Below are 52,420 nucleotides of genomic sequence, written 5' to 3'. Positions count from 1 at the left end.
AGGGAGGTTGCCACTCAAGTCCAAGGGGAAGTGCTCTGCGCATGACCTGGCTTCCTGTTTCCTCATCAAGCCTGGGAAACAGCAGGGTTCCCCATTGCAGCCCAGGGAAGGGAGTTCTTCCTGCCCAGCTGGTACGAGCACATCACCTGCGAGATGGTGCCAAGGAATCAGCCATGTGACTGGCTGCTCCTGGGCTGGGCAGGGAGCTGGCTGTGAACCCCAGAGCCAAGCCTCATGCTCACCCCTAGGACCTGCAACAAAGCTGTCACCATGACACCAGCTCCCACATACTTGTCTATCCCAGGGGGCTCTGTAGGGAGCAGGGCAAAAAGCTCTGGTTGTGTGTGGGGGACGTGTCGCAGCAGGGGACGCTGTAGGGAATGGGGCGGAAGAGGTGGCTTTGGGGGAGCTCACACCTATTCTAGTCCCAGCCTCAGGCTCCAACCAAAGCAGGAGGTTCCTAATGGGGGATGAAACGTTTTTTCCCGTGGGTCCCCCTGTGAAGTGGAGGTGGCTTCCTGCACGGTCTGCACCCCTTTGTAGAAAGACACGTCTCCCTACTGGCATCTCTCTCCTGGAGGCAGCTCTCGCCATCCGGCAGCTGTTGTCGAAAGAGTCTTGTGAGTGCGTGACTCATGCTTCGCTGACTTCGCCCCCACGACCCACCCCAGACCCGGCTGAGGGGGAAGATGCCGCGTGCAGGGCTGGGCTGGTCTCTCAGGCCCTCTGCCTGTCACTTCAACAGGAAGAGCTGAAGGAAGCTGCAGCCTCGAGCGCTCGCCTTTGCTGCGCTCTGAGAAATCCCCTCATTTACCAGCAGGCCTGGTGACTAATCCCCACCGCATGGCGCACAGGGTGGGCGGGCAGGCAGGTACCCAGCTGTGTAAGGACAGGGCCTGGGCCTTCCTAGAACTCACTCAAGGCGGCTTTGATTAACCCATCGTTCCCCAGTGACAGTACGAAGCGCTCAGGGTAGTGGCCATATTATGGGCCCGATCCTGCCCTTTTGAAACCAACAGGAGTTTTGCCGTGGACTTCGACAGGAGCAGGATCCAGGCCTGTGTCCTCTCTTGTGGCCCAGTCCTGTGGGGTGAAGAGCCTTTTCCGGAAGGTGCTGGCGTACCCTCAGATTTCCTTGGGAGCTGAGGTTGCTCAGCACCTTTCAGGATCAGGCCCAAAGGAAGGGTGGTCTTGTGGTTAAGCCAGAGGCCTCAGAGACAGGACATCTGGGTTTAGTTCCTGTGTCGCCTTGGGCAAGTCATGTCACTGCTCCATGCCTCAGTTTCCCCACCTCTAAAATGGGGATAGCGAGAGGTAGACAAGCCATTTATTTACCTTTGGTCTAGCCAGAAGCTGGTCTGGAGGGATTGGTCCAACTTCAGTGTCAGAGACCTGAGAGAGGTCACTACTGTCCTCTCAGGTTAAGAAGAGTGTGACTTCCCTACCTGATATATCCCTCCCTGTGTCACAGAGCTGGGGCTGGAAGTGGGGACTGCAGGCCAGGCTGGTGGGACTCCTTCCCTAGCTGAGTCACGGAGCTGGGCTCATGAGCCTCCTCCAAGCTGCCTGTTCAGTGGGGAAAGGCCCCTGATTCCCCCTCCTGCCCGGGGCGGGGGGGCGGGGACGACTTTCGGGTGCAGCGTGCTGAGAGATTTGCCTGCTCTGCCAGCTGCCCGCCAGCTGCTTATGTGAAAACTCTGCAGAGAGCTGAGCAGAGTCTTTCGAGGAACAAGCTTCCTCCTGAGATGAAGAAGAAACCAGCGAGGCTGGGAGAAGGGAAAGGCACCTGGCCAGGCTCCATGCATCCTCAGCTCAGCTTCAGCAGCAGCTGAGATGTGTCGGCCCAGGGTAGCTAGCATCTCAAACACGAGGGGGGTTTGCCTCCTAAAAACGGCTCTCAGGAAAGAGCACAAGGGATGGGGCTGAAATGGAAGCTGTACTTCAGTTTAACGCTTTACCTTTCAAAGGCTTGAACTGTTTTTTCCTCCTTTTCGGTATCTTTAATCAAAGGTTAGAAGGATTGTTCATGCTGTGGAGGAAAGAGCCTTCACTCTCAGGTTGGAAGCAACAAAATCAAAGACAGCTTTATTTGACAGGGTTCAGAGTAGCAGCCGTGTTAGTCTGTATCCGCACAAAGAAAAGGAGGACTTGTGGCACCTTAGAGACTAACCAATTTATTTGAGCATAAGCTTTCCTGAGCTACAGCCCACTTCATCGAGCGATTGCAAGGGAAGAATACAGCTGACAGAGAGCATCGCTGCCTCAGTTTCTCCGAAATACAAGCAATATCACACAAGCATTTACACTCTTTTGTGGCCTGCATTAATTGAAAACATCTACATTTTGTTTATATTATGTCCTGTCTAATCCAGCATTTTCTCACTTTCACTTCTTAAAACATCATTATCTCAAGGCTAGGTCACACTGACTGTGCGCTGCTGTTTTCCCACTCGCTTCTGACATGAGCCCTGCTTCTACAGGTCCCGCGATATTAGGCTAAGACGTGGCATAACCGTTGCTCTGTTTCTAACAAATTAAAAATGGCGGCACTTAAACCCTCTCTTTCTTTCCTGTTTCCACAATGCCGTGTCTGCCGGGGGGCTGAGCAGGCAAAGGGCTCTGTCTACCGAGCCCCGGACCTTGTTTAACGGGTAATGTTGGATGGTGACTGGGTTAGGTGGACAGCCTTAGCCCGTTTATTTCATCTAAATTAATACATCATCCTGCAACTCCCCTTCCTTCAGCCCGCAGCTGGAGTGCCCCCCTGGTGGGTGAACTTCAGACATGATCTGGTGGAGCAGAGTTCAGCTTTGAGTTCCCAGGCCCCCTGGATTAGTCAGGGGGGCAGCATGGGGATTGAAGTGGGGAGCCCACAGTCAGCACATAGCTCATTGCTTAGCATTTCACGACAAGACTGGGCTTGAAGGACATTCCCCTGGTGCCTCCTTGTGGTTCACGTGAGAACCGCTGGGTCCAGCCTTTGGGGTGTATCCGCAAGGCTTGGGACCTGGGGGCAGTGCGGTTCAGATTCAGAACCAGGGCTGGCATTAGGGGGTAGCAAGCTACATTGCTCAGGCTTCGGCTGCAGCCCTGGGGGTTTCAGTGGAGTTGCCAGGCGTCTGGTTTTTGACCGGAACGCCCGGTCGAAAAGGGACCCTGGTGGCTCTAGTCGGGTCAGTCTGGTCAGCAGTGGCCCAGGGCTAAGGCCCCAGAGCCAGCTCTGCAGCTCCCATTGGCTGGGAACCACGGCCAATGGGAGCAGCGGGAGTGGCACCTGCGGGTGCGAGGGCAGCGCATGGAGTCTCCCTGGCTGCCCATGCGCCTAGGGGCCACAGGGACCTGGCGACCACTTCCTGGGAGCCGTGGTAAGCACCGCCGGGATCCTGCATTCCCTCCCACACCCCAACCCTCTGCCCCAGCCCGCAGTCCCCTCCTGTACCCAAACTTCCTCCTGGAGCCCGCACTCTTCACCCCCTCCTGCACCCCAACCTCCTGTCCCAGCCCCGAGCCCCCTCCTGCACCCCAAACCCCTTATCCCCGGCCCCACCCCAGAGCCAGCACCCCCAGCTGGAGCCCCCACCCCTCCTGCACCCCAACCCCCAGTCCCCTCCTGCACCCCAAACCCCTTATCCCCGGCCCCACCCCAGAGCCAGCACCCCCAGCTGGAGCCCCCACCCCTCCTGCACCCCAACCCCCAGTCCCCTCCTGCACCCCAAACCCCTTATCCCCGGCCCCACCCCAGAGCCAGCACCCCCAGCTGGAGCCCCCACCCCTCCTGCACCCCAACCCCCAGTCCCCTCCTGCACCCCAAACCCCTTATCCCCGGCCCCACCCCAGAGCCAGCACCCCCAGCTGGAGCCCCCACCCCTCCTGCACCCCAACCCCCAGTCCCCTCCTGCACCCCAAACCCCTCATCCTTGGCCCCACCCCAGAGCCCACACCCCCAGCCAGAGCCCTCACTCCCCCTCCCTCACCCAACCCCCCCGTCCCAGCCCAGTGAAAGTGAGTGAGGGTGGGAGAGAGCAAATGACAGAGGGAGGGGAGATGGAGTGAGCGGGGGTGGGGCCTCAGAGAAGGGGCAGGGCAGGATGTTCAGTGTTGTGCCATTAGAAAGTTGGCAACCCTAGGTTTCAGCCCCATGAGGTGGGGCTTCAGCTTTCTGTCCTGAGCCCCAGCGAGTCTAACGCTTGCCCTGCTTGGCGGCCCCCTGAAACCTGCTTGCGGCCCCCCGGGGGAGCCCCGGACCTCTGGTTGAGAACCACTGGTCTGGAGAGAGAGGTTGCCAGCCTCCAGGTAGAGCCGCTGGAATAAAGTGAGACCACAGGACAAAGCTCACTTCGGAGCCAGCCAGCACTGGTGACGGCCCATGCCAATGTGCCTGAAGTCAAGTGCTCATCATGGGGTTAACTGGGTTAATCACAGTATTATGGGTTGGAGCCATGTCCGCCTCTCCCTTACTTCCCGTTTGGTTAGCAGGGTTTCCCACTCCCACGCTCTGTTGGGTTGGAGTCCAGAGCAGCGGCGAGTTCCCAGCCTGCAGTCCTGGGAGCGTCTCTGTCCCTTTAGAAAGCTGCTCGGTCTGGTGGGCGTCACATCTGCCCCCAGCACACACTGGCTCCCATTTTACAATCCCTGCACTGGCCCTGATTCACTTCCCATTATTTCACGTGGCTTTGGGTGCCCGCACCCTGCTGGCCTGCCCCATCCCCAGGGACTTCTCATGCCTGATTTCCCCAGGCTCGGGGGAAGGCGACCCCCCCCGCTGGTCCTTCACTTTTACCCTCGGCCCAGCTCTGAGAGCTTTGGGTTGGCACTGGCCACCCCATCTGTGTTGGCGTGGGGAAGGGTTTTCTAAAGCACCCTGGTCGCTCTCCATTGCAGAAGCTCCGGGGATTTTCAGCGCTTTAGAAAACGCTGCCCGTTGTGCTTGTCTCATGTGGCTCTAGTGACCCGACTGCAAACACTGCGATGCCCTTGTACTGCCCCCGGGTACAGCAGAGCCCCGGGGGGATCTGGCTCTGAGGGGCAGGAGGCAGCCTGGTTTTGAAAGTCCCAAGCAGTAGCGCTCCCAGCGCGTCCCTCAGGGGCCCGTCCCCAGCCTAATTCAGCCCCTGTTGAGTCCTGCCTTTGGGGTGTATCTCCCAGCCCCTGCCTGGCCTCCTGATGTTTCCTGGCTCCCTCCCGCTCTCCGCTGGACTCTCAGACCCCCTTTTCAGGCTGCTGGGACAGAATTCAGGGACCCCGAGAGGGACTCAGTGACAGACTGAGGCTGCGGCTCACAAGCCCCACCCCAGGACTTGCAGCAGGGATGAGTCCGGAGAGGTTAGCAAGGCTCTGGGTGGGTCAGCGGACCGGCACTGACCTACAGGGTCTTTCCCATCTGAAGGTTGCTGAAGGTGACTCGGGTCAATAGTGCCAGGCCAGCCTGGTGGCTGCGGTGACAGGCCAATGGCCTGTGTGAAATGTTTGGGGCGTCTCACACCAGGTGTCCACATCTCAAATCCCCACCCCCATTCTCAACTGGCACTGACTGGCCCCCTTGTGGGCAGACCCACTGAGTGGGTCTCGGAGACTGAGCTCCCCTCTAGGTCCTAGATGGGGTCCCTCTAATGCAGGGCTGAAGCACGCTGGCCAAGAGAGGAGGCAGTTTTTTGGTGCAGGGACCATGTGTCTCTTGGTTCTGTGTTTGTACAGCACCTATCCCAATGGAGTCCTGGGGCAGGAGCGGGGGCTCTTGGGCATGACTGCAGTACACATCAGACATCATAATATTAATACCCAGAGGATTCAGGTTTCCAGGACTCTCAGCCTGGTGCATTTGTTCCCTGGTGCTGCCTCTGCGAGGGGATGTTGGGATGCTTTGGCATGAAAGACATGACCAGCATTCAGGGCTGGATTAAGCCATGGGCCCCATAGGCCTCTGCCTGGGACTAAAGTCACTGCTGCTGCCCAAAGCTCAGCTTTCATTTGTAAAAGAATTACGTTTCCGGCCCTCGTGGGGGCCAAGAGAAACTTGAAGCTGCGCCATGAATACAACCAGTGCAGTGGCGGCTTCCTGAGTCTGCAGAGAGCCTGAACCAAGAGCTCTGAGAAGGCTGAGATGCACCAGTCATCTCAATGGGCTGTTTGCTACCAGACCCAATGCTCTGGGAGGGGGCCCTCACTGTTGTCACCCTGCAGGGGTGAAGATGGCAGGGCCCCGGTGTGCTATGCAGAGTCTTCAGCTCCGGTGGGTGGGAGCTTAAACCTCCACCTTTAGGGCAGACCCCAGCCTGCCGGAATGCAGGGAGCAAGAGGGCAGGGGTGGGAAAGCCCAGCCTACCCACAGTGGAGTGGTAATAAACTCCCCACCAGCTCGGCCAGTGGCCCTTGTGTGGGGTGTCCCTAGGGGGACCCATGTGATAGGGCTCAAGGTAACAGCCCTGGTAACTGGTCCCTCTGCTTGGGCTCCACTGACTTTCCAGGGCCTTGCTCCCACTCTCACTGGGGCAGAGCTATGGCAACGGGGTGGGGTCCACTAGAGGGGCCACCTGGGCCTGTTAGCTTTCATTTTCTGGGGCGCCCGTGCTGCCAGTCCCCCCCTGTTTTTGAGATCCAGTGGTTGGGACCCATGGGGTAAGTTCCACATAGTAGTGCCCTCCATACAACAGCACCACCTTGGGGTGCGACCTTCTCCGGTGCCATGTGCTAAGGAGGCCTGGGCTGGGTTTCAGCCCCTGGGTGGGAGACCCACCTGGCAGCAGACACTGAAGTTGTTGAGTCTGTTTCCAGTGAGTCAGTGCTGAGCCAGCACCCCGTCCTCCATGAGCGGGAGTGGTGCTGCTGGGGGAGCCATCTTTCAACTGAGAGCCCTGGCCTTGGGTTTGCATAGCTATGGTCATTAAAGATCCCAGGCACTTTTTGCCTGCGTGGAGATGTTAACCCCATTGTTGTGGCTAAATTCCAACTCAGGGAACTGCAATCTGCAGCCCGAAATCCCCCTAGGATTTGCAAAGGATACAGCATTCCTCCTCACTTCCTGTCCTAAACTGTTGTGCAGTGTTGCTGTATGTAGCAAAACAGCTGCTGTGCTCCACCCCAGAGGTGGCTGCATTACAACGTTGGATGAAGTGATCCGTATATAAAGTGCTTTAGGATCCTTTAGGTAAATATATCAATGTAAGTTATTAATTATTATTAACAATGCCCAAAAGACCCCTTCCCAGACTTTTATCTAGGGCACAACCTCCCCATGAGGGGGAATATGGAGAGACAGTGGACTGAAGATTTGTTATAAGGCTCTGCCACTTCATAACAGATAGGCTCTTTGGAGGATACGGCTAGTGGGGCTGGGAGCCAGGAGCGCCAGGGTTCCCTTGCCCCCACTCAGGTACTGCGTCTCAGACCAGACTTGGGAAGTCACCCCAAAATCTGGGAAATGGGGGTAATGATCAAATTTAGCCCCCTTCCCCTCCTGATAATGCAGGGGAAGGGGGCTCCTTAGAGGGGTCTCCTCTACCCAAGTGAGGGATGTAAAAGATCCATGAGAGCACCCACTCGATCTCCCCTGGCCTGCTTAGTAGAGATGGGCCTGATCCAGCCCCTCAGCCTTTGGAGAGGCCTGGATCGGCCTCCGAAAGGTGGAAGCCTGCCTCACTGTTTGTTGTTTTCTGAGTCAGTGCCTAGGTGAGACTTTCCCCTCGGACCCGGGCTGCTGAGATCTGCCTTGTTTGTTCTCTAAACAAACACACAGCAGGTAGGATCCTTTCCCGGAGCTACTGAGTCTCAAATCCCAGCCCCACACCTGCCACACACCGTCCGAGGCCTGGGCTGGGCGCTTTCCCACTTTCCCTGGGCGGTTACGCTGAACACCTGTCTCCAGGCTGCGGTCGCGCTCATGTGACCGGGCTCGAGTTCCCAATGCCAGGTAACAGCCCCGGTAACCAGGCCCTCCGCCTGGGCCCCACAGTCCTCCCGGGGCCGCTCTAGCCGTGCTCCCAGCTGGGCACGGCTGGATCTGTCAGCACTGCCGCAGCAGGTGTTACTGACCCGCTCCCTCCCCAGCACACACACCCGGATTCTCCCAGGTGGGTCGCACGCCGACGCCGGCTCCTGGCTAAGAAAAGGAGGGAGCAAGAGGAGGCTTGTCTGTCCCTGCCGGCTGGGTGCGTGGGGAGCGGTGCTCCCGGCTCCACCCTCCACTGGCCTCTAGCCCTCCGGTTGCTAATGTCTCTCAGGGCTGAGGACCAGGCGGGCTCCCCGCAGCGGGACCCCCCCAGAGCCAAGAAAGGGGGCATCAGGAGGCGGCTCGCCCAGCTCTTCTCCAGAAGTGAGATCAGCCTGACAGAGCTGCAGAGGAAGGAGGGCAGCTGGGATGGCCCCAGCGCCCCAGGAGCTGCCAGCCACCAGGATGGGAAAGGGAAGGGCAGGAGGAAAGAGAAGAGGAGCACGTTGCAGGGGTCCTTGCAGAGGTGAGCCCCCCGGAGGCGGGCAATGGGTGGTGGAGCTGCAGCTTCTGGCTGCGGGAGAAGGGGTGTGCTAGCTTGGGCCTGGGGACGACTGCACACGTGTGTGTGTGTATGGGGTGTTTGCCCCTCAGTGCGACGGGTGGGTTTGTGTGTGCACGTGAGTGACTGTGACAGGCATGTGTGTATAGGTGTGTTTTCACATGTGCCTGACAAGGCGCGTTGCATCTGGTGGGCACGTTTGTCCATGTGCATGTTGTGATTGTGACGGGCACAGGGCTAGGCGTGTGTGCGCACTAGGGGCATGTTCCGCGTTCAGCTGTGAACGTTTATCCCCCTCACACGCTCCCCACCCAGGGACGTGCTGAGCTGTGGCCGTACAGATTGGGCCTCCTTTGCTCTTGGGGTGTTTATAGGAGCCCTTTTGGGAAGCAGTCCCGCTGCTGAGTCAGCCTGGGGAGGTTTGATAGGAGACTAGGATCTGGGTCTGTCTTTCATTCCCAGCCCATAAGGAAGTGGGAGCAGCCCCTAGGCTGGCACGCTTGAGGAAGGGGGCTGAATTCTTGTCCGTGTCGCCTTTGTGTGAACAGGTCGCTATCTGGCCTGCTAGGCCCTTTCCTAATGGGTCCAAGCTTGTAGTCACCGTGTCCAGACCACATACAACCTGGTGGTTTCAGAATCTAATCAGTGCTTGGAGTAACGTAACCCATCCAGTCAATACACACCCTAGCAGTCAATACATCCTGTCCACATGCATCTCACAGTCAGGGTATCTGGTCCATACACAAGGGATAGTCCCGCTGCCTGGTCCATATACACCTTACATTCAGCATGATCTTTTTTGCAGTATCTGGTCTGTACATAGCTTGATTCCATGGTGCTCGGTGCATGTGAACCTCAAAGTCAAGGTGTCCAGCCTGTACCCCTCAGAATGGGCTGTAGATTCAGGAGGCCAACACCCAGGCCAAACAAGATGCATTCCTGTCCTTCCTGATGGGATGGGGAAGTGGGCAGCAAAGTCCCTCCAGATAGAGTCGAGGGAGCCTGTGCTCATAGACTGGAGGTTTCTGCCTTCTGAGAGAAACGTTGGTTCTTCTCATGATGGTCTGAGATCGTTGGGAGACAACTGAAAAGCCCAGGTACTCCCCTCTTTCCACCTGGAGCGGGGTCTGAGCCAGGTAGTTTTTGATTCAGCGCTTTCCCCGAGGTCAGGCAGATTGGGCTCTGGGCCCATCACTAGCACCACTGTCTCCCATGGACTTTGCGCTTCACTCTAGGATGGCCGAGGAGGACAAGATCTCCGCTGGGGGAAGACGCAGCGAGGAGCGCCCCCATCCCAGCGGGCCCCGGAAGTCATCCTCGAAGGTGAGGCCTCTCTGGCGTGAATGGCTGTGGAAAGGATAAGTGTCTGGCCTGGGGCGAGCGGGATGGCTCAGCTCCTGGGGCAGAAGGTGCTGTGGAGAGGCCTGTGAGCTTCCCCTGGGCAGAGCCAGCGGGTCACTCTCCTTCCTTTGGTAACGGATACCAAGAGGCCTGCCCGATTCTCCAACACGTGACCCCGGGGTCGCTCGGCCCTTTGTGCTGCTGGCAGCAGGGACCCTGGGCACTGGGCCGCTCAGAGCGCAAGGCCGTGGCCAGGCTGCTCCACTGCACATGCCTGAGGCTGGCCCGGCTGTTGAGGCTGGCCGCCCTGGCACATGTGAGGTTGAAGGAGACAGGTTCTCCAGCTGGGCTGGAGTGTGGTCTAGTGGTTGAAGAGGGGACCCAGGGACTTGGGTTCTCTTCCTGGCTCTGCCACTCACCTGCTCTGGGACTTTGGACAAGTTGCTGAATCATTGTGTGCCTCAGTTTCCCCACCTGTAAATGGGGATAATTGTACTTGAAATCCCCAGGAGGAGGGATCCTGCTTTCAGAACTGCAGCCTTCTGTGCCTCTCCCATCAGAGGCCTCCTCCATCCAGGGAGGGGAGTATCCCAGAGGCTTGTCTGGCTGCTTTCCGCGGGCAAGGGTCTATGCTGGTACAGTGAGGCTTGTGGGCGTGGGGCATCACTGATTAATGATATTTTGCACTTCAAGAGAGACAGATGCTCCAGGCTCGCAAAGCGCATCACAAACGTTAATGAGTGATGCCCCAGACCCGTCCCCATGGAGGTGGGGCAGTCTCATTTCCCCGGTGACAGATGGGGAAACTAAAGCACAGGGATGGGAAATTGCCAGGATCAGTGACCCTGGGGGCCAGATTCTCCCCAGCCTCGAGGTGTCAGTTACAACATTGTTATTGGGTAGTGTTTCACACTTGCTCTCCACAGGAGCAAATTGGTGACACAAGGCGCAAAGCAGGGGAGAATCAGGAACAGAACCCAGCAGTCCTGGCTCCCCAACCATCCCTTACTCTAGTTACCAGATCCCCTGGGGATTCACCGTAGCTTTGCTGTGGGTGCCTTTCTCCCTTCCTGCTGATCTCACTGACTTCTGCAGAAGCAGCAGGCTGAGGGCCATTTCCTGTGGGGCGAGGGTTCCCTCTCTTGGGAGCTCAGGAGTACTACAGGACAATCAGAGCAATGCCTTGGAATTTCCTGAGGGGCAGCCGTGTTAGTCTGTATCAGCAAAAAAAACCGAGGAGTCCTTGTGGCACCTTGGGGACTAACACATTTATTTGGGCATAAGCTTTCGTGGGCTAAATCCCACTTCATCGGATGCATGCAGTGGAAAATACAGGAGGAAGATATCTATATATATAGATATATAGATATATATATATATACAGACCTAAAAGTTACAATTCTTCAATAAAAAAACTTCAAAAACAGACTCCAACGAGAAACTGCAGAACTGGAATTAATTTGCAAACTGGACACCATTAAATTAGGCTTGAATAAAGACTGGAAGTGGATGGGTCATTACACAAAGTAAAAACTATTTTCCCCTGCTAATTTTCCCCCTACCGTTACTCACACCTTCTTGTCAACTGTTGGAAATGGGCCATCCTGGTTATCACAACAAAAGTTTTTTTTCTCCTGCTGATAATAGCCCACCTTAATTGATTAGTCTCATTAGAGTTGGTATGGCAACACCCATTTTTCATGTTCTCTGTGTATATATATCTTCCTACTGTATTTTCCATTGCATGCATCTGATGAAGTGGGTTTTAGCCCATGAAAGCTTATGCCCAAATAAATTTGTTAGTCTCCAAGGTGCCACAAGTACTCCTCGTTCTTTTTGGAATTTCCTGTTTCTCATGTAATTCTGTCCATGCTTTGACCCGGCTAGCATTTGAAAGCCATAAACAGGGAGGTCTGGGGGGAAACACATGGGCCCATCACTAAACCCCACTGAAAGCCGTTGGGCTGGGACAGCTTTGGGGAGGGACGAGCTCCCCTAACTGGGGAAAGCATATGCACATCTATATATTTTCTCCAGCTCTCTCTGTCTGTGTTTCCCTCTGTCTCTCACCTGTCTGTCCATCCATCATGGTAAATAATATCTGCAAGACACCTAGCCTGGCGCTGCGGCAGGAACTGAGCATGTGCGATCTAGGCTGTGCTTTGCAGGGACATGGCTGTAAGAGGATGGGATTTTTCCCATCATTTAATGGGACCCCAAATCCCCCACCATGATGTTCCTTCTGTGGGTGTTTGTGATGCTAGGGCAAGCAGATGAGCAGAAACCATCAGGGGAAGATTTGAATTGGAAGTAGTTTGGTAACTGAGGCTGGTTTGGAGTACAGTTAGAGAGTGGAGCCAGTACTGCTAATCACAAGTGGCCAAAAACCATAAGTCAGCCCCGCAGAATCATGAGATGGGCTTAAACTCTCATGAGATTTTTAAAAACCAATAAATGATGGGTTCTTTTTATGGGCCTTCTGTCTGTGCTTAAGGGCTTTTCTCAGCAATCATGAGGGCTAGGCACTTACTTTCGTTTTAATGGAAGTTGAGAGTCTCATGTGATCACCTGACTCCAGGAACTGGGGCTTTAAGAAAACCACGAAATGTCACAAGCTTCATGATAAAATTGTGAGAGTGGGCAACACTCTATGGCAGTCATTGATTGTATCTACAACCTGGTCTGTTCCCATGGCAAACATCCTGAGGCCTCCTCTAGAAACACACCCGCTCTGGGGTTCCTGCACGTTTCTCCTCCACTCCCTGCGTTCCGTCAGAGCAGGGATCTGTGACTCCAGAGAAGAATTTGCTCAGGGACGGTGCAGGGATCCCCAAACTTCAGCAGAGATGCTGCTACCCCAGCCCGTTCATCAGAGCTGAGGGGCGTTGGTGGGGAGCTTGCGCAGAGCCTGGCTCTAGAGCCCATCAGCCCAGTGAACGCCTAGGAACGTTACAGGACAGAAAACAACCCAGTGTCTATTAAAGGAGAGAAACCTGCCCCAATCCCGGTCCCTGCTCCGGGCTGCGCGAGTCACTCCTAGTGTTAGCACCATTCTCGTTGGAAGCTGTCCACGGGGTGGGTGAGGGAACGTGGGAAAGTGGGGGATCTAATCTCCCCAGGTGTCTGTGGAACATGTGTGCTCCACTGGCCTGTGTCTAATAGCTTCAGCTCCTTCCTGCTGCACCAGTGACTCCGGAGGGTGGAGCCCCTTTGGCTGTTTGCTCAGCGCCTTGCCCCAGGGGAAGGCTGGAGCTACGTCCTAGCCTGGCTCAGCTGGGGCAAGTGGAACCACTAGCTGCTTGGTACGGTGTAGGGGCCAATGGGGATTATGTAAGGCTGGCGCTCGCTCTGCTGCTACATGTCAGATCCCTTCTGCTGCCAGCCTGCACGTCCCCAGAGACAGGGACACAGGGGCTACCTCCTATCTGCTGGATCAGGAGCCCAGGCCTCCTGCATTAGCCCAGGGACTGGGATCTCCTCTAGTGAGCAGGATTTACTATAATCCAGCGACACAGAGACTTGGACCTGGTCCAGTGACACAGGGACCAGCGCCTTAGTTGCTGAGTCAGAGGTTAGGACTTTCCCCGTGAGTTGGGCTGGGATCTCGTTCAGTGACTAGGAGCTCCCATAGTCCAGGGACATGGAGTCCCTGACCTAACCCAGTGGGTCAGGGGACAGGCCTTGTTGAGTGACAGGAGCACCAAGATCTCCTAGAGCGTGGGGTCTACTCCACTCCCCCAGCAACTGGGAGAAGGGCTTTCTCTTAGGAACCCTCCCACCTCTTGTGCGGCACCGCTGATCTGCACGGGAGCTGCCGAAACTGACAGCCAGAGACAAAGTGAGGGGCACTGGCCAACCTCCTGGATCCCCTCCCCTGCCGGGCCTGAGTTCTCGTTCATTTCTTGGAGTTGCCTTGATGCCCTGAGAGCAAGGGAAGGACACTCTGATCCTGCCCCTGCTGGACCAGCTGTCTCCTGGGCTCACACTTTCCACTTCCCTCCTTTACCAGCTGGAGAATCTGGCTGAGATGCAGGTCTGCCCGCCTGCCCCTGTTAACAGAGATCCCCATGTGGGAGCCGTCTCTGCACAGGGATCACGATGCACTGTTGAAGAAGACCCACAGGCAGGAGCTGGCAAGCCCCAGGCACTGTGGAAATGCAGTTATCTGGGAGAAGGTGGCTCAGGAGATGGGTTCTGGGTTCTGGATCTTCTCTCACTTGCCAGTTCCAGGCCAGCCAGAAACCAGATCTCATCCCCATAGATGTGAAGCAAATGGGAAGGCAGCGGGAGTGTGAGTCCAGTGCTCTGTGACAAAGCTACATCACAACTAGCTCTTGTGTTGCTGACTCAGCAGAGGCTAAGGGTTGAACGAGCCGTGGAGACGGGGCAGGCCTGTCTGGGTCAGCGCTAAGTTGCCCAGGCAGGGCCGGGTGAGGGTGGCTTGCCCTGCCGATGCCCGTGCTGCCCCTGTCCGGCAGATAGGCGCCATGCAGGGCTGGGATGCCAGCACTAGGACGCTGGAGCGTATCTGGAGTTTCCCCCATTGCTCCGATCAAACCCAGCAGCGTGGACGTGAATCAGTTCTAGAACCAGGGGAGCTTGGGCGACACCAAGCATTTGCAAGGGGTGCGGGGACACACGCAGAATTCCAGCCTCCAGGCCAGTCATGTGCAGGATCCTGCCCTTGTGAGCCTTGGCGCAGGGCAGGGGCTCTTGCTGGTGCTCCTGCGAGCCAGCACCTCCTTGCTGCTGGGTGGGGATGGAGCGCTCTAGTGGCTGCTTACTGCCTCCTGCCTGTGCACCCACTCCTGATTCCCTCTCCTTCCCCCCACAGCTGCATGCTCTCAGCTACTCGGAGTCCGACCTCTGGAGGAACGGCCTCCTACGGACGTTTGGGACCCTGCCCTGGCGGAGGCGGCAAAGCAGCCATCTGGAGCTCTCAGGCACCGGCGCTGGTGGTACGGGACATCTGGGGAGCTCACTGGGCAAGCCCTGGCCTTTCGGGCGGCTACAGAGACCAGCGGTCAGCAGTGATTTGGATATGGCAGGCCGGCTTGACCTGTGCTCTGCTGGGAACCTGGCCAGAGAGCAAGAGACTGCAGAGCCATCTGCTTGGCCCAGGGACACAGGGAACTCGAAGCCAGCCATACCCAGCCAGGTGGAAATCTTCACATCCTTTGACTCTCTGCTGGGCAAAGAAGATGGGAGTTCCTGGAGAGGGTCTGTTTCCATCAGCAGCTCCTCCCTGGACTTCCCCACCAGCCCTGAGACGCAGGAGGAAGACTACAAGCTTCCAGCTGCCCAGGAGGAACCCAGCAGAGCCTCAGAGCCTCTGACAGAGTGGGCTGAAAGAGTTTTCCAAGAGTATTTAGACTCAGGGACCTTCCGCCCTAAGGTGGCGGGACAGCCAGACCATGTGAGCCATGGCCACAGAGAATCCATCTCTGAACCAGAGACTTGTCCATTCACCAGCCCTGCCTATAATCGGATCAGCAGGACAGAGGACCCTGCAATAGGCAGGGAGAGCCCGGAATGGCCTCTGGAGACTATCCGTGGGGTTGAACCCGCCCCTGCCAAGAGGCCTGCGAAGATCCGCTACGAGGTAATGATCACTCTGACCAAGGAGCAGGAAGAGGGTGCGAAGAGCGGAGCAGAGGATCAGCCTAGGGTCTGTGGGAATGGACCGGGTTCCCACGGAGCTGCGAAGTCACCTGGGGAGGCAGGAGTTTCTCAGGGGATTGCTGAGTTGCAGAAAATGGATGAGCAATGTCATGGGGAACCAGCCAGACCGGCTCTCCAGCTGGCAGCACACAAGGAATTCCAAACCTTCACGCGGCAAAGGGAGGGTACTGTTGGGGTGACCGGGCAGGTCCGCCCAGTCCCAGGGTGCCTGGTGACACCGCCGCAAGGATCAGAGCCCAGCCCCAGGCAGAGACGGGACGGGCAGGAACAGAGCCTGTGCCACGGCAGGGACCTCTCGGCAGCAGAGGGGAGAGCCGTCCGCGCGGCAGGAGCCCCGGCCAGCAGGTACGTGAGGAAACAGGTTTTGAAAGGAACCTGGGCCAGCCCAGGTCGGCAAGAACTGGGGAGGGAGGCATGTCTCCGCAGAATGGAGCCAGAGTGGCTCTGCGCCCCACACTGGGAGCTGTATCCATCCTTGGCACCTGAGCTCTCTCCACCTCTGCCTAACTCATTTTCCCTGAGCAGCTGGGAAGGGACCCGACAAGAGGAACCTCTGGCCGGGTTCGCAGAGGGCCGGTGTGCCCACTGACGTCATGGGGGGGATGGGGACTCAGCCCTGCTGAGAACCAAGCCACTCATTCATAAAAACAGTGAAAAGGGCTCCCCGAGTTCTGGGCCTGTATAAATCCTGGTGGGATGGGGGTCGGATCTGGGGGCCTCAGCTCTAAAAATGCAGGGCCAGATTCAGCTCCCAGTTCCATGGGTGTCAATGCAGAGTGAGCGCGAAGGCAGTGGAGTTACACTGGATTGACTCCTGGGGCTGGAGAGCAGAATTCAACCTGCCTGAGGCATCAAGAAACAACCTGGATTACAAATATATATATAGATATATATATGGCTACATTCCAACCCGGGGATCCAGCCCCCCGTTCAGCTGATGAACCCTCCTGTCCCAGTCATGCTCCTTTTGGGAGGGGGGCTTTCCCCAGGGGTTTGCAAGCCTGTTCACCCCAAATGCTTTTAACAGCCGGGAGTGTTGGCGTCCGGGATGAGTCTGGGTCACGCTGCCGGAGGGTTTCGGTCCGAGTCTGAGGCTATTTTAAATATTGTCGTGACTTTGTGGCTGAGATGGAATCAACCAGCCAGCACTTCTGCCAAGCAGGAGGGGGGAAAAAATCGGAGCCAGTTATTGAGATTAACCAGCCTTGCCCGAATTCTTAACGCAGTCTCTCTGGCAGCAAACCCTCTGGCCCAAGTCCTTTCAGGCATCATGGATCATGACCTTTTTTTTTGCATTAAAGACCACAGGGCGCAGGCTGCAGATTGGATTTCCATTAGGCTCCACTGGGCAGCCAGCCCATCATTGTGTGTCCAGATGTCTGGGGTTGTTACCTGAGCAGCTCAGTCTTTCTGCGTGCAGATGTGTATTTTGTAGGAACAAGGGAGTCACAGGAGTTTGCTGTTGTTGAAAACATGGCTCCATCAATGGACTATTGGGGTTCAGGCCAGGGGAAGCCCCCAAAGTTAGACAACAAAGTCATGAAATGTTAGCTGACCAGAAACAGGCAGAAGACAGCTGGGGCTCTTCCTCGAGGTCACCGGTTCAAAGCCAGCCCCAGTAAGTGGTGGCTGGAACTTGTTACCTCTGATGCCTGTCCAGTGGCCTGGGTGACATGAGTCTGCAGGTCCATTTCAACTGATGCTGATTGGCACAGCTGAAGTCGCGATTTATTGTTGTGTGTGTCCAGTGGCTTTGGAACAGTTTGTACAGTGGGGGGTGCTGAGAGCCACTGACCAAAACTGTAAACCCTGGATATGATGGAAACTACTTCAAGCCAGGGGGCACTGCTACACCCCAGCAGCCCTAGTTCTAGCACCCTTGGGTGCAGTTCTAGGGTGCATGGTATTTCGGGGCCCTTTACACAGTTTGGATTAGGAGCATTTAACTATCCACATTGGGAATCATAACGATAAGGCCAGAATTAAGGCCAGAACGGACCATCATGGTCATAGTCTGACTTCCTGGACATCACAGGACACAGACCCTCACCCACCCACTCCTGTAATAGACCCCTAACCTCTGACTGACTTACCAAAGTCCTCAAATCATGGTTTAAAGACTTCAATACCTAGCTCGTATGTAGCACTTTTCATCAGTGAACCTCAAAGCCCTTTATGAAGGAGGTCAGTAAATGCATCTCATGGTACTGCAGCTTTAAAGGGTAGACTCGGAGAAACTAAGTCAGTCGGTTAAATGCCAGGGCTCTCAGTCGGTTCAGTAAAAGCTACTACCTCACCCACCAGGGTTCTTCGTGATCACAGTCAGCAGGAGGGCTGGACACAAAGATGCACCTTGCAACCTCTTCTAAATGTCACCAGGTCCGGGATGAGCCATATTTCTGGCGGGAATGAATTCCGGAAGCCAGAGGCTGCTGCTGAGAATTCCCAACCTCTGACTCCTTCCTGGGACAGACAGCCCGAGTTTTCCGATGGTGGGGTGAGTCAGGGGGGAGAGTCAGTTTCTTAGGTAACCTGGGCTTGTGTCATTTTGGGCCCTGTAACCAGCACCTTCCCTTTCACCAGGAAGTGGAGCGCCGCTGTGATGCGCTCACGCCAGCTCGTTTTGCTCGGCAGGTGGCAAGACGTTTTCTGCAGTAGCCAAAGCTTCCAGGTGGCCTTTGAGGTAGAGCTGGTGGTCCGTTCTGAAGGGGACCATGATGAGGCCTGCATCCCGAAGGAAGCAATGTGCCAGCCCTTGACCAACTGTGGGGGAAAGAAAGTGTCTCTGGCCACTGAAGCAATCTGGGCATCTAGGGGCAGTGGCAGGCACCTGCCAAACCCCAGAGATTGGGAGCCACCTCAGCAATAGACAGGGAGATGCCTGCATCTGAGGGAGTGGCCACAGCCTTAACCAGCTGCTCAGTGCTTCCTTTGCAAGCCAGCATCAGCTCCATCTTATCTGTTTGATGCTTGCCTCCAGGGACCCATCTCGGCCAGACTCTGGGCGAGCAGACAGAGAGCTCCGTCGGGGGCCAGCTGGAGATCAGTGCGCCATCAGCACGGTGATGGCTCTGTAGCCCATCCTGCCTCACGATTGCCCCAAGCAGTTTTCTGTAATCACTAAACAAAGACTACAGGACTCCAGAGCTGGGAGTCCCTTTGAGATGGGACAATCTGGCAGTGCCACACTTTGGGTCCCTGTGGACAGGAGTGAATGGAACTGGTTTAAAGTGATACTGTCCAGACCTGCCAGGTCCCCTACTGGAGTTTTCAGAAGTGGAAGGCTAGTCTAGTGGTTAAGGCACTAGTGTAGGGCTCGGGAAACCAGTGTTCAGTTCTCTGCCACAGTCTTCCTGTGTGTGACCCTGGGCAAGTCACTTAGCCTATGTGTGCCTCAGTTCCCCATCTATACATTGGGGATAATAGCACTGCACTGCTTCACAGGGGTGAGTGAAGATAAATACATTAAAGATTGTGAGGTGCTCAGATACTAGAAGAATAGGGGCCTTAGGCAAAGTTAGCAGCACCTCATGGGTGACGTGGTCGAAGGTCACTGCTCTACTGGTATGAGCCAGGCCACATGGCTTCTGTCCATTGCTGTGAGGAGATTAACCCCATTCCCATGCCTTAGTCTGGGCTGGAGGCTGATTGCACAGGGTCCAAAGAATCTGATGATGCCAGCCTCAGCTGCGGGTTGTGGGTGGCAATCTGGCCCTGAGATCTTTTGGAAATCTGGCACAGGGAACTGAGATTTGTCTGTAGCTTTCTACTGAGGCAGCCCAGCAGACAAGGATTGTTCTGGGTTGAAAAGCCATCCAAATAGTTAAAGAGCTCAGGCAAAAACTGTGTTTGCTTAGAGCAGGGAAGGAACACCTTAAAGTCACCTGCCAACATGCAGGTGCTGCGTAGTTAGGGGGTCACCCAAACTGCATTTGGTCAGGTTACTGTAACTTCAGTATTCAGATGCTAATGGCCTGGGATCTCCTATGTGAATCGCGGAGCTTCATTAAGAATCTTTATTAAAAACCTAATTGCAGCAGCAAATTCAAGTGCTCCGGCTTCTCGGGACGTGACTCACGCCCACACTCCAGTACGTGTCTGTCTGAATGCTGGCCTTGCACCGATACAAATTACCCCCTCCTAAAGAGGAGGCCGGGGGAGGTGCTACATGTTAGTATGGCTTAGTGGACAGAGCATTGGAATGGCACTCTGCCACCCACTGACTTGGGTGACCTTGAGCAAGCCACTTTGCTGCCTTGTGCCTCAGTTTCCGCATCTGTAAAATGAGGATAGTGACACTGAGCTCCTTTGCCAAGTGCTTCGAAATCTACAGATGAAAAGTGCAAGATACAAGCTAGGTTTTATTATTAGTTCTTTTTACACACAACATTGAAACTCAGTCAGACTCCCATATCAATTTAGCTTCAATTGATTGCTTAGGCCTGATCTACAGACCGGTTTTGTACGGTTACGGGGGTGAATTTTTACTGATACACTGGTATAACTGGTTTCAGAGTAACAGCCGTGGTAGTCTGTATTCGCAAAAAGAAAAGGAGGACTTGTGGCACCTTAGAGACTAACCAATTTATTTGAGCATAAGCTTTCGTGAGCTACAGCTCACTTCATCGGATGCATACTGTGGAAAATACAGAAGATGTTCTTATACATACAAACCATGAAAAAATGGGTGTTTACCACTACAAAAGGTTTTCTCTCCCCCCACAAACCCACTCTCCTGTTAGTAATAGCTTATCTAACGTGATCACTCTCCTTACAATGTGTATGATAATCAAGGTGGGCCATTTTCAGCACAAATCCAGGGTTTAACAAGAACGTCTGAGGAAGGGGGGAGGGGGAGAAGGAAAAAACAAGGGGAAATAGGTTACCTTGCATAATGACTTAGCCACTCCCAGTCTCTATTCAAGCCTAAGTTAATTGTATCCAATTTGCAAATGAATTCCAATTCAACAGTTTTCTTGCTGGAGTCTGGTTTTGAAGTTTTTCTGTTGTAATATCGCAACTTTCATATCTTTAATTGTGTGACCAGAGAGACTGAAGAGTTCTCCGACTGGTTTATGAATGTTATCATTCTTGACATCTGATTTGTGTCCATTTATTCTTAAACCTGGTGGCTGAACTTTGTGACTTTGTCCTTACTCATAACTATTTTACATTTGGGGACAATGTATACCTTCAGATCAGTGGCACTGCTATGGGTACCCGCATGGCCCCACAGTATGCCAACATTTTTATGGCTGACTTAGAACAACGCTTCCTCAGCTCTCGTCCCCTAACGCCCCTACTCTACTTGCGCTATATTGATGACATCTTCATCATCTGGACCCATGGAAAAGAAGCCCTTGAGGAATTCCACCATGATTTCAACAATTTCCATCCCACCATCAACCTCAGCCTGGTCCAGTCCACACAAGAGATCCACTTCCTGGACACTACAGTGCTAATAAACAAAGGTCACATAAACACCACCCTATACCGGAAACCTACTAGCCGCTATTCCTACCTACATGCCTCCAGCTTTCACCCTGACCACGCCACACGATCCATTGTCTACAGCCAAGCTCTGCGATACAACCGCATTTGCTCCAACCCCTCAGACAGAGACAAACACCTACAAGATTTCTATCAAGCATTCTTACAACTACGATACCCACCTGCGGAAGGGAAGAAACAGATTGATAGAGCCAGAAGAGTTCCCAGAAGTCACCTACTACAGGACTACAACGCATTATTAAGGATCTACAACCTATCCTGAAGGATGACCCAACACTCTCACAAATCTTGGGAGACAGGCCAGTCCTTGCCTACAGACAGCCCCACAACCTGAAGCGAATACTCACCAGCAACCACACACCACACAACAGAACCACTAACCCAGGAACCTCTCCTTGCAACAAAGCCCGTTGCCAACTGTGCCCACATATCTATTCAGGGGACACCATCACAGGGCCTAATAACATCAGCCACACTATCAGAGGCTCGTTCACCTGCACATCTACCAATGTGATATATGCCATCATGTGCCAGCAATGCCCCTCTGCCATGAACATTGGTCAAACTGGACAGTCTCTACGTAAAAGAATAAATGGACACAAATCAGATGTCAAGAATTATAACATTCATAAACCAGTCGGAGAACTCTTCAGTCTCTCTGGTCACACAATTAAAGATATGAAAGTTGCGATATTACAACAGAAAAACTTCAAAACCAGACTCCAGCGAGAGACTGTTGAATTGGAATTCATTTGCAAACTGGATACAATTAACTTAGGCTTGAATAGAGACTGGGAGTGGCTAAGTCATTATGCAAGGTAACCTATTTCCCCTTGTTTTTTCCTACCCCCACCCCTTCCTCAGACGTTCTTGTTAAACCCTGGATTTGTGCTGGAAATGGCCCATCTTGATTATCATACACATTGTAAGGAGAGTGATCACTTTAGATCAGCTATTACCAGCAGGAGAATGGGGTGGGGGGAGAGAAAACCTTTTGTAGTGGTAAACACCCATTTTTTCATCGTTGTATGTATAAGAACATCTTCTATATTTTCCACAGTATGCATCCAATGAAGTGAGCTGTAGCTCACGAAAGCTCATGCTCAAATAAATTGGTTAGTCTCTAAGGTGCCACAAGTCCTCCTTGTGGTATAACTAGGACAATTATAAGCCCCTTTATATCTGTGTCCAGTCTAGGGGGCAGTTGTAGCTCTTTAACGATCCCAGTGTTGCTAAAGCAGTACAATTTGTATGTGTGGACAAGGCCGTACGGACTTATATTAACAGATATCAGGGCCTCTTCGACCGATTTGACAGCATCAGTTTCTAAGCGACTTAGGTAAATCAGCGCAAGTGCGGGGCGTAAACAAGGCCTTGGAGAAGGGTGAATATGAAAAGGAGACCTGCCTAGAAGGTTAAACCAAAGTGGTAGTAAGCCAGAGCTGATCAGAAAGAGCCACAGAGTCTGAGATCCTAATGAGGAGGGGCTGTCAGAAGGGGGGCGGGGACAGGCACATGCTGATTGTCAGACAGTAGGACTTTGCTGTGTGGGCCCTGTCCCGCGCTGCTTGCAATCGAGATTAATTATGATGAGCTGTGAGGCAGGTCAGGATGATGCGAGGCGAGGCAGGAGGAGGCAGGTTACACTAAAAAGGGCACCTGGTCTCTCCCAAGATGCTCACCACAACATTTCCCTTGTTATTAACATAGGGCGGGACCTGTGCTCTGAAAGCATTTAGGCAGCTCTGAAAATCCCACCCATCGCATGAAGGGAGTGGGACTTCTGGAGAGCGATCGGAATGAGGAAAGGGGTTGAGTAGCCTCCAGGGCTTCGGGGGTTCATCCTTGGCATGGAGGGGTGGGGTCAGCATGGCAGACTGCACCCTAGGTGGCTTATACCCTCTGCCGCTTTGATTCTTGCAGTGAGATCGAAGAATCCCTGGCTGCTGCTCTGTGGGTAGGGCTGAGAGCTGCTCTCGGAGCGGAGGAATGCACCGAGGGATGTAGGGACCAGTCTGGGTGCTCAGGCAAAGGCAGTATGGCATGGGAAGCCCACCCCAAGGAAGTGGCGCCAGGATGCTGGCTGTGATCAGGGGGAGCACAGGGGGACCAGTCGATACAGGGTGGACTCAAACACTCAGAACCAAACGCCTTCAAGCATGGGGGAGCCTGAATGTGGACCTTGTCTTATCCCGGGGAAAACTGCACCAGGGCAAATCGTGTCTGCACAACGGGTCTGCAGTGGCTGACATTCCTGTGTAGACAGGTCCTCAGCCCCGTAGCCCGTTGACTTCAGGGTAGTGCACTCCTCTTGTGGCAGGGGGTCTGAAGGGCCAGCCTCCTGCTGGCCTTCTTGGTTCAAAGATTTCCGTTGAGCAGCATCCCTTTCTCCTCGCTCTGCCCCCGGATCCACTGGCCCCATTGCTGTACAACCAAGGAAGTCACAGAATAGCTCCGACCCCCAGTCTGACCCAGTGACCTTGAACAAACTCATTATGGAGAGACACTATGAGAAGCCAAGGATGTTTAATGCTTCTAGCTGAGTCATGCAGGAGGTGCCTGATTGGGATGCCTTGTCAGCTGCTTATTTGTAAACTGAACCATGTAATACAACTATTCTGGGGGAGCTACGCTCCATAAGAACAGAGTCTCCCCAACAGATGACAGCGCTTAGCTAGGAGGACGTTGTCTTTGCAATGGGCAGGCGGGAGGAACGTCTAATCTTGTCGTTCACTCTTCCTGCACGTCCATAAAGTGCCATGGACTTAACGGGGCCGAGAGCTTAGCAAGATTCAATGTGGGATCGGCTATTTATGTGGCTAGCCGTGCAAATGACAGCAAATGTTTTGGAAGAGATGGGCATACACCAATCTCTGAGTATTAGAGAACGGGGTTAGACAGAATGTGTGTGTTACTGTGGGGTTCTTCTTACACCTTTCTCGGAAACATCTGGTGCCATCACTGTCAGAGACAGGACCATGGGCTAGCTAGACCTCGGGTCTGATCCAGTCTGGCGATCCCTATGTAAAGAGATCCCTCTGCTGCCAAGAAATACTAGCAAAGGGACTCACCCGTCGACTTCCTCAGGAGTTTGCCGTGAATAAATGCTGAGTTTGGCCCAATATTAATGAAAATGTTTCCCTTCCTCTTGAGGAATCTACAGCTGGAACTCCCAGGAAGCCAGTCCTTTCCCAGGGGAGATAAGAGAACAGAGGAAAGGCAGCTCCACTCCTGCTTCCTCAGGGGGAGGGGAGTATCCTGGCTGGTTGGTTTCTGGCTCCTTTGTTTGCAGAGTTGCTGGCTTGGCTTGGCCCAGACACCCAGGTGACTCATCCTGAAAACTACGGGCACCAGGTAGGGCAGGCCAGGCTGGCTCTGTTCCACCCTCCCTCAGGAAATGCTGGTTGAATGTTTTCCAGCTGGTTTTTACAGGTGTCACTCAGCACCTTGGTTCTGGAACAACATGACTGGTCTGATGTTGGCTGGCTCCTAGGGCGACTGCTCCTCCAGTGGGAGGCAGGGATGTCTGATGGACCCCACTTGATTTCCACTGGGGCCCAGCCTGATGTACAAACTCTCACTGCCATAACAGGCTATGACCCAGGCTCTGGGGTGCGATCCATCCCTCAGAGCCGGAGGGGTTGGTGGGGGGAAGCCGCGGTAGCCTCTTACTACAGGCTCATTGGGGGCGGGGGGGGGCTGGGCTGATCTGAGGTTAGTTAATTAAAGGGGGAGGAACTCGGTTCGGGTTGTGATTTCTACAAGATGGTAGCTGCTCAGTGCAGGTGCAGTGCCGGTGAGTGAGAACAGAGCCAAAGCAGAGAGCTCTGGGCCTTGCCCAAGCACTGACAGCTTCTTGTGTCTCTTCTCTCCTCCCCTTGTAGCTCCCCCAGCTCCTCTGGGCCGTGCAGAGATTGCCCGGGGGCGGCAGGCGAGGAGGCCCAATCAGAGGGAGGCCGTGACGCTGGGACGGGCCTAGACGAGATGAAGAAGGTTGGCGGTAGCTCCCACGCCCATCACCCCAAGCCAGGAGAGTCCACCCGGAGCACCTGGTTCAGCTGGAAGAAAGCACCTGCTGATCAGCCCGAGGAAGAGGCCAAGCCCGGCTTCCGCAAGGTCTCTTTGCTGTCACGGAGGTTAGAGGCTGCCGCCAGCCCCTCCCGGGTGTCGATGCTGCTGGAGGCCTGGGAGAAGGGAACAATAGGCAGGGAATCTTCAGACTTGCCTTCTCCAACAGACGGCAGCTGCTCCCCATCTCCCGGCCTGCGGCAGGATTTCTCTGAACACACGCCCGTGTTCTCACAAATCTATTCTCCAGTTCAAAGGGAGACAAGGCCGACTGAAAGGGGAAAGCAGGCTGCTGATAGCACTGCACTCACTGAATCCCAGAGGGATGGCCACCTGCCCGGCGCTGTCAGCACCACTGCATCCACTGGACCCCCAAGAGAAAGCCACTTGCCCGGTGCAAATGGCATCACTACACTCATTGGGTCCCCAAAAGAAAGCCACATGCCCAGTGCAGGTGGTTTCACTACACCTGTTGGGTCCCCGAGAGAAAGCCACGGGCCCAGTGAAATTGGCACCAATACGCCCATTGGGTCCCCAAGAGAAAGCCACAAGCCCAGTGAAATTGGCACCAATACGCCCATTGGGTCCCCAGGAGAAAGCCACGGGCCCCGTGCTGTTGGCATCACTACTGTAACCAGTTCCCAAAAGCAATGGCACATCCCAAATGCTGGCAGCATTACTGTATTTAGATCCGAAAGGGAAATCCTCATGCTCAAAGCTGGAAGCACTGTTGAGTTTAGATCCGGAAGAGAAGTCACTGGGCCTAACGTGGAGAGCACCAGCGTAAGCGAATTCGCACGAGGGAGCAGGCAGTGTGCTGGTGGAAGCCTGATGGCCCTTGGTGAGGCTGCTGGTAGCTCTGCAGCTGGCTTGCAGGGAGAAAGCCGCATGACGCAAGCCGGCGGCGCCGATGTGACTGAATCCAAAGGAGACAGGGGCATGCTGGGCGCCTTTAGCACCAGCATAAATGCACCCCAGAGGCAGAACAGTCCCTTCGCTGTGAGCGGATCTGAAACCGACGGCAGCCTGCCAGGTCCGGACGGCGCGGCCTCAGCTGGGTCGGCAGTGGAAAGCGGCATGCCAAGCACTGCGGATGCCATGTTAGCTGCACCCGGGACAGAGAGCACGTCTAATGCTGCTGGCTCGCCTGGACATAGCGCCCAAGGAGACAGTGGCAATCCAGAGCCTTTAGCTGGCGTGCAGCTGTTGGCCTCCCAGGCTAAGGTCAGGGGTGAGGGGGATGAACCAGCATGGAGCTCCGAGGGATCTGCACAAGAGCCCAACGTTTCATCTGAAGAGACCAAGGCCTCCCCTGAAGCCTTGAGCCATGCCCAGCCAACGGGGAGTCCCCAGGAGACGGCAGAAGAGGACCCCGACCTGTCTGTGGACATGGAACTTTTGGTGGACACCCTCCGTAGCATGGAGCCCTCCGAAATCCGAAAGCCTCCCAAGATCTCCTGGCCATCGCGCTCTTCCTCGCGTGGAAAATACGTTACCCTGCCGCCCATTGACGAGCATCACATTGCTCCCAAGTCCCAGGTTCCCCTCCCGGAGGCCCTCAGCAAGCTCTTTGGTCGGACAGAACAGAAGCATCTGGAGGAGAATGGACCAAAATGGGAGAACGTGGATCCCGAGGAGGAGGAGGAGATAGAGAACCCGTATCTCAGTAAGGTTGATAAGCCACAGGCCGAAGAGGAGCCCAGGAAAGTTTACCCCTGGGAAAACATGTCAACTGAAATAGAGGAGAAGACGCTGTCCCTCCTGGGGAAGTTGAGGCAGCCCTCAGGGGACGAGAAGGCTTCCAGGAATCAAAGCATCCTTTTCAATGCTAACATCCTCAAAGGTGCCTCCCTGCTGACAGATCTCTGGGAGCAGAAGGCCATCCCCACGGAAGACAAGCCCTACTCCCGCTTGGACAGCAGCCTCCTCTACAGGCGGTACATCTCCTCCGTGACGCCCCCGCTCAAAGCTCTGGAGAAGGAGCGAGAAGGAAGGAGCTCACCCACGCCAATTGACCTGGCTCTGCTAAATGCCAGAGAGCAGAGCTGGATGCCACCCAATGGACCACAGTTGAAACCCTGTGAACAGCTGACCTCTGAGCCTTCCCCCGCTGGAGTCCAAGTCTCTCTGGACCCTCAGAAGGCACCAGGCATAGACAAAAGCACTGGCCAGATTCCTTTGCTCTTCATGGAAGCTGAGCAGAAAAATACTCCTCCCCTGTTGCTGGGTCACCCTGCAGCTGGGGTGAGTAAATCCACACTACGCAGTCAGGTGAGTCTCAACAGCTCTGAGCAGGAAGCCGGCTCAGCTTGTCCTCACCCGCGTCCCAATAATGCCATGCCCTTGAGTGCCTCGTCTGGTGGTAGGGGAATCAAAACTCACCGGGGGTTCTGCGCCCTAGAAACTCCCTCAGTCCCACTGTGCTGCTCTGACCCTGCAGCTTGTGCTCCACCGCTGATGGGGAAAAGCTACAAAGAAACTGATGGCACTGGTGGGACCTGCATTCCCAAAGCAGAGCGTTGATAATCATTGTGAACAGTGCCAATGACATCATCAATTATGGGTCAGCTCAGGAGGTCCTTACTCAGGCAAAACTCCCCGTGAGTAAGGACAGCAGGGTTTGGCCTTTGTAATATTTGTGATTGGTGTGAAGTTGGCCTTTGGAGGGAGGGGGGAAGCTTTGTGGTGTTGGTGGGGGTGGAGTTAGCTGACGTGAGCTGGGTGAGGGAGGGGCGAGGTTCCACTCTGGCAGACCCCAGGACCTGCACCCCTCTGGAGCCCTGGGGAGAACGCAGAGCAATGGGGAGAATGGGAGGCAGGGGTGCAGACACCCATCAGGATGAGGCTCTGAGGCGTAGGCAGGACTGACGCTGTCGTCATGACGCACACAGGGTCACCCAGCTGGGTATGAGCCACTCTGGGACGGACAGAAGGGCCGATTCTGATACCCCTTCCTCAAACTGTGCAGCACCTTGCTCCACGAGTAGCTCCATTGCCTTCTGCTCGTGGAGTAAGGTAAGTAATGGAATCTGGAGTGTCCCAGAGAGAGACTGGTACAGCAGCTGGTATAGGAGCAAGTGAGAGATGATCTGATATGATTGAATGATAGATCTGGAGAGCTGGATTATATTGGATGAGAGATCGATGGGAGTGTTTGGGATTAGGTAGATAGATTAGATAGATGGCTATGCACAGGGAATGCATACATAGGGACTAGATAGATGAGAATGGGGATGTTTAGATAGAGGGCTGTGTATAAGGGATAGACAGACAGAAGTCTATGGGGTTGGATAGACAGAGGGCTGTGTATAAGGGATAGACAGACAGAGGTGTATGGGGTTGGATAGACAGAGGGCTGTGTATAAGGGATAGACAGACAGAGGTGTATGGGGTTGGATAGATAGAGGGTTGTGTATAAAGGAAAAACAGACAGAGGTGTATGGGGTTGGATAGATGGAAAGCTCTGTATGAGAGAGAGAGCTAGCTAGCTGGATGTGTCTGAGGATAGCTAGAGAGACCGCCATGTAGGACAGGGGCTGGATAGCTGGAGAGAAGTGGGTGAGGTAACTGATGAACAGAGATGATGGGATGCCAGGTGTGTGGAAGGAAGGAATCTTGGGGCAGACGAGAGAAGACGAGATGGGACCGAGGGAGCCTTCTCGAAGTGCACGGCTCTTTCCAGAGGACGTGCCATTTGCTTCCGCTTCTTATCCTGTTATCCTTTTCTTTTTTTCCAGGAAGAGGCAAAGAACCCCCCCACGAAGCTCAACGGGAGACCTGGGAAGGTACTGATGCTGTAGGCAAGGCTGGGGTGGGGGCGTCGGCCCGGCGCAGGGGCAGGGCAGGCAGTTGAGGCTAGTGGTGGTGTCATTTCTCTCCAGATCATTCTGTTCTCCGAGTCGGGCTTCGCGGGCCAGAAGAGGGAGATCTGGGGCGATGTCGCTGACGCTACGTCCTGGGAGCTCTCCCACACCATCTCCATCCGGGTGGTCCGAGGGGGGTAAGCGTACCGCCGGCTGCTCTGCTACAGTAAGGTTGCCTGCAATGGCACGTGGCCCATCTGCGACTGCTAGTAGCAAACATCTCGAATGGCCAGAGATGGGATGCTAGATGGGGAGGGCTCTGAGTTACTACACAGAATTCTTTCCCAGGTGTCTGGCTGGTGGGGGGGTCGGGATCAAACTGGTTGCCGTCTTTGGGATCAAGAAGGAATTTTCTCCCAGATCAGATTGGCTGAGACCCCTGGGGGTTTTCACCTTCCTCTTCAGCATGGGCCATGGGTCGCTTGCTGGTTTGAACTCGAGTAACTGGTGGATTCTCAGTAACTTGAATCAACCTCTGAGGACTTCAGGAACTCGACCAGCGGCTAGGGACCTACTACAGGAATGGGTGGGGGAGGTTCTGTCATCTGCCATAAGCAGGTCAAACTAGATGATCCCGATGGTGCCCCCAGCCTTAGCATCTATGAGTCTGTGACCCGTAGGAAGCTGCCCAGCTCAGCTTGCATGAGAACCCCAATCCCCACATTCGGGCGACTCTCCAGCACTGGAGAGGGAGGTTAAGGCACTGAGCTGGGACTCAGGAGATGAGGGCTCCATTCCCGGCTCCGCCACTGGTTCCCAGTGAGGTCTTGGGCAAGAAATCTCTATGCCTTGTTTCACCAGTGCAGAGAATAATCCTTCCTGTCTCCTACCTTTGTCGGCTGGGTCTATTTAGATCGTGAGCTCCTTGGGGCAGGGAGCGCACAGCACTGAACATGTCTCGGCCCTAATCTTGGTGGTTAGAAACTAGTGCCCTGGTCACTGATAAAATGCCCTCGCAGCCAAAGACTAAATCCAGGGCTCTGGTCACTCTCTGGAAACCCCATGACGGGGGGGCTTTAAACAGTGGCTCAGCTTGGGCTTGCACTGATCCCTCTGATTATTATCCAGGTTCTACCATTCTGCTGGGAATTTAACAGTCTCTTGATTATCAGCTCACTGTTTAATCGGGTCTCCTTGGTTATTCCCCTGGTTTGCTCCCCGCTGTGTGTTGACCCCGGGTTACTGTCCAAGGCCCTGATGCTGCAAAGTCATCCTCATGGGTAAGACCCTTTATCCTACACAGAGACCCACTGACACCGCTGGGACACCACATGAGCACTAGGGTTCCCTTTGCCCAGTCGAGGTCCCAGTGGGCAGGCAAGCGGTGCTGGACTCCCAAGTCGGGCACAGGGTCAGAGGCTCTGCTGGCAGGCAGCACGGTTACCCTGCAGTGCTCTCGGTGCAAGACCCCCCTCCCATGCGCTTTGCTCCCTCCAGCTGGGTGATGTACGAGAAGCCGCGATTCCACGGGCGGAAGTGTGTGCTGGCCGAGGGGGATGTGGAGATCAATAATCCATGGACAGCCTATCGGAAAGACGGGGAGGTGCCTGAGAACGCGCCCTTCCGCATCGGCTCCTTCAAGAGGGTGGTGAGGGTAAGTGCGGGACCCCATTGAGGCTGCTCTCCGGGTGGGTTTGATCCTCTTGGAAAACGCTTCCCCTCCTCCAAAGCAATGGGATGTTCAGTAGAGTTGGGCCCAAACCGTAGACCCAACGCCCGTGAAGTTTGTGGCGCAGGCCCAGCAGAAGGGCATGCATGGCAGCTGGTGTGGGAGCAGAGTGCGAGGGAGGGCTATGCACTGGGGCAGTGCCAATGGAAGTGGAATGATGAGATCGTTGGCCATGGAAGCGTTTGTTGTAGGAGGTCAACATAGACAATGATGAGACCAATAATAAGAGTAACGTCAGAGATGGAGCCCTGGATTTTTTTACAAGGCAGATTCTTGGAATCTCTAGGGCTTTTGGGTCCATTTGGAAGAGAATCTAAAATGTCATCGAACTCCTTCTCCACGACCTGAGAAAAAGCCCTTGATGGAAGTTGATCTTAACTTGTCTTTTGGGATCTAAATTAGTGAAGCAGCTGGCATTTGATTGGAGGCTGGGATAGGTTTCCCTGGGGTGGTTCTTAGCACAAGCTCGGGGAGAGATGAAGGGTACTTTAGTCCCTGCTGGCTAGCAGGCTGCTGTCTCCTGTTGCAGGATTATCGGATCCCCGAGATCAGTTTGTTTACTGAGGAGAATGGAGAAGGCACAAAAGTGAGGTTCACGGATTCCTCAGAAGACACCCGGATCTGTGGCCAGCCCTTGAAGGCCTCTTCCATCATTGTCCACTCTGGCCTGTAAGACATGCGTACTGTGATGCTGGGATCTGGGGGTGGGGGTTCCTCTCTTCCTGCTTTGGCTTCCCAGTGCGACACAGGGAATCGCAGGGGAGACGTAAACCAGAGAAGGAGCCCGATCCAATGACCTTTGAAGTCAGTGGAAAGACTCACATTTTGTTCAGAGAGCAATGGGTCAGGCCCATGGCTTGTCCATATCTAATTGTTTTCTCGCTGTCCTCCAGGTGGCTGATTTACTCCAGACCCTTCTTTGATGACGACCCCTATGTTTTGGAACCTGGCGGGTATCCCAATTTAAAAGCCTGGGGTGCGAAGGACCCTTCCGTCTGCTCTATGCATCCTATTAAACTGGTGAGTGCTTGGCACTGGTGCCTCCCACCCTCCCATTGGGGGGTGCTACCAGCTAATCACTCTTTCCCTTCTCAGATAGAATGGTGCAAAAGTAGTGACTGGTTTCTCACAAAATGATAGACAGCCTTGTATCAGGATCAAGCATATCTTATAAGGGATGGCGACCACCGTTGGAATTTGAACCTCCCCTGACGGAGATGGTTTGTCCTGAGCTGCGTTTTTGGGAAAGGTGTCTGGGACCTAGTGAAATGGCCAGTGCACTGTGGAGACTGGAACGAAGCAGGAACACTCTGAATCCCCAGGGCTGCACATGGCAGGTGTCTCATCAAGCCAGAAGACAAGCTGAAGCTCACACACAGCCCCATCCTTCCTTACAAGACTATAAATCAGCCTGATTTGACTTCAGTAGCTTTTGAGCCCCAAGCCCTTAGCTTGTCTGGTTCGAGCCTTGCATCTGTGGCCTGCTTCACTCTCTTGCTCTCTGCCGGGCAATTCTCTGAGCTCTCATTCTGGTTTCCTCTTGTTTCAGGGCTGCCCTGCTGTAGAGAAACCTGGGGAGCCCAAGGTAAGAGAGGAAGGGACTTGCTGAGCCAGGGCCCTAAAACTGATCAGGTGAAAGGATCAGTTCCCAAAGGGAAGGGTGTCCAGAGTGCTCACAGCTGCTGCGGAACCAGCCACTCCCATCAGGAGGTGCTGTTGGGGATCACTCCAAGAGATGGGCTGAGGGACTGCTCACAACCCACTCCCAGCTGTTGCTAGGAGGAGTGACTATAGAGCATGGTGTCAGAAGACTGGCTGTGGCAGTGCTCCCGCAACTCCAGCCTCTTCCAGTAGGGGGCGCTGTAGGGAATGGGGCAGGAGCACTGGCTGTGGGGGAGTTCCCAGCTACTCCAGTCCCGACCTACCCCAGCAGGAGTCACTAGGTCTGGATCTGAGGTTCCACAATCGCCATGTGTTTCCTGTGTCTCTCCAGGCAGTGATCTATGAGAAGGCATGTTTCCAGGGCCACAGCTGCGAAGTGAACCGAGACATCTATGCTCTGAAGAAGCAGGAGAACAGCCAGGGCCCTGTGATGTCCACAATGGGGTCTCTGCGCATCCTGGGGGGCTGGTGAGTGTATGGAGGAACTGCAGAGACCAGAGGGTGAGATTGTCGTCATTGCAAAGTGCTCTGGTGGCCAAAGTCCAAGGTGAAGGAGACCGGGGTCTCCAAGCCCAGGAGCTGTTCTGGGTGAGGTGCCCCCATACACAAAGGGGAAAGGGGTGCCCCTAGCAATAGGAGAAGCATCTCAATAGCCTGGGGGTGAATGTGGGCCCAGAAGGTGCGTGACGGAACTGACTGCTTGTCTGTCTCCATTCCCTCAGCTGGGTTGGCTACGAGAAGGAGGGGTTCCGGGGCCACCAGTATCTGCTGGAGGAAGGCGAATACCATGACTGGAAGCAGTGGGGCGGCTACAACGACGAGCTGGTGTCCTTACGGCTGATCCGGACGGTGAGAGGAGCAAGCTGCGGGGCCGGCAGGGTGTTTGACAGCAGACGGCTGGATTGCCACCTCCTTTACCCACGCCAGCCTGGGCAGGGCCGGCTCTCCCACACTGCCCGCCCACATGCCTCAGCCGAAGTCAGAGTGCCAGGGGAGTTCAGCGCCTTTATCTATCCAGCCCTTGCCCTCTCTGAGACCACTGTCCAGAAGGGTGCCAAGCAGTGCCAGTAGCTTTTGTGCTGTGGACACCTGTCCCAGTGGGACTCAGAAGACCCACCAAACTCATTACACACACGGCAACAGCCGGTAACAACGGTTCAGGCTGGATTTGAACCAGTGACCTAGTGGTTATCCTACTCTCCATCACCTGCCGCATCCAGCACCACTAGGGACCCAGGTTGTGTTTGTGGAGGGAGCCTGCCGTGGCCCAGTGGCACCCACCGCCAAGCAGTGACACACCGAGGAGGGAGTCAGGCAGACAGACAGACTGAGAGAGGGTTCCCCTCTTCCCACAGGACTTCTCAGACCCGGCGCTGGTGCTCTTTGAGGCCAAGGACTTCCAGGATGGGCCCAGTGTGGAGCTAAGCGAAGCGCTGCCCGACGTGGAGCTGGCCAGCTATGGAATCACAACCCAGTCCATCCACGTGCTGAGTGGAGTGTGAGAGCCCTGGGGAAGGGCGGGGTGAGGCTGCACTGTGGGCTGAGGGTGCGGGGGCGGCGAGGACAGTGCTGTAACAGGGAACAAGGGAGACAGCTTCAATATAGAAGAGGGGAAAGGAGTTTAGGGTCTTGGCAAATCCAGTGCTGGGTAACTTAGTGACCAGCAGGAACATTTGTGCTAAGGACTGGGGTAGGAATCCACATGCTTCAGGGCTGATCACCACTGGGGTAAGGAAGTAATACTCCCCCACGTGCAACACTGCATGATTGGCAGGGTGCATTGAGAGCTGGATGGGTGTCTAAGTCACCCTGTTCCATTTCTCTGGCCAGGTGGGTGGCCTATGAGAACACGAACTTCTCAGGCGAGCAGTACATCCTGGAGAAAGGAGTGTATCGGAACTGCGAAGACTGGGGAGCCAGTGACGGCCGGATCTCCTCAGTGCAACCTGTCCTCCAGGTGAGGGAGCCCTGTGTCTCCCCATACACCTGCCCCCTGTGAGGGAGCCCACATCACCCCAATTGCCTGCCCCTCTGGGCAAAAGAGTCGCACCCTGCCTTGCCCTTGCCCTTGCCCTGTGGCCAAGGGGTGTTAAAAAAAGAAGTCCTTCAATCGGTGTTCTTTGGGCTTGATTCTCTGTTGCCATCTGCCTTCCTGCTGTACAGGGAGCGCCAGCCAGGGGAGATGGCCCCGGGGCAATACACCCAGCGCAGGGAGTATTGACCCTCCCGTGCTTGGTGTGGGGACAAAGTTGCTCCAAATCGGGGCCCTTTGCTCTGCAGCACACCATGGGAAGCCCCCTTGGGGCGTGAAGGGAACTGGAGTGGGGCATGTGCTCCTGGTGCAGGTGGTGGGAGATGTTAATGGGCGTTGCTGAGGCCCCATCTGAGTGCAGTGCTCACCGCTGTGGGGTATTAGCCCCTGGCGCAGGCGGGGTGAGACAGTAACAGGTGCGGCTTGTTTTCTTTCAGGTCGCGGAGCACAGTCTGCATATTGTCTCCAGGGTAAGAGGTGGGATCCTGTGGAGTGGGGTTGTAATTTGTCTCTCTCCTTTCTGCCAGGCCCATCCCCTGGGGTCTGGGTGCCTCTGGTAATGGGATGTCATTGGGAGCGGACGCTGGTTTGGTGGGGGTGTTAAGATCACTGTGGCCTCTGCCAGCTCGGTGCTGGGTTGGACGCACGAGCTTGAGCTGCTGGGGGATGCTGCCTCGCGAGGTGCCACGAGCTGCCTGCTGGAGAAGTCACATGTATCCCTCCCTGGGTCCCATCTCCATTAACACTCCCCCAGCCCCGACCCCGTGCCCTGCTGGCCCAGTTCATTCAGTTTCACTCCTGGGTTTCTCCAGATCCAGCTGTTCTCAGATCCCAATTACCTCGGTGATCACATCTCCTTTGAGGACGATCAGGTGTCCCTGCCGGAGGCCTTCACTCCCCAGTCCTGCAGGGTCCACGGAGGCAGGTAACGCGTCCATCAGGCCAGCCAGAGCTGCCGCACATGCTCTGAGCCACGCGCCATATTTACTAAGCAGGGGCTGCTGAGCTGGCGTTGAAATGCTGGCGGCCGCACGAACCTCCCAGAGCTCTGACGGAGTGATTGGGAACATGGGAGATCATGCCAGGAACCCCTAGGGGCTGTGCCCCAGCAGGCTCTTTGGGGAGTTGAAGAGCAGGGTCTTCAGTTCTGGATTTGTGGGGATGGGCCCTGTGTGTTTGGCAAGTGGGCTGGGAAGCACGTGAGCTCTTGAGGGTTGGGGTGGGGAGGATCTGGACAGGAGTTGCAGGGGACTGCCAGTTCCCAGGAGGAAGGACCTGGAGGCTGGTAGGTTCAGGAGGAAGGCAGGTGTCTTGCAGGTTTGATAGAGGCATGGCAGGGCTGTGTGCTGGGGAAGAGGTGGGGAGGAGGGGGTGAGGTTCCCTGCGTTTAGAGGGGGCTGCAGGGAGTTCCTCTCACTGGTACATAAGTGTGGAGGAGGGTTTGGGAAGAGCCCAGGGAGCCTGCACCCCAGTCCCCTGCCTGCCCCGAAGGCCCCTGGGGACAGAATCATTCCTGTGGGTGCATCTCACTTCCAGCTGGATTCTCTATGACGGCTGGGAGTTCAAGGGGGAACAGCACGTTCTATCGGACGGCGAGTATCCGACACTCACCGCCATGGGCTGCGTCTCGTCCACGGTCACCCGGTCGCTGAAGAAGGTCCCAATTGTAAGTATTTCAAATCCCAATGCTGCCTCCTCATCCCCCTTAGCAGTTTCTTGGCTTTGCCTGCGTATCGCCATGTGTATCCTCCCTGCCTGCCCCATCCTGCCCCTTCGCTGCTTCCATCCCTTTCCCCTTTCCCTGCAGTTTTTCTCGGAGCCCTCGATCTTCCTGCATGGGCTGGAGCGTTTTGAAGGGAAGGAGATAGAGCTGACCAGCGAAGTGCGGAGCCTGCAGGCCGAGGGCTTCAATAACCACGTGCTGTCTGTGCGCGTGAAAGGCGGGATGTAAGTGAACGAACTTCCCCCGGCATACACCAAGAATAGGGGCCAGCGACCTCCCAGGGGCCCCCTCTGACATCCAGAAATAGTGATCCATCTGGATAAACCAGGAAGAGTCCTCAGCAGTGACCTTCCGCCCACTGGGTGCGCATCCATCACAACCAGCAGTACCGTACCCCACAACACGTCCTGAGTACTGCTCAGTCGTGACCCACCTCGGATTTCCATCACCCCACAGCAATAGGGAACGGTAGCCACCTTTCTGTGATGCCTGACACGTACCCAGGGCAGTGACCGATAGTGATTCTCTTTGGACCCGTGTCACATAGAGGGAAGTATCCAGATGCTGAGGGAACCACTCCACACGACGCTCAGAGCCGCGGGGAAAGCCCTGCCTCCCTCCTGACGGCTGTGACCAGCTCCTGAGCCCTGGACAGTCAGACCCAACCTGTGCCAGAGCCCAGCCCACAGCTGACACTATGAGCCTGGTCACCGCTGCCCCAGGCCAGCCAGGCTGGGGAAGCCTCTCCCAGGTCTCCCCTTCACAATGTGCTGTGGGAGAGGACTCAGCACCCCCTCTGTGGCTCCTCCCCAGAGCCAGAACCCGCACAGACCCGTTCTGTTTGCTTCTCCCCATCTGACCCCACTGGGATGCCAGCCAATCAGACCGTCAGCTACGCAGGTGTGTTTTGGCTCCGCCCCCGTGCTGGCAGGAAGCCAGGCTGTGCAGCTTCCAGGCCCAAACAACAGGTTGACAAACACTCCCAGGTGGCTCAGCCCTGCCCCAGTTGTGGAAGAACATGAAGGTTGAAGAATAACTTGAAACGCACAAGCCTGGACATTTCCCCAGGTAACACCCTCTGGGTGTTAACTCAGAGCAGGCTGGCCTTGAATTAAAGGTGGGATGATATTTTCCTGGAGACCCCTTTTCAAACAAGCTTAGCTCCCAGAGGCCGGGTGCTGAGTGCAGATTTTGCTGCTGTCAATCCGTGCATTTAGTTATAGAAAAATAGCTCGTAACAGGGAAGTTGAGCTTCTTGCCCCAGGTCACACACCGATCTCGTAATTGGACCCAGGAGCCCTGATTTCTAATCCCCTCCTGTGACAGTTAGACCGTGCTCCCTCTAAGAGCTGGGGAGAAAAACCAAGAGTCCTGACTCCGAGTCCCTTGCTATCCACGCTGCTTCCCAATCGAGCATAGAGTTTGGTTGGGTCTCTAGGGCAGTGGTTCTCAAACTGTGGGTCGGGACCCCAAAGTGGGTCGCAACTCTGTTTTAATGGGGTCGCCAGGGCTGGCTTAGACTTGCTGGGGCCTGGGGCTGAAGCTGAAGCCTGAGCCCCACCGCCCAGGGCTGAAGCCTGAGCCCGAGGGCACCCTGGGTGTCAGGGCTCAGGATACAGGCTCCTTGCCCAGAGCTGAAGCCCTTGGGCTTCGACTTTGGCACCCCTGCTCGGGGTAGCAAGGCTCAGGCTTCGGCCCCCTCTCCTGGGGTGGTGCAGTCATTTCTGTTGTCAGAAGGGGATCGTGGTTCAATGAAGTTTGAGAACCCCTGCACTAGGGCGACACCCCTCCGGGCCTGTGCACTCTTTGGAGCATTCTTATGTCTTTGCTCCCTCTCCCCTCCCCCCAGATGGGTGCTGTGTGAACACAGCAACTTCCGAGGCCGCCAGTGGCTGCTGGACTCTACAGAGATCACCAACTGGCTGACCTACAGCGGGCTTCAGCACATAGGCTCCCTCTACCCCATCAGGCAGGTGAGTGCTGGGCACCAAACTTCCCTTACTGCTATATGTGCTGGAAGCAGGGGAAAACTGACAGGGAGTCCCCTGCTCTTTCCTAGCCCACCTTCTCAACGGGGGAGTAACAGAAGTGATGCTAACAGCCATGTGTCACCAGCACAACCCACCCTGTTCCTACTGAGCTGACAACTTTGCCAGAGGGCTGTTCCCTCTCTGTCTGGGCCAGGAGCCCAGGGGACTGAAAGCATGTGCTTAGATTACTGGGAGTGCATGAAGATGTCCTGGGATTTACTGGGACACAGTGGGAATTCAGTGGGGTTTGCTGGAGATTCCGAGTTACACTCCGTGGATAGAGCTGGTATAGGAAGGCTTGGCCAAGGGTACATTTACACTCGAGCTGGAGTAGACGGATGTGCACTAGTCTGAGGATTTGATCAGCTGGTGCTGAGGACATCTGGAGCTGCAAGAGGAAGGGACGGGGCAATACACTTATTCTATATGGTGTATGCCATGGTCAGAACTTCATAGCAACTGCAGGAATAAAACTCAGCTCTTCCTGCTCCTAAAGCCAAGCACTTTCCCCCTCGAGCTAAAGGAGGATTTCCATTAGCTGTTAGTAGTATAGAGCTTATGACACATTTTGGAGCAGTTCTGATTCAATCCAGTAGAGGGCAGTGGTGCACAGGGCCACTAGCCGGCTTCTCCTTACACTAGCCAGCTCTTTATACTCACTTATGAACAGACCCAAGCCATGTAATTGCTGCTCTGTACCAGAAGGAGGGTGGCCATTGTGAGTGATGCTGTGAAATGGGGCAGCAGAAGCTCATGGTTTGTCTCCTTCCAGAGACGGATCTACTTCCGGATAAAAAACGCAGAGCTGCAGTTCTTCCTCTCTGTCCCAGATGACGTTGAGGACATGAAAGCAGGACGCGTGGTGGTCTCGGACCTGAGTGACCAGAGCAGCTCCATCTGGTACTACGAGGAGGGGCTCATCAAAAACCAGGTCAGGACTGGCCCCTGCGTGTGGGTGACTGGAGACTTGGGGGGGACTCATGGGGATGTCACCAGCCCTGGATTGCATGGGTCATAGGCTGCTTGAGATGGGCCCAAAGCAGAACCCCAGATCCACACCCCACGACCCAGGTTCAATCCCCAGGTTCAATCCCTGCTGCATGTGCCTACAGCTGTGAGTGGGTACCGTGGCAACCTTGTTAATCTCTCAACTATTCCCCCACCCGAACCGCCAGAGCTGGAGGGATTGTTTGGGGCTGGTCCCCCTGGATCATGGCTCCCCAGGGAGGTGTGTTGCAATGGATCCATGCCAGGCAGGACTCACACCTGCGTACTCAGTTTCTGGGGTTACTCCCCAGCCCATTGGGGTGCGGGGCAGCCAGCAGAGAGCAGTGTGTGCCACTGGAAAAAGGCTCCCCCAGCACTGACGTCCCCTCTTCATCGGTTCCTCACTTGATATCGCAGGGAGGAATGTCCCTGGCACTTTGCACTGGACTTTGCCTGTCCCTTACGGCCATGGCAAGTCTGAGCTTGGAAGGCCTGAGCTGGGCATGGGAGGTAGCAGAGGGGCTGACTGGTTTGGCTGTTGCTGGTTTCAGGTTGCCCCCACCATGAGCCTGCAGGTGATTGGTCTGGCCGGGAAAGGCGCCAAGGTGGTGCTGTGGGCTGAGAGCCGAGTTCCCCGCCAGACCTGGAGAATCGATTCTTTTGGGCGGATCTGTAGCCAGATGTTTGAGGACATGATCCTGGATGTGAAAGGTGAGGCTTGGGCCTGCCCACCATCTGAATTCAGGGGGGGAAGGAGGGCAGTTTCTCAGGTCCTCAATTCCACTCCCAAAATCTCTGGGCTTTGACTGTGGCAGAGACAGCCCTGCCCAATGGGGATGGATCATTTCAGTGCTACGAAGGTTTTTGGGTGGAAAATTGTTTCTTCGAAAGGCGGAGCAGAGCGGGAAAACCCGTGGCTTTTTACTTCCCCATTGGAGACTGGTCAGAGGAGAGGCTACATGGCCGAGTGGCAGAGCCCAAGGGGCAAAATAAGGGCACTAAGCTACCAAAGAGGTGATTTCTCAGCTCCTGTAAATAGTGACTAAAAGCACTGGGTCCTAGCTGGGAGATTGGCAGGGGGTGGAGGAGAGGGCGGGGAAGAGGGAGAGAGAAAATACCTCCTATCTTTTCCCCATCAGACTCTCCCCTCTCTCCATGCAGGGGGCAGATTGTATGACCGAGATCACGCCATCCTCTGGGACGTGGCTGAGGAAAGATCCACGCAGATCTGGGACATACAAGTGCTCTAAGAGCTTACATTCAGGCCTGGATCCTGTTGGAGGTGCCACCCAGTGCCCCCAGCTCTTCCCACGGTCTTTCTGGGTTATCAGGGTTCCTTGCAAACTGGTTCAGGGGTGCTGCTACCAGAAAGTATCCCCTGCCCTGGAATGGAGCCTGGACAGGCACATGTCTCTGCAGCCTCTCCTCTGCCCGCTGGCCATTCTAGGGTTGTGACTATTCCAGTTCAACCCTTCGTCAATTCCAGGGATTGCCTGGGAGTGGAGGTGGCACTGACTGTCCTGTTTCAGCATTCAGGGGCTCATCAGGACCTACCTGAACTATAGTGAATCACCTGTGAAGTGCCATGTGGTACCCGTGTGCACACGTGAGTGCCGTGCAATGGGCCATTTGGAGTCCTCAGGTGCCGAACCGGTTCTGGTGTGGCTGATTTGGGCTGTACACCAAAGACTGAAACACAGACTCCTGCCCTGTCATGGCTTCCTAAGCCCCTGTATTTATGTGTGTGTCAGATACGATCCCTTTTCTAACACCAGCTCTCCGACTGGGTGCTCGGTTTGTATCACCAGTCGCACGCTAACACACTCGTTGAGCTGGTCTCTGAGATGCTGCTCAATAGATGGACGTGAGACACTACGGCAAGGGTTCTCAAACTGGGGGTTATTACTTGGGGGGGTCGCGAGCTGTCAGCCTCCATCCCAAACCCCGCTTCGCCTTCAGCATTTATAATAGTGTTAAATATAAAAAGATGTGTTTTTTAATTTATAAGGGGGGTTGCACTCATATGCTAGCTGTGTGAAAGGGGTCACCAATACAAAAGTTTGAGAATCACTGCACGTGGGCCTTTCACACAAGGGAGGGATCATTGCACACACAACCAGCTGCACACCTTAACAACATGGGAGCAGCCGCCGCGCACGCCCTCTTGTGTCCAGAGTGGCAATTGCAGGGTACATCATTTGTTGCATTTCCAGCTAGCATCCATCACTGGGGAGTATTTCCTAGCTGAGCATCTTAAAGCACTTTATAAACATTAAAGAACTAAGCCTCACCATCCCCTATGGGGTTAGTAGCTCCCAATTTACATTTGGGGCAACTGAGCTGTACAGAGGTGAAATGTCTTCCCCAAGGTCCCACAACAGACAGAGCTAGGAATAAAAATCTGCTTTCCTGCTCCTATGCTGAGCACTAACCAGTGCTTCCAGGGTGCTGTTTATTAGCCTGCATGTGCTCTCCTCTGAACACTGTTTATTAAGTGTAGAGAATAAGCCCACCTGTCAATAAGGCGTCTGTGTGTCATATGAAGCTCTGAGGAAGTCTCAGATTTTGCCCAGGGTGACGCCTCTCTGTCCCATTCAGTAGTTCTGGCCGAGCCCCTTGAATGACCCTAGTCTCTTCAGTGACTTGGCTGTTGCCCAGCACTTGTTTAGTTGCCGACCCCACATCAGGTGATATTGACTCGCCCTCTAGCATGTCGCGTAGTAGAACCTCACAGCAGATCTCCGATGAAGCTTCGACCTCCAGCCCACAACAGGCTGCAGTGCAGTCTCCTTCACCGTCATTGCAGTAGCATCTTCATTCAGCTGGTCTGCACCGAAACCTGCATCACCAGCCTTAGACATTGAGCCTGACGGCTACAACCTTCACTGACTCCAACTTCAGTCTCCCTGGACCTGTGCAATTCCTGAATGTACTGTCCCAACTTCAGGTGCGGATCTGTGGCTTTCGCTGCTCAAGACTGCACTTGTATCATACAAACACACACTCTCCCTTTCATATACATTCATGCTCTGGGCCACACAAAGCACTAGAAAAGGCCCGCAGAGCACAATCCTGCAGTAACCAGGAGAGAGATGGACTGCATGGGGTGGGGGAGGGTCTTTTCCACCTTTAATTTCTATGCTTGTATAAAATTTCACTTTATCTATAACAATAATACTGATACCTAGCTCTTCTATAGTGCTTTTCATCAGTAGCTCTCAAAGCACTTTATAAAGGAGGTCAGTAGCAGTATCCCCATTTTACTTTACTATCAGAAACAGAGCAGACAAGCACGGTGGAAGGGAAAGTATTACACGCAGTCGCATGAGTACGTTTCCCCCCTGCCCCCAGAGATGGGTAGAGTTTATTCTTAGGGCAATGGATGCTTGTTGAGTTAATAAATAAACGCTCATTCTTGGGTTAGAAGAACACCGAAAAGAAAGCAGCAGCTTTTAAGACAAAGTGTAGGGCTACAATCCTGGATGGGCTGGGTTGTAGAATAATCCTCTCCTGCCCTGTTTTATTGTATTAATGCAGAATTCTCACCTCCATCATCAGCATTATTACCACTAGAGGTGAGCCAAATCCACCCTTCCTGACTCCTATTGGAGCTGGAGCTCTGGACTGTTCCACATCTGGACCCAGATCTGAATTTTGGGGCTGAATTCTGCTCTAGCTACACTCGTACATTTCCTGATCACTCTCCAAGCTAACCCGTTTTAGGACAGGTCTATTTGCAGAGTTGCACCAGTCTAAGTAAAGATGTGATTTTTAAACTGACTTCGTTCAAAGGCTGTGTGGACACTCATTTCGTTTTAACCAGGCCTCCTTTGGTTTAGCTTAAATCGATCGGGGTGAGATCAAAATAAGCCACTTGCCAACTGAAATAAGAGTGTCTTCACAGCCTTTTGCACCAGCTTCACAGTATCGGGGTAAAATCACAGCTGAAGTTAAAAGAAAAGGAGGACTTGTGGCACCTTAGAGACTAACAAATTTAGCTGAAGTTAAGGCACCTGGCTCGTGGAGACAAGCCCTTGATGTGTAGTTTCTTTATGGCTGCTGTACTCCCTTGTGACCTCTAGAGGCCACTCTTTGTTCACTCAGCATGTTGTGCAATAGTGCTGTGGATCTGGGGGGGCGACGGGAAAGAGGTGTGCACAGCACAGTGTGGGTGCTATGGGGCTGGGAAGGGAGTTTCATTTGTTAGCTGCAATATTGCCCCTGTGCAGTCCCTACGAGCCAGACCCTCAGCTGGTGTAAATCAGCGTAGCTCAGTACAGCTGTGCTGATTTACACCAGTCGAAGGTCTGGCCCTAAACTCTGAGGCATGTGAATGGACTTGAGTGCACAGCCCAGCACCAAGCTGAACAGCAGAAGCCATTTAAATCCCTGAGATGATGAGCTAACAGGTTCTTAAATGCCGGCTTCCCTGTTTCGCTGTAGATGGGTGGCCTCATCTTGCGAGGAGCTCGGACTCTCAACGGTCAGTGAGGTGATCCTGGGTCACTGTTCAGTCCCTAGCTTATGCTAGATTTCGAGTGAGCTGTGAATTGATTTTAATAGTTTGGAGACTCAACGGGTCATCAAGCTTCTGTCTGGTGTGCGGGCCTCAGCCCATCCTCTGCAAGTGCAAACACAGCGCCCCAGACACCTGGCATATGGTGAGGGGGGCCTCTCCTAACCACACGCCATATGCTAATACCAGAGGGATCCACATGATAGGAGGACCTAGGCAGATACAGCATCAGCCCAAACGCAGTGCTCCGGGCTCCTAGGGGCAGGGATCTTGGCCTCCTTGTGCACCCAAACCCGCAGCAACTAAACTGGGTGTGTGTGTGTGGAAATACTTTTAAAACATCCATGGTTGGTGTGGGGTAAAGTTGGCCTTGATGAATGGCTTGAGAACATTACCCTCCCCCCGCTCCACACACCCCCCCCCCGCCCCCCAGTGTGCTGAGCCCTGGGATGAGAGAGCCATTGTTACACTTTGCAGCCAGGAAACCCCAGTCTATTTTAGTGGCCTGAGGTCGCTCAAGCTGTGTTGCAACTTTTCACACACTGCTTGTATGCAGTCCTTACATAGGAAACGCTGTATTTAGGAGGGCAGTGGGTGTCAGCACCATCCTCTTGCAAACTAAAGATGAGCCCACGCTGCAGACGGCTGATGGAAAGCCAGGGCTGAACTGTTCTCACAGACAGGGGTGTTTGGAGCTGGGTTTGTTTCGGGCCCGCCTGTAAGGCAGGCAGCGTCCCATTCCATGTTTCTGCAGTCCAGGCAGGGATTTAGAGATGTTTTACGTACAAAACTTATACTGCTTTAATTAAACTACTGTACCTTGAAAGGCTCTCTTTTGGCCACGTCTAGGTGAGAAAGTTGTGCTGGTTTCCCTAAAGGTATGGGTTGAAACCGATTCGCTGAACTGGGACAGCCCCTGGGCGGACACACTTCTTCCACTGAAAAGTGTGGCTTGTTTTGGCTTAGCGTACATTGATTTGGAATCAAATTTAAGCTAAACCACAATACATCCTTCTTAAACCAGTTTAGCGAGGTACACACAGGGATGGAGGGAAGCAGATGAACTAAACATTAGGCAGAGTTGCCTAACAGATGAAAGCACAGGCCTTGGACAGAGGAGCTAGGGAGTATTAATGTGATACAGGTTGTGTGTAGACAAGCTTTGAATGTTTCCTTAGCCCACCGGTCCAACGTCCCTTTCCCCTCTCATGTGATCTTTAGTCTAAGTTGCTTTTTCAGTGTTCTCTATTCCAAAGGGCCGGGAGAGGAGCAACAATGTGCCGAGCCCTGGTCTTCACATAAGGGCACACAAGTTTAACTAAAGGTGTGATTTTAAACCAGTTTAGTTACATGAGTACAAGCCCTGTGTGGATAATTCATTTAAGTCTGGCTTGTATTGCTCTAGCATGCATCAGTAAAGGTACAGGTGTAAATAAGCCGCTCCACCCAGCTTTAAACTGATATGTATGGCCGTATAAGGGGTTGTCTGTGCTTAACTAGCTTGGTTTTGAAACTGATTTTAAGTAGATTGGCGCAAGGTTATGTGTAGATAAGGTTTTAGCCTCTCTGTCTGGGTTTGCACTGTCACCATGTCCAGAGGGTATTTATGTGAGGGTGAAATGGGCAACTGAAGAACGCTCAGGCCAAATTCATACCTGCTGTAATTTCACTGAACTCAGAGTGACCTCAGCTACATCTCTGGCCCTGTGTGTCTAGAGCAGTGGTTTTCAAACTGGGGTACACAGACTCCTAGGGGTACACGAGCTCTCGTCAGGGGGTATGTGAGAAAAAACCTGTAATGGTGGACAATGCATTTTATTTCGTAAGATTTAGCAATCTAACCATAGGAATAGTACGACCCTATCTCAGGTGGGGGTATGTGGGGTATGACATTATTTGGAAAGGGGAACTCAGCCTAAAAGTTTAAAAACAACTGGTCTAGAGGAATTTGATTCAGCTTTGATTCAAAAGAAGATGATGACACACACTCGGCAGTAAGAAAGCTTGTCTTTCATTTTATTAGGTTGAGCTGGCTGCCACTCTGCAGGGATCAGAAAGACCCCAAAGCATTTATATTCACATTAATTTCTCAAAGCATCAGAACATGTCTTCATGGAATGGGGATTGCTGCCCACTGCTGGGTGGGATGTCTCAGCACCAGGAGTTGATCTCTGTCTTCCAGTGGCTAGTCCTCGGGAACTTCAGATTAGTGCAATACATACACAAGCATGCAACAAAACACTCTTGTTGCAATTTCTGTCTCTTTGGAGAGGCCCATTCTGCACAGGAGCTGGTCAATCAATGGCAAGGCTCCTCAGGTGTTGCGGTGAGACATGCATCTGCCTATCCAATGCGATTCTAATGGGAAGCTCCATGCAAAGCTGGACTCTGCTGCTGGGATTCCATTGCAGTTGGTGGAATGAATGGCTCTGATGGGAAACAAGGAAAGAAGCCGATGGCTGCGAAGAAAAGGGCGCAGTGGGTGTGTTGCGGGAAGACTTCAGCTGGAGCCATAATGCTGGCTGGGTTACGCGGATTGGCAGGCTGCAGCAGGGTTGGCAGGCTCAGCAGAGATTGGCAGGCTCAGCAGAGAGGCTGAGATAGTGGCAGGCAGAAGGCAGCGTTGACATCTCTCTGGGGAGTGAAGTGCAGGGGGCTCATTTTGCTTGGAGGAGGTAAACTGCTGCCAAGGCAGACACCAGCAAAAGAGAAGGTGGCACACAGCAGGGTGTGCCCAGGCTGTGTCTGGGCTTTTCGTGGTTCGGTTTACTTGTCACAGTGGGTGTTTCCTGGAAGAGCAATCAGAAAGGCTATTAGAGTAAGGCAGTGGCCCTGTGTCATTCCCAGGCAGTCCCATGCTGAATAGCTGTGAGGATACTGGGCCTTCCTCATTCAGATCAAGATATTGTGACAAAGCTCTGTCCTTGCCTCCATGGGTCCCGCATTTCCTGGAGGATTTTGCTAGCCTCAGAGGCTCACTGTGACCCTCCACATAGCCCTTCTCTCTCTAGAGACAAGGGTCACAGTCTACTGAGCCATTTTCATCATAAGCCAGTGAGGGAGGTGAGGAGAAGTTATCCTTCCTTGCACAGTTTCTGTTGTCTCCCAGTCTCAGTGATTAATCAGGGGGCAAAGGTCGGGGGGGGAGCCCGGGCCCACCCTCTACTCCGGGCTCCAGCCCAGGGACCCTAATAGCATCAACTATGGTAGCTGACCTTTTAGAAACATGACATGTACAATTCCCCCACAGCAGCCCTCACTTCCTCAAGCTCCGCTTCACCCTTACCTCAGGGTCTCCTTCCTTGTGCCTGATATGGTGTGTACTACTCAGCCTCTCCAACAGCACAACTTCCTCCCACAGCTCCTGGCATGCACACCCACCTGACTAACTGGGAGGCTTTTAACTAGTTTCAGCCAGCCCCTGATTGGCTTCAGCTGTCCCAATCAACGTAGCCTTCTCCCTGCCTTCTGGAAAGTTCTTCATTGGCCCCAGGTGTCTTAATTGACCTGGAGCAGCTGCCATTTCACTTATCCTGGTACCATGGATTTGTTTAGCCTGGAGCTAATATATCTATCTCCCACTACTTTTCCATAGCCATCTGGCCTTGCCCCGTCACAATATGAATGTGGGATTTGCCATAATGGCTCTAACCGATTGGTCCTCATAACCCAGTATCCCGCCTCTGGCCCTGAGCAGTGCCTGACACTTCAGAGAAAGGGATAAAGAACCTTAACAAACCTGAGCAATTGTGCAATGCTGCATAGGCAGTGGTGGGAGCTCCTTCCTGACCCCACCGGGCAACCAGCTTACATCTTGAAGCATGAGTCTCGTTTATCCTGATCTCACCTTGCACGTGTTATTAATGGTCATAACAGCATCCGTACCATTTTATAAGCCAGCCTCAGGTTGTGACTCTGGGACGTCATGTAGCAGAGACATACAGTTCCCTTGGTGAGGGATGTAGTCTGGGGCTGTGGGCAGAGTACCACCGTTCTCAGGTCCCACCCTACCCTAAGGGACAGTGTTAAAGAATCCTCAGTATCTTCCTCTCCTCATTCTGCTGCTTTACAATCTGTAAGCAATCAGTCCTCACCATAGGTACATAAGTGTCATTATCTCTGTTTCACAGAGGATGGAATTAAGGCACACAGGGGAAGTGACATTCTCAATGCTACCAAGTGTCTGTGAGGGGCTCAGAACTCCCCCCATTCTAGCCATGTGCTCAGTCTAAGCCATGCTGCCTAGACCCACCCTGCTCTCTCTGCGGCTAGAACGTGTCCCAGCAGAATTCTAGTTGGGCCAGTTTGGCTCGAGAAGCGTCCTCTGTCCCAACCAGCAGAGCAGATATCTTGCTGAGGACCTGCCAGCCTCCCACACTGTGCAGCCAAGACCTCAAGGCTGTGGTTTCCAGTGCATAAAACAATTCCAGCCCTGAAACCAGCTTCCTGTTATGTAGCAGTTCTCCTTTTGCACACCCACAGTGCACCTGACTGCAGAGGAAATCCAGAGAGAAGCAAGAGAGGTCATCAACAGACAGAGAAGAGCAAACTAGAGAAAGGAGAAATAGGAGAGACCTGCTGGATCACTCAGGAGTTTTGCCCCATCTACTCTGCAGCGATTCGGTTGTAGGAACTTCTACCACTTCCCTGTCAGACCAGCCCACTACATGGGAGCCTCGCTTATCTTTTCTGAGCCAGTTTCTCCTTTTTGTTACGTTGTTGTAAACCTGGAGCAAGTCATTGGGCACCCTCTCTGGAGCCCCTCTAGATTTGCACCAATGCAACTGGAAAATAATTTAGTTCTTTCTTCATTTTGTCCCATTATTTGTATGTATTATTCTCTGTAGGTTCTTATTCCATGCATGCCTGAGCGCCTCCTAGCAGTACAGTGAGTGACATGATTACCATCTGTCACGTGGTGTTTGTTCTCGTATCTTGTCTAGCGAAACACTCTTGGAAAGTCGGGGGGGGCAGTGGACGAGGAACCCATGTACCTGCCACCCAGAGGTCAGGGGGAACTCCGGCAACAGCAATGGCTGTGGAACTAGACCATGACATGGGAAGAGACCCAGTGATCATAAAAAAGCAGGGCAGGAAGTGACCTTAGGAGGCCATCTAGTTCAGCTCCCCCTGCTCCCACCTCACTGAGGCAGGCTGGGAATGATGAGCTCAGCTGCAGGGAAAATATCACACCGAGAGGAACCCGAGCACGGGGAAAACAGTGGGAAAGGAAGGGCCTGCTTTTTCCAAGGAGGAACATCAAAACTACCTGACTCTATCAGACTAGGGGCAATTTAGCCAAGGCTCTAACAGCGGCCAGTCCCAGCTGCTTCAGAGGAAGGTGCAAGAAACCCTGCCGTAGGCAGGTCGTCCATAGAGAAAGTTTCTTCTGAACCCCCATTAGTTAATGGTTGACTTATGTCCTGAAGCATGAATTCTATTTCTCTTAGGTACTCATCTGGTCCCACTACTGGAGAGCCTAGCACAGGGGTGGGCAAACTTTTTGGCCTGAGGGCCACATCGAGGAATAGAAATTGTGTGGCACAAAATTGGGGTTGAGATGCGGGAGGGGGTGTGGGCTCTGGGGTGAGGCTGGGGATGAGGAGTTTGGGGTGTAGGAGGGTGCTCCGGGCTGGAACTGAGGGGTTCGGAGGACGGGAGGGAGATCATGGCTGAGGCAGGGGTGCAGGAAGGGGTGCAGGTTCCGGCTGGGGGTTTGGAGAGCGGGAGGGGGATCACAGCTGGGGCAGGGGGTTGGGGAGAGGCTCAAGGGTTGCAGGCTCCGAGCAGCGCTTAGCTCACGCGGCTCCCGGAATCAGTGCCATGTCCCTTCTCTGGCTACCATTGGAGTGCACAGGAGCCGGAGCGGGACCATTCCGCGGCTTCCAGGAGCCACGTGCGGCCCCCGACCCAGTGCCCCGGCTGGAGTGGGACTGAGCTGCATGATGCAGCCCCTGACCCAGCGCCCCGACCAGAGTGGGGCAGAGCCGCGTGGTCCGGCCCCCAACCCAACTGTCACGAAGTCCCCGGGCGATGCTCTGGAACTGCTCCCCAGGAAGCCAGTCAGGACTCTGGGGAAGTCTCCTTTCTGTGAGCAGCCTGTCTTCAGGACACACAGCTCACACAGCTTCCACCTTCCTGGGTCTGACCTCGGAGCATTCGGCATCCTCTGCCCCTCCGTGTGCTTCCCACAGCGAGTCCGCCCAGGCGGGCTCCTGGGGAAGCTAGAGGATCCTGCACCCCAACTCCGCAGTCAGACATGACTCTCAGCCAGCCAGTAAAACAGAGGTTTATTAGACGACAGGAACATGGTCTAAAACAGAGCTTGTAGGTGCAGAGAACAGGACCCCTCAGCTGGGTCCATTTTGGGGGGCAGTGAGCCAGACAACCACGTCTGCACTTCACTCCATGTCCCCAGCCAGCCCCAAACTGACTCACTCTCCAGCCCCCCCTCCTCTGGGCTTTGTCCCTTTCCCGGGCCAGGAGGGCACCTGATTCCTTTGTTTCCCAACCCTTTAGCTCTCACCTTGCAGGAGGAAAGAGCCAGGCCATCAGTTGCCAGGAAACAGGGTGTTGGGCATTCTCTGTGTCCAGATCCCTGCACAAACCTGCCCTCTAGGGCTCTGCAACGATCATACACCCTTATCCCACCACCTAGATACTTAAGAACTGCATAGGGGAAACTGAGGCACCCCTACACTATTCAGAGGAAACATTAAGAACAGTCCCGCTTCGTCACACCAACGCCCCAGCTGGAGTGCTGGAGCAGGGCCGAGCCGCATGCTGTGGCTTGCGAGCTGTAGTTTGCCCTCCCCGACCTACTTGGATAGACAATAAGACTCCAATCCCGCAATTTTCAAAGGGTGGGTGGAGGCTTGCACCCGCACTGAGTACTGGAGGGATGGCTCAGTGGTTTGAGCATTGGCCTGCTAAACCCAGGGTTATGAATTCAATCCTTGCGGGGGCCATGTAGGGATCTGAGGCAAAAATTGAGGATTGGTCCTGCTTTGAGCAGGGGGTTGGACAAGATGATCTCCTGAGGTCCTTTCCAACTCTGATATTCCATGAAGTCAGCGGGGCTCTGGGAGGCTGCAGGGATCTGTCAACGTGCAAAAAATTACAGGATTGGGGGGGTGCCTTAGACGAAATGAGCAGCTGAGCCCAAATCCGTATTATTATTTTTGATTAGTCACTGTCTACACCCACAAATACAGGGATTTGCATTGCAGCCTGTTGATTTATTCAGTTTATCCACTGCCTAGTCACCCCTCTAGGCACCTCTCAGCATTTTAAACTGATCGTTAAATATCTCACATGGAGCCATACAGTATTTCATTTGAAATTTCCACTAATTCAAATACCATTGAGAGATTCTCCCACCAAAGAAAAACACCGATCCTTTTATTCAGCTGTAACATGAGCCCCTGCTCAGCCCCTCTGCCTATAAACCCCCAACCTCCTTAACAGCCTACCAGAAGACATGGGCTTCACTACATGCCTGAAAAATTAATAGATCCGGGCTCTGGGAGGTCACAGTTTAACTTAGTTACGAATGATCTGGAGAAGGGGTTGAGCAAGGAGGTGGCAAAATTGATGGGTGACATGGAGGGTGGGCCACCCTATCTCTAGAAAGATACGTGAACAGAGTGGGTCTAGAGACCGGAGACAAAAATTACTTAGATGGCTGGAAAGACCTCCCTCCTTGTGAGGAGAGATTGAAAGGCCTAGGATTGTTTAGTTTACAGATGCAGGGGGCCGGCAAAGGGAGAGATTGGGGATTGATATGGGGATAAAAGCACCTCACTGGGGTGTTGTGAGGATAAATACGTTAAAGATGATGACAGGTTTCAGAGTAGCAGCCGTGTTAGTCTGTATTCGCAAAAAGAAAAGGAGGACTTGTGGCACCTTAGAGACTAACAAATTTATCTGAGCATAAGCTTTCGTGAGCTACAGCTCATTTCATCGGATGATTCATCGGATGATTCACTTCAAAGATGATGAGACACTCAGATGCTACGGTAATGAGGGACAGAGACATACCATAGATAGATGATTATTTGTACCGCACCTAGCACAATGGGCAAAGCATTAAGTGCTGTGGTAAGACAAATAATAAGTAACATCTATGGGTGGGGTTGGAAGGAGAGAAATTAAGATATAAACAATACTGGTAAATAACATGTCTTTTTAAAACTCATGTGATGCTCATATACTATGGGGGTGAGCCTGGTGTAAAAACCAGATTGAATTAGATTAAGGTAAAACACAGATTAAAAAGATAAAATAAAATAGGATGACAGAGACAAATGGACACGGGTCAGTTGCCCCAGCACCAAGCCCCATTTAGCTGATCAGGGCTCAGCTGACCCAATTGTGGTTTTGGTGGAATTTGGTCTCCACCTGAACCATTTGGGCTGGTCTTACCGTTTCAGCAGAGGTTAAAGTCATCAAGAGAAGAGCAGTGACAAGCAGGACAGTCTTCATGTTAAACCTCTATGAGTGAGATGCAACGTGTGCAAGGAAGCGTCCTCTTCTGCCCACACCAGAACAGAAACAGAAGCTTTAAGTTTGCCTGTTGAGAAGCAGAGAGCTCTCACCAATCAAACCCCTTGCAGCCTCCCTGACATGCCTTACTTGGGCTGCTGTTCAGAGTGGATTTACCATTACAATGAAGTTGCTCTTAAAATTTAAAACATTTATTTTCTGATCATGACACCCCCAATATCCCCCCCTTCCCAAAACCAGGATAGTAGCATTAATAAAATCACAGCTTCTCAGCATGGGCAATTCATCAACCAAAATTAAAACTAGCCATGGGGTTCATGTACCAGTGGCTCAAGCGGACATTCC

At 53.9% G+C, this 52,420-nt stretch overlaps 1 protein-coding gene and 1 long non-coding RNA gene across 2 annotated transcripts; one reads left to right on the top strand and one right to left on the bottom strand.

Annotated features, from left to right (window-relative positions):
• Positions 1–8,205: 8,205 nt before the first annotated feature.
• On the top strand, positions 8,206–40,304 carry CRYBG2 (crystallin beta-gamma domain containing 2). The gene is made up of 22 exons (XM_077838037.1): positions 8,206–8,450; positions 9,722–9,809; positions 14,662–15,854; positions 24,905–27,359; positions 28,826–28,873; positions 28,970–29,088; positions 30,389–30,545; positions 31,150–31,289; positions 31,514–31,640; positions 32,170–32,205; positions 32,614–32,750; positions 33,005–33,131; positions 33,638–33,780; positions 34,113–34,239; positions 34,752–34,784; positions 35,127–35,239; positions 35,851–35,980; positions 36,122–36,261; positions 37,887–38,010; positions 38,840–38,998; positions 39,606–39,765; positions 40,216–40,304. Exons 1-22 carry the CDS (start codon positions 8,206–8,208, stop codon positions 40,302–40,304), a joined length of 6,090 nt encoding a protein of 2,029 aa, XP_077694163.1.
• A 5,261-nt stretch (positions 40,305–45,565) lies between these two features.
• LOC144277323 (uncharacterized) lies at positions 45,566–52,187 on the bottom strand. The gene is made up of 2 exons (XR_013348433.1): positions 51,995–52,187; positions 45,566–46,359 (listed from the first exon to the last, which is right to left on the bottom strand). It is a non-coding gene; the product is annotated as an uncharacterized LOC144277323 (long non-coding RNA).
• Between the last annotated feature and the right edge of the window lie 233 nt (positions 52,188–52,420).

The sequence above is a fragment of the Eretmochelys imbricata genome, chromosome 19, assembly GCF_965152235.1.
Source record: "Eretmochelys imbricata isolate rEreImb1 chromosome 19, rEreImb1.hap1, whole genome shotgun sequence".
Lineage (NCBI taxonomy): Eukaryota > Metazoa > Chordata > Testudines > Cheloniidae > Eretmochelys > Eretmochelys imbricata.
Note: the sequence above shows the minus strand (reverse complement) of the source record. Positions and strands in the feature narration are given on the sequence as shown.

Bases quoted from the DNA above. Each gene is read 5' to 3' on its own strand.
- CRYBG2 (XM_077838037.1), top strand. From the start codon at position 8,206: ATGTCTCTCAGGGCTGAGGACCAGGCGGGCTCCCCGCAGCGGGACCCC. The intron at 33,781-34,112 runs GTGAGAGCCCTG...TTCTCTGGCCAG, and splicing joins ATCCACGTGCTGAGTGGAGT to GTGGGTGGCCTATGAGAACA. The intron at 38,011-38,839 runs GTGAGTGCTGGG...GTCTCCTTCCAG, and splicing joins CCCTCTACCCCATCAGGCAG to AGACGGATCTACTTCCGGAT.